This window comes from Zeus faber, assembly GCF_960531495.2.
Source record: "Zeus faber genome assembly, chromosome: 12".
NCBI lineage: Eukaryota > Metazoa > Chordata > Actinopteri > Zeiformes > Zeidae > Zeus > Zeus faber.
The window spans coordinates 29,300,397-29,366,276 of record NC_137196.1 but is presented as its reverse complement, the minus strand read 5'-3'; the positions used below and the strand labels follow the sequence as shown (position 1 = coordinate 29,366,276).

General features: G+C 45.1%; 3 protein-coding genes across 4 annotated transcripts; 1 reads left to right on the top strand and 2 right to left on the bottom strand.

The window, feature by feature from the left end:
• Positions 1–8,481: 8,481 nt before the first annotated feature.
• Positions 8,482–16,760, top strand: LOC307237754 (double-stranded RNA-specific editase B2-like; the record flags this gene model as incomplete). Its single annotated transcript, XM_080010518.1, has 8 exons — positions 8,482–9,426; positions 10,741–10,858; positions 11,151–11,319; positions 12,208–12,353; positions 12,905–13,064; positions 14,664–14,845; positions 15,418–15,599; positions 16,596–16,760. The coding sequence occupies 8 exons, from the start codon at positions 8,482–8,484 to the stop codon at positions 16,758–16,760; spliced, it is 2,067 nt and encodes a 688-aa protein (XP_079866644.1).
• A 2,017-nt stretch (positions 16,761–18,777) lies between these two features.
• On the bottom strand, positions 18,778–39,736 carry LOC307238195 (WD repeat-containing protein 37). Of its 2 annotated transcripts, none has more exons than XM_080011089.1 (14): positions 39,598–39,736; positions 37,322–37,489; positions 31,932–32,028; positions 31,598–31,693; positions 31,121–31,185; positions 27,520–27,655; positions 27,310–27,381; positions 27,173–27,217; positions 26,873–26,949; positions 26,536–26,776; positions 24,887–25,028; positions 24,356–24,490; positions 24,014–24,128; positions 18,778–23,782 (listed from the first exon to the last, which is right to left on the bottom strand). In XM_080011089.1, the coding sequence occupies exons 2-14, from the start codon at positions 37,457–37,459 to the stop codon at positions 23,651–23,653; spliced, it is 1,491 nt and encodes a 496-aa protein (XP_079867215.1). In that variant the 5' UTR covers positions 37,460–37,489; positions 39,598–39,736; the 3' UTR covers positions 18,778–23,650. The 2 variants fall into 2 exon arrangements, with proteins under 2 accessions (XP_079867215.1, XP_079867216.1); XM_080011090.1 differs by having other exon boundaries at positions 26,536–26,773.
• A 508-nt stretch (positions 39,737–40,244) lies between these two features.
• Positions 40,245–53,599, bottom strand: gtpbp4 (GTP binding protein 4). Its single transcript, XM_080011183.1, has 17 exons — positions 53,517–53,599; positions 52,254–52,424; positions 51,870–51,973; positions 51,489–51,625; positions 51,211–51,311; positions 50,186–50,278; positions 49,551–49,742; positions 47,081–47,146; positions 46,868–46,957; positions 45,612–45,722; positions 44,060–44,137; positions 43,439–43,490; positions 43,233–43,333; positions 42,241–42,438; positions 41,333–41,398; positions 40,868–41,011; positions 40,245–40,763 (listed from the first exon to the last, which is right to left on the bottom strand). Exons 1-17 carry the CDS (start codon positions 53,562–53,564, stop codon positions 40,611–40,613), a joined length of 1,905 nt encoding a protein of 634 aa, XP_079867309.1. The 5' UTR covers positions 53,565–53,599; the 3' UTR covers positions 40,245–40,610.
• Positions 53,600–65,880: the final 12,281 nt, after the last annotated feature.

Genomic DNA, 65,880 nt, shown 5'->3' with positions numbered 1-65,880 from the left:
AGGAACGACATGACTGTCCAGATTTCGCAGCCCGGGATTACGAGGCCCCAACGTGCCAGGAACGGCTGCCGGCGACCTGATGGCGTCCCATCTGTTTCGGCTTGGTATTTGGGCATCGGACGGCGTTTAGATAAGTGGGCTCCGCCGGGGCGTGCCGGCGTGCAATTCCGCTGATGGATTCTGCAATCTCCTGAGGTCTGCGGAGCCGCGGGTGATTAGGGACGTTGTGAATATGGCCGTGTGTACATTCTATTTAATTGGAGCTCCGTGGGCGGAGCCAGGCGCCGGCGCCGCCCGGGTTATGGGGGGTTCTATCCAAATTAAAGCAAATTGAAACTAGAGTACGAGTACCACCAACTAACATATTCTTCTCGTATGCTTTGAAAAACATTGCCTCCTGTATTCGCAGCATTCAAATGTCGTAACTCAAAAGTGAACCAGGAATTATGGGACTTGTCCTCCATAAGAGCAGGTTCATCCTGCAGATGGACCTCGTGGTGACTTGGTTCTGTTTTGTTGGAGTTCTGAAGCCCGACGCAGACGGAGTCAAGCCCTCTGGAAAGCTCTGAGAGTAGTGGAGTGGATTACGCCACATTAGGAATAATACTTATTGAAATAAATGACTTGAGGGGCTCGGAAAGACTCCGAAAAGTAGAATTAGAATATATATATTTTTTTTTAAGTCCTCCACTCCGGCATTCTGAGTCGTGAACGTACGGCGCTGTATCTCACCGCCGTGGTCTCATGTTCCAGTGGATGGAACATAAAATTCAGTCACTGAGACAAACGTTGAAGTGCATTTTGGTTTAATCTGTTTTATTAGACGCGCTGGGTGGTTGATCCTCAGTGTCTCATACATCTGATTAAATTTTAACCAAACAAAAAGAGGCTGTTAGACGGATTAGGCAGCGACGGATGAATTGTGTTTGATTGTTGCGCGCTGCTTTTAGTACTTCTTACTTCAGCTATTTTGTGCGAATTGCGAGGCAATCACACACACACGCGCACACACACACACACACACACACACACAGACACGCACACACACACGCACACACAGACACGCACACATAGACACGCACACATAGACACGCACACATAGACACGCACACCCAGACACGCACACACCGCGGCTGTCAGTCTAAACCAGATTAACCCATCAGGAAGGATCACTTAAACAGAGCAAACGTCTTTGTTTGCATTTCAGTAACAACATAACCCTGCTTTAAGGGATTACAACTTGACACATGATATGCATGTGTCATGTGTCCACCAGTACCAGACTAGCGGTTCTACTGGGAAGCTCCCAGTGTCCACCAGTAGCAGACTAGTGGTCGTACTGGGAAGCTCCCAGTGTCCACCAGTAGAAGACTAGTGGTTGTACTGGAAAGCTCACAGTGTCCACCAGTAGCAGACTAGCGGTTTTACTGGGAAGCTCCGTGTCCACCAGTAAAAGACTAGTGGTCGTACTGGGAAGCTCCCAGTGTCCACCAGTACCAGACTAGTGGTCGACTACAAGTCATAGGGGGACACCAGTAGCAGTAGCTCAGGCGGTAGAGCAGGTCGTCTAGTCAAGATTGCTGGTTTGATCCCTGGCTCCTCCTGGTAGTGTGCTGATGTGTCCTTGAGCAGGACACTTAACCCCCCAACTGCTCCCTGGGCGTCTCTATATGGCAGCCCACTGCTCCTGGATACGTCAGTTACTAGGATGTGTAATGCAGAGAAAGGCATTTTGTTGCCTCAGTACTTGTTCTCTGTGCAACGACAATTAGTTGAATCGAATCTAATCTAAAAGTTGTATGGAGGCAGTATCAACCTGACAGTATTATAGTATAAGTATTATAGTTCTCTGTTCATGTGCTCAGACTTCTACATATCGACACAACAGTCACCAAAGCAATAATTCACATTTACATTCAGATTTTCTCAGAAATAAAACCATAAAAGAGAAAAAAACTAAATCTTTTAGCTTGTTTACAGAGAATGGGAATGGAAGCCGGATAGGGAAAGTCGTTGAGCTCCTCTGTGTGTAATGGGAAAAGTAAAATCTTGTCAAATGGAATTGGGTCAAGAAAAGACTTTTGTGCGGACAGGCTTTTTGGGAGATTAACTCGAAGATCAAACCGTTCCCTCGTGGACTTGAATCGTTTCCGGTTGAAGCTTTGCGGTGTTTGCGGTTCGCTCTTACTGAGAACGCTGCGTGGAAAATGACTCAAGGCAGAGTGCGCTGCAGACACAGAGCTTCAGAAAAACATCCAAACAAACATTTGGAACGGGTTCCATTAACAAATCCAGTTCTGCTTCAGGTACTAGTTGTAGAGCTGGATACCCGAAAAGAAAAAATATGATTTAAGCACGTCCCTCCTGGACGTTTGGAAACCCAGAAGCCAACATTTGGGACATTTTGAGACCCCAGTCCGTGCAGCACATGTCAGGGATTAGAGTCCGGTTCATATTTTTATCACATCACTCCATCTGTTTTCCACCCTTATGGTCACTGGGTTTTCTGGTATTTGCATCAAAAGTGAAAACAGCCCAAAAAAATTATGCTCCTTTCCTCTAAAATGTGTCAAATTAAAGATTTCTTCATTTGTCAGTAGAGTGCAGCTGCAGTTCAGAGCCCAGGGACCAACTCCAGCTCTTTTGGCCAGTGCCATTGACGGGAACATTAACCCCTAGCGTACATGTTTTTTGATGGTGGGAGGAAACCCACACAAACTCCGCACACAAACGACCTGGGACGGCCGGGATTTGAACACAGGGCCTTCTTGCTGCGAGGCAACAATGCTATCACTGAGCCACTGTGCCGCCCTGTGACTACTATGTGGATCCTTTAGCGTCATCATGATGACTTATAGTACTTTTAAGTCGACTTCTCGTGATCTTTCATTACCTCTTACCAACTGTGTGTGGGGTTGGTTGGGCATGGTTTGAGCAGCCACACCTGTCCTGGGTCTCGTTAATTGGGGCCCAGGATCAGTGTGGCTGCACACCTGTTGCTTGTCGGTTGGTCTAACAAGCAACAGGTAAAACCCCCATCCCCACACCCACACCAACATAATGGAGCGGCTTCCACAGAAATTTTAGAAGTAAAAAAGAGGGCGCGATATGTATATCTGAGCCAAGCGGCAACCATTTAAGCAAAAGCGGAAGTGTTTAAACTGCCGTTCCTCTAACGGCCACTAGATGCTGCTTCAGAAAACCTCTGACTGTGTGGAAGTCAATGGAAAAAGGAGAAACTTCTCACAAGAAATGTAAAGTCATTCAAGACTCTCGGGTCTTGACATCGACGTTTGCTTCTTCTAACCTGTGTCTGGGTTGGGATTTTGAACATTATCGTCACATAATGAAGATGTGTAATACTTAAGGAATATTTCGGGGAGCGGTTGCCTTCGCCTTGTTTGTCAGCGCAGACCCACACTCGAGCCTTTCAAAGGTCTCTTCCGAAAACAGACGCACCGGTCTGATTCCCTTCCCGGAGGAAGTGTCTTCCACTCCCACTGAGGCTTTGTCTTGTACTTCACTGCGTCTAATTTTACAACAGGGAAGGGGGGGGGGGGGTTGGTATTATGTCTGCTCTCCGTTCCGAACTTTGGTCTTTTCATTTCCCTAATGATAATTAGAATGGCAGAGAAAGACAGTGAGATGCTTATCCAGGAGAATCCAGCACCTTGCTCTGCTGCCTGTCAGCCTGCCTTCTGTCTGAGCGCGGTTCAGACGCATATTATCTAAATTAGGACGATAATAAACTGTAATAATTGAGTGCCGCTCGTTTTTAATTATTGGAATGATATTCTTTTGAGGAGTACAGCGTAAAGCTTGCGGTGTATTGATGGCTTGATATGTGGGTAAAGCTTTCTTCAAACCCGTCATTGTGCAATTTGACAGATAGCGCAGCAACTCATTTTCAAGGGAGACAACCGTTCCAAATTGAAATAGAAATGTTTTGCGTGCACACAGACAGGCAAATGTGATTCCCAGAGCTGGTTCCAGTGCCGTGTGGGGACAGATTTCCCAAAAGGGAAGATTGGATTCTGCCTAAAGTGTTTCAGTCCAGAGAGGGAGGCTCTCTTTCAGCTTTTCGCAGGAGTTTCCCATAATTAAAAGTCTCATCTCCGAGGGGGTCATAATATATATTTATAATATTTAACTATGGTAATACATATATAATATTTAACGATAATAATATATATCTAAAATATATATCTATAATATCTAACTATAATAATATATATCTATAAAATGTAACTCTAATAATATATATAATATCTAACTATAATAATATATACATATCTATAATATTTAAATAGAATAATATATATCTGTAATATTTAATATTTAATATATATATTGATAATATTTAACTGAAAATTCTTATTCTTTGTAAATGTAGTTTTAGTTATTTTTTGCCATTAAGAAACTTAAAAAAAAATCCCATTTGAAGAAGTTTTACAGGCATAGACAATGCGAGGCAAACTTTTCTTGGCAAAAATCATATAATATGAAAAAAAGAATGAAATTGAAAATCTATGAAATATACTTAAACAAGTGGTAAAAGCCTTGATGTGCTGACATTAAAGTAGATGAAATCCGGTCCAGACGTAGAGAAAGTGAAACCCTTGAAACTGTGGAATGAAGCTCCACGGGGCCCAAGTGTCTCTTTCTAATGGTGCGAGGAAAAAGAGTTTCGATATTTCTTTGCCCTTGAGGAAAGACAGCTCGCACTGCCAGAAAATGAAACCGCTTGCCATTAATTAGGCTCAGCAAATGAGATTATCCACGGCTGTCAGATCGCACACACACATCGGACAGCGCGCGGCTGCTGCTCACCTCCCTCTCGGCCGTGCTTAATTTCATTATTCTATTAAATGAGGTCCATTAGCGACGGCTGGATCAAAACACTCCGGTGCCGAGCGCCGATAGACACCGGCGGGGCCGCTTTGCAAACGAGAGCTTTGATTTGGCGTCAGACCAGGGAATCCAGAAAAACACAACAATGTTGAATCTTTGGGGGGTTGTCGTGCAGGATATGCAACCGTTTGCATTTTGAGGAGTGACGTAGCGGTCATTTGAGGTACTTTGCATCGGGAAGTACAAACATCAAACTGATTGAGACAAACCGGTGCAGGAGGAATAGAAGGATGGAGACAGGAGATGTGCTGGGGGTCTGTTTCTCTTCCAGGTCGACCCTGGAAATGCCCTTTACACGTGTTCAACCAAAGTTCTCAAGCTCGAATCCCACTCGGCGTCCCTGGGGTATTATGATCAGGTGATGATAGACTAGCGCGCCCTCTAGTGGGCGGGAACCGCACCGCGTAACTTTACATGGAATTTACAAGTAGTTTGAACTGACAGCCGAGCTGGGCCCCAGCCGACTTGTACCGACACTCAATTCAAAGTGCAATGCACATTATGGTAATGCTCCTTCGTAATGGTTTTGAGTTAAGTGCTTTGCTTTCCTCTGCCCCTCTCTCTATATAACTCTCTCCTTTTCTTTCTTCCTGTCTTCGCTCTTGTTCCCTCTGAATCAAATTAAAGGACGAGGGGGCGTGTGTGAGGGAAATAGAGAGAGATTAAGAGATGGAGAGACAAGACCACAAGTATATGTGCATGAGGTTAGTGTGTGTGCGTGTGCGTGTGTGTGTGAATGAAACCCTCCTAAAGGAGCGAAGGTGACAGTTAAGAAGAAGAGGAAGAAGAAGAAGAAGAAGAAGAAGAAGAATCTTTAATTATCACACAACACACCACACTACAACACATGCACACACACACATGCTTTTGGATGGTGCTGGTGAAATGGTTCCTCTGCATTTAACCATCCTGGCTCGTCCTTCCTCCGGGGGCACAGCCAGGAGCAGTGGGCAGCGTTCGTGGACGCGCCCGGGGACCTGGTGACGAGTTTCCATCGCTGGTCAGACCATGATGTGTGCATGTTTTTGGTGGGGGTCCTTACTGACGTTAGGTGGAGGAAACCCCATGTGCAGTTCTCACCTCACGTCACCTCCGAGGCGAATTCAGTTCATCCGCGTTTTCCTCCGTCAGCGTGATGATGGAGGTCATTCAGGGCCCCCTCCCTCCCTCCCTTTCCACACGAGGCTCCACCCCCGCAGGTCATTAGGACCCCCCCTCTCCACATCAAGCTCACGGTTAACGGCGCCTCCCGCCTGATAAAACCATGCGGTAAAGGTAAATTAAAGGTTAATGTCTAATCATTTGGACGCCACTGGTCATTATTCTCCGGATGCAGCGGCGTCCACAAGCATCAAGAGTCGGTAAATATTCATTGCCTGAAGCGAGCTTTTCCTCGGGTCGGGAGTATTTTTTTAAGTTATGTTTATCGATGTCGTGTTCTCTTTAAAGAAAGCAGGAAATTGTGTAAAATTCACTTTCATGTGGTTTGGATGAGTTTTTCAACTCATGGTCAGAGGCCTATGAATGCATAATGATTTTTTTTTTTTTTTTATTAATATGAATACTCATAAGAAAAACAGTAATAAAATGTGCACTTGATGAATTAAAATGTATTAAAAATGTCTTCAGAATTTTTTCATCCTTTTTTGTTTCACTGTGACAGAGCATTGGGCCGGGGGGGTCCAATCCAGTTCCGGAAGGTTTCAAAGTTTGTTTTAGAAAACGACAACAAAGCAACAACGACAACTTCCCCTCACAATGCATTGAGGGATACGCTCGGCAGCGTTGTATGCAGTGTTTGCACATATTTCACCGGTGGTAGAAAGTATTGGATAAACTACGGTGTTGGATATACTTGGCATACTTAACAGTATGCGAGTGTGCGATTTACTCTGCAGCTTATTTAGGACAGTATTCCTGTACTTCTTTACTCTCTTCTGGGACAGTACGGCTGAAGAGTACACGCCCAAACTAGCAGCGAGGTATTGAACCCCTTGTCTAGATAGCATAGTGTCGTACTGAATGTAGTGTTGACTGGACGCTTGGCTCATTGATCCAGCCCCTACAGACGTCCAGCCACGGTTCTATAGAAGTACTTTGTCAAAGAATAGTCCAACCTGGGGTGACAGCCCTGCGTGAGAGCATCATCGTAAGGTCTCGTGGAAATCTATAGATTGATCCAGACGGTGTATATGCATGTGTGTGTGTGTGTGTGGCTCCGTGTGAGCCAACGGCCATAAAGCAGCAGATAATTCAAACAGAGGGAGGCGGGGATCGGGGTCAGTGGTTCAGGGAGTCGCCCAACGTGGGAGGTTATCCGTTACCCTGCCGCCACCGCAGCCGCCGGGGCTCACCTGGTGCTCGAAAAGAGGAGTAACAGGGGAGGGGAGGGAGGCAGAGATAACCACAAGATAACCATTGAACCTACTTCACTCTGCGTGAAAAAGACGCCTCTCCTTCAGTGGATCTGCGGGAGGCCCTGGCTGGACCACAGCTCACAAAATGTATTTTTTCCAAGGGTCTTTGGATGAAGACGCCCGCTGTCCGTCCGTCACGCCGTCCATCGTAACAAAGCCCTGTCTTTAAGCTGATTACATCTGCCCTGCTTCTTCTCCACATCTCCTAAACTATGTAGGTTATTGTTGAGACTGAAGAAATTGGAGGTGACAAGACCAGAGAACGTAGGATATTTGTACTCGAACGCACAGTACTTTATCCGGATGATGGCGGCCAATACCACATGCAAGGAGGGGGGATCGCACTGGATCAACTGGGTTATGCTCCAGCCCGTCACTCCCTAAATCTCCCAGAATGCACCACGGCACGGGCCCCCAGACTCTTATCGGCGATGCCTTTTTCAATTATTACAGCGCCCATTCACTGGGAAATGGGATGGTCCCGTCGGCCTCACACATTACCCCGCCGCCGTCGGCGTGAACGTGTTTACCGCGCTCCATTTCATTACTTTTATTGGTATAAAACCTCGCAGCGTCAATGTGCCAGGGTCGAGACTTTTGTAAATGGTTCCCGTTCCTCCATCGGGGGATTGTCCTGCATGTTTTGGGTTTTTACAGGTTTGGCTTTCTGCCCCGCCCATGATGTAATGTAATGAGATAGCGACTAGTGAAGAGTTCTATCTCTGACCCTCTTTCAGGAAGAAGCAGCACGTTTTCGCCCATCGTCAGCCCCACGACGCACCAGGACATTGGAGTCACATGGGCTGAGGATGAAGACGATTCAAGTAAAGTACTCTCCGTCTTCACCTTCATACTGTCATCATGCCACGCCGGTACTTCTTGAATACTCTCTGTGTACAGCATGGTTTCCGATATGATGGCATGCCATTTCGGACAAAGCACCTGTGAACTAAACTGCTGTAATTGCAAGGGCAATGGATGTAAGAAGTTTAATATATCAAGAGGAAAAACTCTAAATCAACCACCAAATCAATAGATTTGTCCTGGGTATATACTTCAGTAATAGTGTTATTTTTCGGCTTAAGATTACTTCAGCATGAGATGACTGAGTTTCTCACTCGGTAATTTCATCCTTAACGTCTGTTTATATCTGATGAACCAACTAGGCACAAGCAGTTTGGAGGTGAAAGAGAACCAGCACCATAAAAACCAACTGGACTATGACATCCGCAAGTATCATCCTGCAAACTTCTGCGCCCCCGGAGGCCGGATGGGCGGCGCCAAGAGGAAGCGTCCACTGGTGGACGGTAAGGAGCGACTCCTCCACATGAGCACGAAGAGGTCGTCCTGGGCCGTGAGCGAGAAGAACGCCTTGGTCCAGCTGAACGAGCTGAAGCCGGGTCTGCGCTATGAGATCACGTCCACGACCGGCCCCCTTCACGCCCCGGAGTTCTCCATTGGCGTGGAGGTCAACGGCCTGCGCTTTGAGGGGCGGGGCCCCACCAAGAGGCAGGCCAAGATGAGGGCGGCCGAGCTGGCTCTTCGATCTTTCATCCAGTTCCCCAATGCCTCACAGGCCCACGTCGCCATGGGGGGTTTCGCCAACGCCCCGGTGGATTTCACGGCGGACAAAGTGGACGACCACGACGCGCTCCTCAATGCTTTCGAGCCGCCCCTGAACGGGAGCCGCAGCCTTCAGCATCGCAACCAACAGAGCAAAGAGCCTCTTTCCAGGATTCACGGTGCCGGTCGGATCGTTCGTCTGACGTTGGACCTGCTCGGTTCAGTGAATCCAAAGAGGCCGGGCCTCAGCGGCTCCGCTTTAGGGCGAGTGAGTCCGGCGGCTCTGCTGAACCAGCTGTGCCCGGGGCTTAGGTACATCTGCCTGAACGAGAGAGTGCACGGCCGGCCCCTGAGGAGGTTCGTCATGGTGGTTTGGGCAGAGGGAAGGATATTTGAGGGGTTCGCCCACAGCAAGAGGCTGGCCAAGGCCCGAGCGGCTGCAGCGGCCCTGCAGGGGCTCTACAGCACCAACCTGGAGGCCGAGAGGAAGATGCTCGGCCTCACTTCCTGCAGTGCCAAAAACCAGCTGCCTCAGGTGAGTAGCGCCACCTGTAGGAAGCTGTACTTCATTTCACAAAGGAATTGGGTGTCTATTACCAAGTTGAGAAAAGCTTACGTTCTTTTTTGCAACACTGAAAACCATCTATGGTGGGAATTAATTAATTATATATAGACTTGCTCTGAAAGGCCATGATCAAGTGTAGCCATCATCACCAGGACGGAAGCATTCATAACATAATTTGAAAAGGCTCACCTAAAACATCAGCATGGCAGCATTAGGCAGAAACTGCTGCTCAGAGCTTTAGCATCAGCACAGTCATCCCACCTCCTGAACGGTGTGGTTCATATGGGTCAGAGGCACGCAAAGTGCCACCAAATGGACTACAGCGCTTGGCAGCATGGCCGCCCGGCATGTCCTCAGATCCCTGCGTGTCCGTCAGCGGCATCCAAACACCTTCATTATGCCTCTAAGCCTGAAGAAATGGAACTCATTATGTCTGGCTGTCATGCTTCGGGAGTTCAGGGGCGTTGGACCCCCAAGCAGAGACGTTAGAATCAGTGTTCAAACCTGTTGTTTCAGATAGTTAGACAGACAGACAGACAGACATAGATTGATAGAGTATGGGAGTAAAACTGCAGACATAAAGGGAAAAGGACTGAGCTGTCATTAACAACCGGCTGCCTTCATTCAGACGGGCGGTTCCACTAAACCGACAATTATTGAAATGTGGAATAATTTGCAGAAGTCTGGAACCTTTTAGAAAGAGCCGCTGTCTGGGAGACTGGTCGTGACACACACACACACACACACACACACACACACACACACACACACACACTTGAATATGAACTGTCTGTCAGACGGTGCAATGCATTAATGAACATTATTACAGCACATTAGGGATCAAGCAGGAGGGAGCGCCTCCCAAGGAGATTGAGATGGAGGGGTGAGGAGGTGTGAAGAGCATATTAATCTGATGGATAATTGATTAACACCCTTATTACACGCGACCTTGTGGCATTGTCGGCCCAGACCTCACCATATCGGTGGATTTCACAAAATATGAGGTGTCCGTCACTTAGCAAAAATAACTGACTACCTTCAGTCACAGCATTGGCGTCATAAGCCTTATGGTATGGACAGGACGGTCGGCGAGGACCTGCTCCACTACGTCACGCTACACGGGGTAAAACCACAGAGTGTTGACCTACACCTGTAGGGCTACTGGCACCAATTGCACAGATGTTGTGTCGTCCAAGGGGTCCTTTAGGAGCCAATCATGAAGCATTTAGCTCCATAAATACTTGTTTCCGAACGATGATAACGCTCCTGTTTGTTCTCGTACAGCACTTTGCAGAGTCGATCTACCAGCTTCTGAGGGACAAGTACTGGGAGCTGACGCACAGCTGCTGCTCTACCTCCAACGCCCGACACAAGGTGCTGGCGGGAGTGGTCATGACCAGAGGTGCGTGACATCAAAAACACCTCAAATGGGCAGCGGGGGCACTGAGAGAGAGGGCGGAAGCGTTTATCTAAAGAACCGGGAGGATCTCGGACCACATTAAAACAGACTCCCTATGTGCCGAGGCAGCGGGAATGGCACCGAGGCGTGTCAGCAAATTAGGAGCCTACCTTAAATGTGGGCGGTGGGGACGTTGAGATGTTTAAAAACCTGTTTACTCAGTTTGCTGTCACAGAACTGCATTCTGGGATATTCCCACAAAATTACAAATGATCCATCCATCCATGCATCCCAGGGTTGGACCTGTGCCAGGCCCAGGTCGTGGCTCTGGGCACCGGGACAAAGTGTCTCTCCAGGGCGTCGGTCAGCGACCAGGGCTGGACGGTGAACGACTGCCACGCCGAGGTGGTCGCCAGGAGAGCGCTTCTGTGTTTCCTCTACTCCCAGCTGGAGCGCCTCCTCTGGTAAGGAGGGGGGCTGCATCACTACACCAGGGGGCCAAGACAAAAGATTTGGAACTCGTTGTAGTCGTATGTTATTTTGCTTCTTTGCATCTTGTATGTTTTTTTTCTTTTCTGAGATGACATGTATCTCCATGTCACTTTTTTTTTTTTGTATCAAATAAATGGTGACAATACAAAAGCACGTTGAGTCTGCATAGTTTGAAGGAAGAAAATATACATACATGCAGTGTCGTCATCAACACGCTGAAAGGAAGTAGATCGGTAGATAGATATCCATCTTTTCACTCGCATGCTGAAGTACACTGGACGAGTGTGTGTAGTATGGCACTTCAGAAGCAGGGAGGGAGCGGAGGGAACGGACAATGGTGCCCTTTATTGCAGGAAAACAGTCCTTAATGGCTCCGATTATCACCTCCAATAACATTACAGGCTCCTGCGGCTGGCTGGTTCCAGGTGCGGTGCGTCGTCCAGAGACTCTAAATAGACTTCATACACATTATAGCTAAATTCGAATTTCTTGGAGCCGTGACTCTTTCCAGACTCACCCAAAAACCACCACCCCACGGTACCACCGTGACCTCCAGGGTCCATGAACTAATGCGGAGCGACACTAATCACCAAACATCATCTTCATCATCGTCACTGTGGCTTCAAATAACCATGACGCTAATTTTTGTGGTTTTTTTTTTTGTTTTTTTTCCTATCGATAATTTCACAGCAAATCAGTCAGTTGACAGGTGGATACCGTACAGTACGTGGGAATCGGACCGGTGACTTCTCCTTCCTTCTGCTGTTTCCCTGCAGCCAGTGCCCCGAGCAGCAGCAGAAGCAGCAACAGCAGCAGCAGATGCAGCAGCAGCAGCAGATGCAGCAGCAGCAGATGCAGCAGCAGCAGATGGAGCACCGCTCCATTTTCGTGGTGTCTGACTGCGGTGGCTTCAGGCTGAGGGACGGCATCTTCTTCCACATGTTCGTCAGCTCGTCGCCGTGCGGGGACGCTCGGCTCAACTGCCCCTACGAGACCACGGCCTCGCGTGAGGAGCCGCTGCTTCCAACACTTATCCTTATCCGTTACTAGAGTCGTGGATAGGGACGTTAGAACAGAAACATTTATAAAATCAAATAGACGATAATAATAAAGTAATAAAAAGAGATAATAGGAAAAATGGTGATATTTAAGGAATCAAAAAATTTACAGTTCACATTCTGATAAAACTTGTGCATGTTTGCATGAATATGCATAAAATCTGTACACGTGCCATAACGGCTCATACTGTGAACTACCATGTTAAGTAAAGTAAATTAGATCTAAAACTCAACATACTACCATAAAACATGCATTGTCGCGCTCCAATGTAGATGATTGGGTCAATTGAATATGTCCATCCAAGAAAAAAGTTTCATTCACCCCTTTTGATTTGTTAATTTATGTTATGGAAGGTGACTACTTTCTTAAAACTGGAAAAGAAAATACTCTATCAGGGGGCCGTAGTAGGCCCGGGGACCAGAGGTTACCCCACCCCTGGACTAGAGAGGTAGAAGCTGGACTCTCCCTGACCTTCCCTCCTCCTCCGCTGTGTCTCAGACCTCGGCAGCAGAGTCCAGAGAAGGTTCCGCTGCCACCTGAGGACCAAGATGGAGGCCGGAGAGGGCACGCTTCCTGTGACGCCACTGAGGGCCAATCAGAGCGGGGACGCTGCGTCCCCGTGCGGCGTCACCATGTCCTGCACCGACAAGATGGCCAGGTGAGGTGGACGGCGAGTGAAGACAAACCGCAGAGGAATTCAATTGATGCAGATGAATGAGATTTTGTATGTCGGATTGCTCCTATTGCTATTATATGTGCGGTACGGTGGCACAGTACTGCTGCCTCACAGCAAGAAGGTCCCGGGTTCGATTCCCGCCTGGGGTGCTGTTGGCACCATGCTCTGGCGGGTTATCTCCCAATGAGGGGGATTTGTGTGTGGAGCTTACGTGTTCTCCCCGCGCTCACACGGGGGCCTCCTCCAATTGGTCCCCGGGTGCCAACGAAGTGAGGGCTGCCCCTGGAGGACGGAGGGCGAGGATGGGAAAGATTAAGAAGCCAAAATGAACGGTCACCGCTCCCTGCATGGTGAAGGTGAAGGGTGCCGAAGTGCATTCGCCTCGAGACCAATACAATGATTCTCATTATATATTATATTTACGACATATCATGCCTATCACAGGACACATGTTTGCACTTATTTGATTCCAGGCCACTAGTGGGAGAGATAGCAACACAGAGCTGACATAGTCAGCCCATATGTTACATCAAATCCAAACATTTTCCAAAATTTGGCTGTAAATGAGACAATAACCACGGTAATCCGACAACCAACCATCCTTCAACATTCTTATCATATTCTCTTTGCTTGTGCGTTGATTGGTTGTGAGTGATGAGCTTCTTAGCCAAACAAAACAAAACAAAACAAAACAAAACAAATAACAGTTGTTGAACTCAATAACTGGAGAGAGGAGTGAGAGATGGTTCCTTTTTCTGCAGCCGGAGCCGCCCGTCCCGTTCAGCTGCAGCACAAAACTCACCGTCCATTAATTAAACAGAATTATTCTGGCAGCGTTATTTTGTATTATTTTTGGGAATATTTCTATGATCTTTTTTTTTTTTTTTTAATCAGGGAATCTGTTGATATTGGCCGTGTGTATTTTATTCAGACAAATTTTAGGGAGGTTCAAAATTTCACCACTGGGTTGCCAGGTGCAGCTCTCAGCATTCCCAGGACATGGAAATATCTTTAACCCAAAGACTCTTTAAACCTGACCCGAAAGACCCTAAAAGTAACAGTGGAGTAAAGGGAGGTGGAGTAGAGGTAGAGTAAAGGGAGGTAGAGTAGAGGTAGAGGCAGAATAAAGTACAGGTAGAAACGATAGAGTAGAGGTAGAGGAAAGGGAGGCAGAGTGAATGATGGTAGCATAGAGGTAGAGTAGAGGCGGAGTAGGGATGAAGTAGAGTAGACAGACTGAAGGCGGAGCAAAGTACAGGGAGCGTAGAAAAAGTAGAGGTTGAGTAGAGGCAGTGTGAAAAGAGGTAGAGTAGAGATGGAGTAGAGGTAGGGTAGCGGTTGAGTAGGGTGGATAAAGAGTAGACAGAGGTAGAGTAGAGGCAGAGTAAAGCGAGGTAGAGAACAAGTAGAGTAGAGGCAGAGTGAATGAGGGTAGCGTAGAGGCGGGGTAGAGATGGAGTAGAGGTAGAGTAGACGTTGACTAGAGGCGGAGCAAAGCACAGGTAGCATAGAGGTGGAGTAGAGGCAGAGTGAACTTTGAGGTTTGCCTGACTGATGAACAACAGAAATGTGGCCCAACAGGTGGAGTGTGTTGGGCCTGCAGGGGGCGCTGCTCTCCCGCCTGGTGGAGCCGCTCTACCTGCACAGCGTGACCGTGGGGACGCTGAGGCACACGGGACACCTGGGCAGGGCGCTGGGCCGTCGCCTGGCAACCGCCACCCGCCTGCCCTTCACCTACCGCCGGGATCCGCCGCTGCTGGGCTGTAGGTGCCTCCACCTCCTCCTCCTCCTACTCCCACCAGGCCCTCTCAACTGGAAGATACGGGAGGATTCATATTTAGGGTTATTTTGGCATCTGTGGAAGAAACGAAGTTCCGCCGGAGTTTTTTAAGATTCCCATTATTTTCTCAAATATTCCGCAACTATTCAGGAAATCATATTAAAGATAATAAGAAAATGATTAGATAATGGAGAAAAGTTTAACTTTATTAAAGACAGATGTACTTTTCTCAGCCAAACGTTGCTCGTAGTGAAATCTAAAATCAAAATTTATCTTAATTCTGAATAAATTATTTGTTAGCATAAAAGGAAGATAATTTAATAGGGAACCCATTTGGAAGATTTGTAATCATTGTATAGAAATAGTTTTCGGATGGTGGGTTCTGTTTAGAAACACCCAAAATACATGGAAAATGATTGAGAGCTAAACAGTGGAAAACCCCTTGTCGCACTTTTAACATAAAGTCAACATCTACCAGAGTACAAACACCATCAAATGTTTCCCTCATACAAATATCTCCATATCGGCACAGATATCCATATTTTCCCTTGGCAGGTCTGGGCAGCAGTGACCTCCGCCCGTCCGGGAAGCCCTCCGCCCTCAGCCTGAACTGGAGCCTGGGGGAGGCGGGGGCGGAGGAGGTCAGCGCCTCCACGGGGCGGAGGACGGACTCTGGGACGCCATCGCGGCTCTGCAAGCGCTCGCTCTTCACCCGGTGGAGTCGGCTGCAGCGACAGGTGAGCGGGGGGCCCGGACCCCCAGGGGTGGAAAGAGGTCAGGGGCCGCAACCCATAACTCCAACTCGAGCAGTAGCCATTGGAGTGTTGTTTTCAGCTGCTCTGGTCAAGCTGTAGTTCTTGTATTGGCCACAAGGAGCCGCTCCAGAAAACCCCCAGACTCAGGGGGGGAAGTCAATGGAAAAAGGAGAAACTTCTCTCTTTATACGCTCTGAGTAAAGAGTCTAAAGCAGGGGTTTTAGAACTCAAATGACTTGGGGGCCACTGGCCAGGTTCTCTCCCTTTAGGGGGGCTGCGTTGAATTTCAAGGGAAAAATGGCCTGTTTTGTTTTTTTTCTCCCGCACATTAGTGAATTGCCTCGAAATCCTGTTAGAAATAGTTATCTTATGATCTATTTAATTCAGTTTTATATTTTGAAAACATGGAAATACATTGGTGTGGATTAATTAGGCATTGTGATTTGAAAAAAAATCATAATATTTGCGGGCCAGATTTATCAATATATTATCACCATGTAGCGGGCCACATGAAATTGTCCCGCTGGCCAGATGTGGCCCCCTGGCCTGTCGTTTGGGGCCCCTGTTCTAAAGAGTCCATACAAAGGGTCTTTACGGTCTAATTTGGGTCTGGGTTGTGGATTTGAACATTCTCGTTCCATAAAGAAGACCTCAACGAAGGCGTCAACGTGTGCACACCCAGACTCCCCCTCCGTTTCATCAAATCCTGAACGTTCAGAATTTTCCATTCTCTCTGTTTTTTGGCCAAACCATAATATAATTCCTTTTATTTTAAAATAGTTTTATTTTACTGCAAAACCTGCTGTAAGTTCTCTGCTGATGCCATGCAGGTGGAGAGTGTGTGTCTGCACGCACACAGTAAATTGGGGTGTTTTTTAGTATTTGGAAAGCGTTTGGTATTAAATCGATTGTTTTTTTAAAAGCATTCTGATAGATTCAGAGCCTTTTCCTCTCTCTCCCTCCCCCTCCCTCCCCCAGGTTTTGGGTGGAGATCCCTCGTCCAGAACATACTCAGAATCCAAGATGGAGGCTGTCTGTTACCATGGTGCCCGGCAGCGCTTCACCCTGGCGCTGCAGGAGGGGGGGCTGGGAGCGTGGCCCCCGAAACCCCCGCAACTGAACCAGTTCACTGTCAGTGTGTGAGGGCGTGTGTGTGTGTGTGCGTGTGTGTTTTAAAAAATTGTGCACCCCTGGGGGTCAAAGAGACATTTCCAGGGGGTCAACAGAAGTTTCCTGAAATGTAACAAATACAAAAACATTTTGGCGTTCTGGTTGGAGACGCTTCTTGTTTATTTCCACTGGGTGTGCTTCTGTTTTCACCATTTTGTCAGAAAGAGCGAATGCAGGAAATGAAAAGGGTCTGAAAAATCTGTCCCTAAAAAGTCACTTCAAAAAGTTGTGTAACTGTTTAAAAACACGAGTGTGTGTGTGTGACGATTAGTTTCAATTCAGTATTTCATTTATATTCATTTTTCTGTGTTTTTGAGTGCATTATTGTGTATAGTGTGTACGTGTGTCTGTGTTTGTGTGTGAGGTGCATCTTTAGTGTGTGTGGTGTGTATGTATGATGTGTATGTCTGTGTGTGGTGTGAGGTGCATCTTTAATGTGTGTGTGTGTGTGTGTGTGTGTGTGTGATCCTGAATAGCAATAGACGCCAAAAACTAGAATTGGTTTGATTTAGATCCACTCCTCCATTTATTGGTTCCTGTCGCTTGATTTCTCGTCGGTCGGTACAAACCAAACATAGAAACTGTCTGTAACTTCTGTGTTTAGAATAGATTTATAAATTGCAGGACATTATACGTCAACTGGACTTCAACTTATTATTAATCACTTTTATTAATTATTTTTTGAACATGACTGATTTTATAATTTTTTAAATGTATTGTTTTATTTACAGTATGTGGTTGATAGAAAAGCATTGCCGAGCAAGTACAAACCATCATAAATGCACAGCGCCCCCTAGTGTCAACGAAGCTGCATCTGCCATAAACTTTAGGCATATGGAAACAATAAGGATATAAAAATATACAATATATATAGTTCCTCTATTTTACCAAATATGAATATTACTTTTGCCAGAAATGTACAGTTTTACTCGTCGAGTCCTCTGTTTACTTTCCTTTTTATACAGGTAGCTGTGATCGAAAGCTTTGATGTGACTACAGTGTCTTGATGTTGACGTCTCGCTAATTCCCTGAGTTTTGATATGAAATGCAGAACGTAGGCTCTGGCCCGTCGACTCCAGAGCGTTTCTACCCCCGGAAATAATCCCAATAATTTGTACCGAGTTTGTGTTCACCTGCTTTGATTAAAAAAAATAAAAAGTACATCCACGAACGAACACATGACATTGAAGTCGCTTGATGAAGAGACGATGGAGATCACTCGTCTTCCATCGCGCGTCGATTAACTGTACGTACAAGCAATTCAACGGCAAAAACAAGTTTATTTCGACGCCGCTCCTCGGTACACACGGGACAGAGCGGCCAGCGAGTGGATGCCACAGCTTGGATCTTTTGTTTACTTGTTGTTGTGCGGCGTCGCTCCTCGTTGAGCGTTTAAGCCGCTTCTACCACATGGAAACATCTGGGTTCACAGCAGCTGGACGAGGCCCCCGCACTGCGGACGTAGCGGAGGGATGTTGGAGACGGACCTGGAAATATAACCAGACATGGACAGGAAAAGGACCCGAGTGACGCGCACGCACACACACACACACACACACACACACACACACACACACACACACACACACACACACACACACACACACACACACACACACACACACACACACCTCCTTAAAACAGGGACAGCTGCTTCACAGACAACTCTTCACCTTGCGTCCATCTCCCTGTTTGACATTTTAAGTGCTCGGCCAAAGCAGGTTTTCAAACGTTAACCCATGAAAAGGCACGACCACGCGCACGGAACAAGAACCCCGAGAGGGAGGAAAACGGGGAACAAAGCACAATGAAATTCAAGGCAGGTTTTCAAGCACTGCTATTGCTTCAGACTGGACGGCGATGCGGCGAAGTCTCGTTCCAAACCTCCTGCCTCCCATTTGAGTATAAGAGAAAAGTGACATTTACGAGCAGAATATTTAGAACAACAACAATAATAATGTTAATAAAAACAATAATAATAGGAAGAAGGTTATTTCATTAAACTGTATTGTCAACTATGAGCCTCTTATCGAGTATACAATAGATTTTAGGGATAAACAACGATGAGCTGCTTGTTAACAGATCCTTTAAATTCTCAAAACCTAAAGCAGGGAAGGCAGCGGTAACTTCCTGTCAGGTCAAGCAGCCATCCCTGATTTAAAGGGATACTCACTTTTTGTCAATGAGAAGGTCAACACCAATTCAACCCTGTGTGTCCAGTGAACAATGCACAATGCATGGCTGCGGATGGGACCAGCTAGCCTAGCTCCGGTGAAATTAGGCAAATGCAATCCAAGAATCTCAAAAATGGGGCTACAGGTTAAACTGCTTTTGACCGGTCCTCAGCTGGGTCCAGCAGGAAGCTGCTCAAGATCTTGGTTCTGGACTCGACACGGACAAAACTGACCTTCTCGTCTTCACCCAAGCGAGACAGACAAAAAGCAAATTCCCCTAAAATCTGGAGTATCCCTTTCATAAGTCGTATCACACTCACACACACACACACACACACACACACACACACACACACACACACACACACACACACACACACACAGTCCTGAAGCTTTAAACCTCAAGGTCAGGTAACAGCCGTGACAAAGCAATAAACGTTTTGCACAGAAATTAAAAATTCCAGGAAGAAAAAATCAAAGTCTGCAGCTGAAATAGACTAGAAAGCCACACGGGCTACTTTTCTCATATATTAAAATGTTTATGATACAAACGTGTAGAGACGTGGGTACAACACTACAAAGGCCTCTTTCCAGTGTAATCAATTGTGTATTCACCTGTGGAAAGATCTTTAAAGGATAGGTTCGCCAGTTTCCAACCCATACATGACGGTTGCTTCCCGCCATTTAGAAATGTTCACAGCACCACCTCGCTCAACGCTGCAGGACGGAGAAACTTCCCAAAATGAGAAGCACAATATGTTCCTCTGTGTTGTTGTGGAAAAACGGTCACACACTGTATTTTATCATCAGGTTTTAGTGGGTTTTCGGGCTCTTCTGCACTCTTGGAAATACGCATTTTTCGACATCCACGCTAACGTCAGAGACTGGAAACAGCAAGCTGCTCCGCTTTTAACTAAAAATGTGACATTACTTCAATTCAAAACACGCTTAAAAAAATACGCCAAGACATGTGCGACCAGGGCCAGCCCGTGCTCCTTATGTCCCCTAAGGAGTTTCAGGGGTTGAAGCTGCCATGCGCAACGCGGCACAGCTCCTGCGGTGTTTATATTTCTCTTTCAATTGGGAAACTGTATCTGATCTAAAATAAAAAGTTGTTTTTTGTTTCGTTTGGAGAAACGGCCCCTACACTGATGGTGCGGCCCCAGCTAGCGGTTGTGGCCCTAAACAACCACATAGACTGCTTATACTAGGGGCCGGCCCTGCATGTGACTATATGGCCTCTGCCCCATTGGACTGCATGGAAGCCCAGTGAGACGCTGCAGCAGAGTGGCAAGTTTCCCAATAGTGCAGCGTTCGGTGAGGTTGTGCTATGAACGGTTGAGAATGATGGGAATTAGAATAGGGCCCGGGCGAGGAAAAATAAACAACTTATCCTTTAAGCAGACAAGCATGAAAATGTAATGAAACGGCTCACCAGTTTTCAAAATGAAGCGATGAACTCCTGCTGGTCACAAGTCCGAATTTCAGTACTTCAAAACAGATTTCCAACGGTTAATACATAAGCTATCATCTGAAATAAGGCAATTGTAAGGTGTACCAAAATAATATATCTAAATATATTTATAAATACTGTGGGTAACCACAAAAAAAAAAAACAAAAAAAAAAAAACGTGCACGTTTTCGACAAAATACTGAAAGAAATGTTCACAATGCCAACGCAGCCTTCCAACGATCACTTATAGTTACAAAACTGCTAAAAGGGTCAAACATCTAACGCTGGGGTCCCATAGAAGCAATCACATTCTGATGAACTGTGATTGTTTGCAAGGGTACATTACAGTACCACACACACACACAGTTGTACAACGGTTGCCATGGAAACAGGACATGTCATTGACACGTACAGACGGTTACCCTGGGAACCTCTTTACACCCACTGACATGAACGACGCCACGCGGCCCTCAAACTCACTTCCAGGCAGTTTAAACGCAATTCAGGGCTCCCACTGGAAAGCTTCATCACTTGCCAATAAACACAAAAGCCCCCAAATTCCTAAATCTCAAGTTAAAATAATAAGTCATTGTTTCGTTTTTAGTCCAGTATGACAGCAGTTACATGGATTTGGTTTTGTCTTAACTAGGGCTGGGTAATACCGTCAGAAACAAATATTTTTTGAGAATACAAAATAACGATAATTTTACGATATTTTAGAGATGGCTATTGCTGCTTTCATAAGATATTTACACACGATACATATTTGAGATTTAATCATTAGTAATGTGGATATTATGACCATTGATTAGAACATCAAGAACATTCGATTAAGTTCAGAAAACTGCATTATTTTACTGTAGCGCTCCGAGAGAACATTTAACTAGGGCATATCACAAGAAACTCCCAGACGATATCTAGTATCATATCACGGTGATATTACATCAATATCCGAGCCCAGCACAAGTAAAAACTGTACTGTACACTATCGTAGACTTACTTAAACTATAGTATACATGAGCTAATTGGGCTCCAATCTGAGCTAAGAATATTAACAAATATTCAATACAATTCTGTGGGGAAGCAATACATTATATTTCCATATTTCACAGCCCAGGCAAAAGCGAAAAACATCAAAAACCTCAATCGCTTCAATTTCTGTCTCTGGAATTTTAAAATCTTTAAAATCTCCCGACGTTCCAGGATTTTCCCCGATGGGCGGGAACCCCGAGGCTTTTTGGCCAAAGGTAATGACTGGCAGTGAACAAGCAGACAGGTTACATCTATTGCATCACAACACTCAGTGTTTCATGAACCTTGAAAACCCCCCCCGACGCTGACTGACGGAAGATGGAGGCAGCACTATCTGCTCCTTTTTTTTTTTGTCGACAAATTCAACAACCAAGTCCTGTGTTGTGCTTGTGATAAGTGGGTGTGGTCATCAGACTGTTCTTTTAACTGTAGTTCATGAAATCACATTATATGGTACAAACAAACACTTTCTGGTGACTTAGGTATTGATAGCGATTTACATTTACCAGTAAAGTGAGTTGGTTTTTTTTCTCCTATTTTTTAACTCTTCCTTTACGCTCCAGGACTCAACCCCACCCATTAGCCCTTTCACCAAGTCCTGCTCTGAAAGACACACACACACACACACACACACATTTCCCCCACAAATATATTAACTGGCAAAATGCCCAGAAACTTCTTTTCTCAAAACACCTGCCACCCGACGCTGGTGCATCTGAAAACCTGGCACTACAATTTCACAGTTGGACCAATCAGAGAGCAGGACGTCCGAGTCCCCCCCCCGCCGATGCGTGGTGACGGAGCTCCATTTCCAGGAAGTTAAACTACCGTATGTACAGTGCTGCAAGCGGCGCTAAAATAACAGCTATTCTGTGTCGTGCTAAAAAGGTGCATAAGTGAAGATTGAAAAGATCAGCTGACCTCGGCAACACCCACCAGGGACGCACACACACCACACCAGGTTCATTTTTGTGTCCGCATGTTTTTGTGTCCAAACCACTGCGCCTTCCCGGACGGACAGAACACGACACAATCAGAGTATCAAAGCTCAAGCGGGAAGCGGGAACTCGGTGCAACTACGTCACATTATGTTGGCATGGGGTTGAGGCGGAGGACATGAGCACAGTATTGGGTACGATAACCGTACCTGTACATTCCTAACGTTGAAGGAAAACTCAGGTATTTTTATTTTTTTTTATCTAAAACCTGATTTTGCAATCACTGGGAGTCAGAATGTTTAAAATTGATCCACTATTGAGATGATAGGGAGAGGGGACGTAGGACCGTGCAGTGGCTGTGGCCAAAGAACGTGGTTGTGACAGCCCTGTTGTACTACCTGATGCAGCACTGCATCAACTTTGGCTGATTCCCGATGATTAAAAAAAAAAATCTAGGGTTTTCCTTCAACTATGGCTCAGCTGTTGAACGCAGGTGTAACGCCTTGTTCAGACAACAAGAGACACTCGTTTGGAGACTGCGCTGGCATGAAAGTCAAAACTTTTTTTTTTTTTTTTTTTTTACACAGGTAGTTGAAAGCCACCCGCAGTGTGTTGAACTGTTTAACTGCTGCTCCGCTACGTGTTGGCACAGGTTAGGCTCGCTCTGTGTTGGTTAGATTGGCGTTTTGGCAGATTTGTGCTGCAGACGGCATCGGCGAATTGTGCTCATCCGTAATAGGAAGATGGCCGCCGCACTTCACCTTCACTGCGCCGTGCACCACGTTTTTAACAGGCACCAAACAACCACACCCATCACTCAGACACAGCTAGACTCCATGCTACCTGCGCATATATGGGCGACGGAGGACATGGGAAACGTGTAGGAGAGAGAGAGAGAGAGAGAGAGAGAGAGAGAGAGAGAGAGAGAGAGAGAGAGAGAGAGAGAGAGAGAGCGAGAGAGAGAGAGAGCGAGAGAGAGAAAGAGCGCGAGCACGGGTGAGGAGTAAGAGCAAGTCTATTTTTATCCGTCTCCTCAGGTTGGGCAGTGTTGGACTGTGTGTGGTGGGGTGTCAAGGGTGGTGCAGGGTGTGCGCAGGTGAACGTCAGGTGTCGCATGGAGACGTTGGATGACACAGGGAGTAGTTTGGGGACGTTAATCACAGTATCACAGTATGTGATAAAGGGTTGTGGGGTATCGTAGGGCGTCGTAGGGCGTAGCAGGTTGTCCCAGGTGGCCGTAGGGTCCCGGCTCGTGGCGCAGACCGGTTATTTCTCCTGCAGCAGGGCGGGGACGTTGATGTTCCAGCCGATGGCCTGCCGGTCGAAGCCGCAGCTGAACAGGTTGCAGGAGGCGTTCTCTTCGCACCACGTTGTGCAGCACACCATGCGGCGATGACCCTGCAGCACCGCCGCAGCACAAACAGAAGATAAACATGGCGTCCGGGCCGCACACGGTCATCAAATCAAAACCAGACGTGTCCGTAAAACCGCCGTTCAAACACTGGGCTCACTCCGAGAAAAAAAACAAAACAAAAAAGAAAAACACTCCGGTTCTCCCACCGTGGCGGCTCGGCGAGGGAGTGAGGGAGCCCGGAGGGGTCAACCCGGAGCAAAAAAGCTTCCACTGACCTGTCTGTTGCTGCGCGGGAGCCTCGCTAGACGCACGCCGGACATGTCGAACAGCCGAACCTGACGATTGTCGTGGGGAAGAGCGATGATTCTTTGGTTCACTGACACGCTTATCCTGAAGGGCGGAGCGGGAAACCGGGGACACTGGGATTAGGATGATGCTCCGAGGCGTAGGACGTAAATGACAAATTTAAACAAAATTTAACTTTGATTGAGATTGATTCGGATTCCAAAATAATCCGATTGGTGGGGATCAAACCCATCGCTCAGCTGAAATGGGATGTAAACATTTAACACGGAATCATCTACGGTGGGTTCCGCGCGAAGAACCCTCTGCCCCACCTGTTGACCGCCGAGTCCGTGCGGATGGTTGCTATGGGCGACCTCATGTTCTTCAGGTCCCACACCTTGACGGTGCGGTCGTCGCTACCGGAAACCACATTGTCTCCCACCGTGAACACTGCGGATGTCACCGTGCTGGAAAACAAAAAACGAGGAGGGCGTTGAGATGCCGCGTTTCACTGTGAGGAGAATCCATTTGAACAGTGCTTGTCGCTTCATCATGCAAGTCATATCCATGACAACAGGCCATGGAAACGTATCTCTAGAGGTACGTACAGATGGACCAATATGCACAAAATAACTGACTTGAAGCATTTCTCAAAAAGCCAGACGCAATTTGTGAATTGTTTAAGCGGTTTTTGGTCAACTCCGCGATGGTAACTTGGTGAGGACAGCCAACAGTTTCCAGATGTGATCATTTCACATGTGAAAGTGCGATGGTTGGCTAAATTTGCAAGCATGGTTTTTTGACGGAAGATTTTGTGCAGAAATACTGTGGGCACTGGACAAATTTGTGTGCATGGGACTGACTCTGTGTGTCCTTGGAAGACGTTGACAGAGTGGATGGAGGGGTCTCTAAAGTCCCACAGCCTGAAGGTGGTGTCTCTGGACGAGGTCACCACCAGTCGCTGGGTAGGGTGGGTGCAGCAGTGGGTCAGCTCCTGGTCATGACCTGAACACACGCACGCACGCACGTACACACACGTACACACACGTACACACACACACACACACACACACACACACACACACACACACACACACACACACACACACACACACACACAGACACACACACACACACACACACACACACACACACGACAGTGTGAGCAATGGATCATTTTGCTCTTTATTTAGCTATCTCACATACAAACCCCAATTTGCGCACCAGCTCACCCCTTTAGTGAAATTGTGAATTGTGAAGTTTCAGTCTTGGATCATTTTCCATTCAGTTCATTCAAGCGAGAAAAACATCACCCAAATGTGTCGGCCAGTTTGAAAACTGAAATGGACCGGAACAGACTGGCTCAGAATAGCTCTAGACTTATTATTTTCACCACTGTCCCGAAAAACAATTTTAACCATCCCAAAGTTAATATGGATTGTCCCAAATTGTACATGTTTTTTGTTCACATCGTGTTTACCTCGTATAATTAGTTGAACCTCATCTTGAGTGATTCTTGGCAGAAAGGTCACAAGGTCAAGTCGGCATTTCCTAAGGGGGAACTAGGCGCCTAGGATCCCATCCCGAGGGGGGGCAGAGAGGGAGCAATCGGGGAGCATTTTGCTCATGTCTCCCTTTCCGACGATGTACGCCCGAGTGACGAGGTGACCGTCATTGACTTGTCAGAACAGTGTGTTTCTATTTTAGATGAAGGTTACTTTATTTTAAATTTGCTTGTGGAACGTAACAAGTGTGTAACGGGAACACTTTCTCCGTGACTGCGTTACACGCAGAAAATAATGCCATTGAGTCCACGAGGCGTGCCCCGTTCCTCCGTGCCCTGCCCCCTCACTGTTTTCACTTGTTTTTTTTGGAGGAACGGGGCACGGTTCAAGTTCAAGTTCAAGTTCAAGAGATTATTTGTCACATACATATACATACGTTCATACATATATGCAGTGAAATGTCATGACACCCGGTGATTACTCACAATAAGCTCTATAAATACTAAAAAATACCAAAATGTGCGTAATCGACACAAGGTACTCGCGCAGGCAGCCGCAAGGGGAGGCGCCACAATCGCGATTCTGGGTCCTATAATTATATAATAGAATTAATTGACTGTGTTGTATTAAATATACATTTAAATCCTCCTAAAAGTAATTTTAAATAGCATTACATTATTTAATCTTACAACCAGACAGAGAATGCAGTGCAAGGAAAACATACTGCTCCCAGAGCTGTGTTTGCGTCCGTGTCCTCCTGACGATTCACGCACATGAATCATCGGGAATTCAAGTCAGGAGTCTCAAAAGAGTTGAGTCTTGTAGTTGAGTCACAGTGTTAGATGTTCACGCCGCACAATTTCTCTCTAACTCTCTCTCTCTCTCTCTCTCTGATTCCTTGATGAGTTCCCACAGTAATAGTCACCTTATGACAGTAAATATAATAAATTAGCAAAATAATGAGGGGAATAAATAAATAAATTCATCCAGTTTTGCCATTTGCCTACCGGTGAGCGAGTGCACCAGCTCAGACGTCTCCACGTCGTACAGGTTGGCAGCTCGGTCCCAGGAGGCCGTCACCACCTGCTTGCCGCCCACCAGCCAGTCGGCGGCGATCACCACCCCCTGGTGGCTGCGCAGGGTGGTGGCGGCCACACGAACAGACGGGCAGTCGTTGGGGCCCTCCGCCTCGCCGTCAGCCTCGTCCTTGTCAGAGAAGTCCACGTCGTCCTCGCAGGGCACCTGCTGCTGCAGGGGGCAGCAAAGAGTTTATTTATTTTACCCGAACTAGTTTAAATATTAGACTTTTACTTCTGAAGTATTATTATATAGACTGATGCTTACAGTGATGTCGGCTACAGGCTGAGGTGTCGGGAGCTGCACCACGTATCTCCAGATATGAGCGGTCTGGTCTCCAGACGCTGTGCAGCAGAGCAAGCGTTACAACCGAGGAAGGGACACCATAGTACGACCTTTTCACCGCCAACATCAACAACACTGTCTGTATAAATGCCACGTTTCTATTATCTTCCTGGGCATGTTCTGGCTGCATGAAATGACTGCTGTGTTCATTGTGTTTTATTCTTTTATGTCGCTGGGAACATATGCCGTAAAGGCCTGGAGACCAAACCGAAGCTAACTCACCGGTGAGAGCCATCTGCTCTGTGGGGTGGAACTTGATGGAGTTGACTGCGGAGGGAAAACAGAACGTTTCAACTACACATGTTTGTTTCCCGCCCTAAACATATTTCTGGCATCACGGGCACCTCCAGTATTCATACCTGATCCTTGGTGGCCCACGTACTTGAGCAAGCACTTCCCAGTCTCAATGCTCCAGAGCATGGCACTGTGATCTGCAGAGATAAGACGGAAAGATGCTTTGCAGAGTTATTTGCTTTTCTTTAACATGTGACATCACTCACAGGGCTCTTGATGTCGCATTTTTGTATTGTGGACATAATATACCCATAAAGGAACAGAAAGGAATGTACCTGCGGATGCCGTCCCGAGCACCACCGGCTGGGCCTTGGTGACACCCAGGTCCCAGATACCGTCTCTGTGGCCCACATACTCTTTGACCAGCTGGCACACGGCTCTGGATGTGGTGGCCTTGAAACTGGACACGATCTGAGGCCGTCAGGGAAAACAAGACTTCAATCAGTGGCGGCTTTTGGTCATTAACGTCCTGCAGGCCTAACGAGGGTTCCCACACACTTTTTTATGTAATTTGAAGCATTTCTTGTGGTGCGTGCTGACGGAGGCTTGTGTATACAATACTCATCCAAACCAGAACACAAAGGCAGGAAGTCGAGGTTCGATTCGGTTTATACAGATACTGTGCAGTTCCCAAAGTTGAAGTCCTGGAAAATAACTATTCCACATAATTTCCAATTGTGTGTAGGAAACCTTGTTCTAACCCTGGGAAGGGGGGGGGGGGTGTAAGAAGCAGCAGAGCTGAGGATCATTGGGGAACCCTGCACAACACTTGGGCTAAGAAGCTGGTTGAAAGAGGCAAATTATTGGTACCAATCAGACCTGGGTCGAATATAATTTGCAAGTTAGTGTAGCATTTGATTTCATCTCTGTTTGCTACGAGGGTGGGCCTCGTTGCACACGGCAATCGTATGGAGACCAGAGACGAGTTCATTTTAAACGTTTTGAGAATAACTTCTCCTCATAAGACTGACTACTCACGTGACACTATGTGCAATCCACTTTTGGGGCTCATCTGGTGTATCAAGTATATTAAAACAAACGCTAATTAACAGCAAACATTATTAAACCCAGAGCTGGTGTCGGCCAAATGAGGAGAGGCATATCAGTGCTGTATGTTGCATTTATCAAAACTTTATAACGGTAAATGCAAGGCTGTGAAAAGAAAACACCCAAAATGGGGGAGAAAGGGGAGGATATCAGGTTACGGTAGAACATCAGAAACCAAAAAAATATGTTTGTTACAGTCAACGGGCCGTCAGAAAGGGGTGTTTACATTAAAGATTGGGATGATACAAACTGGACCAGCGGCCCTCTTTTGACACAGACCACTAAACAAGTTCCAACTGAAAAGGAGGCAGACAGCATAGAGGACGACGTCATACATTTGAAAATGAACCTCACTGTACATGTAGAAGGAAGCACAGCATTCAAATGTTTCAACCTGCGGAAGTTTGAGTTGCTGAAATAACACCGTTTTGTGCGTTACGTAAAAAACAAAAAAGACAAAAAAAACCTAGTATTCCATGTTACTGAAAACTGAGTAGAAAACATTTCCACATGGCATTGCTGATTGTTAGCAAGTAGCAAACTGGATCAAGTTGAGGATTCCCAAACGTTTTTCAAGTTGAATGCTGAGTGAGAGAGAATTGAAGTTCAAGAGTAAATCGTCTTAATGCCGCCCTCAGACTACACAACGTCGTCGCACTGTGGTTAAAAGTCGTGGTCAGATGGGAATAGTATGGCAAAGATCTAAATACCCAAAATCTAGATCTACCAAAAAGACGAGAAAACCGGATTGGTTAATCTATTTGACAAAAGCAAAAAATAGATTGTGCAGTCTGAGGGGAACTAATTGCCCCGTCCAAATAAGGGATTGAGATCTGCTGTGTAACTCCTTGGCGGTTCATGACTTCCCAAAGAGATACACCTCAGGAACAGACCCCCATCAATAAGATTTGCACCTTAAACCTCTGAGAAGAGTGATTGTTTTGTAAATAAATGAAAATACATTAAAAAAAAAAAAAACATTTACTGACCAAACAGGGAAACAAAATCTCTCTTTATAGTAGATTTAAATGAAAGAAATATGACCAACAGAAAATATTAATATGGAATTGAAAGGGCCAACCTGTGCTAACCTTGGATTTTGGACACAATACCATTCTGTCTTCTGTCAAATAAATAGTAGATTACTTCAGTTTTGTATAGGATGTAGCTGAAGTTTCTATAATTATAATATAATAACGATCCGATAGCAGCATGAAAGTAATGTGGTTTGACTATCTCTGCATTGGGAATGCCATGAATGATGAACTGAGTTTCTTAAATATCAATGTTTTCAATGCGGATTGCTGGCAGATCAAAATGATTCACGCTGCTTGAGAAGTGGATAAAAACTACATCTAAAAATGTATGCGTCACATTTTAGACTTGAAAATGATTGGGAATACCAGCCTTGTTTAAATGTAACATTGGCGCAGGATGCTACATTTAACAAATAAGCGACAGGCATGAGTAGATTTTAGGGAAATGCGATGCGTTGAAAAATGAGCTTGCATGAACTGTCCTAGCAGTGTGTTCTAACACACTCAGCGGTAAATGGCCTCGAGCGCACGTCGTTAGTGAGCGGTCTGATGTGTCAGATCCTATCATTGTGAAAAGGGATTGAATTCCCACAACAACGTTTCCGAAAATAGCCAAATGGCATGCAGATATTTAATTAAATTTTAAAATAATGTGTCTCTGATATCTAAACCCCCCAGTAGAACACTAGTAGGCCAACCAGATGTCCTGAATCGTGTTGGAAAAAGATTTTGGAATCTGGCGATTTTACAAAATGATCATGATCTGCTGATAATTGCTATCAGGCGACTATGTGATAATTGTGACAGCTCTATTTTCAACAGACCACACACTAACTGTGCCATTAGGAAGCAATGTTCATCTAATGCAGCAAATAAAATGCCCTTTTAGCCCCTCGTGCTTCTTTTAGGATGTAAAAGGCATTTTTTGTACCTGTATGGTAGCTGCTGTATGTTAAAGATATCTCTGTTGTTGTGGACCATTACGTAAATGCCAACGCATACTTTGATTAAGCGCAGGCGCAACGTAACTGGTAAGCATGTTAGTGAGATACTGAATCAATGTTATATCTCACAGAGAAAATAAAATGAAATCTATATAGAAACTCAACTCCTACATTTGAATGACCAAGTGCCTTGGGGAGGCTGGGTCAACTCCCTGGCTGGGCTGCTCATGCATATTGGCACACAGGGGTGGGGGTGGGGGTGGGGGTGGGGGGGTTGGGGGGGCAGAAATCAACAAGTTACCCATGAGTCTCCACCCCACAACTCCCAACCGGTTACGCTGAAGTTGCGGGATCCACCTACTCTGGCATAGCAAGAGTTTGAACGCGGCTAAGAGCAAAAAGGTGAAAAAGAGAGCATTGCTTTTTTCGTAAAATAACAAAAGGGTCAAGTTATGATGAACGCAGGCGTGGGCGAGACCGGGCTTTTGGCAAGCCAGAGACAACTGTAAATGAGGTACATCCTTTGAAACAATTCAGAAGAAAACTCACCAGTTCTACTCCAATTATGAATAATCACTGTCATATTAGAATAAATTCGGAAACAGGGATGTACCAATAAAGATTTTTTTTTTTTTTTTTTTTACATAGTATGAGTACTGAATAAGTATGCTAAGACACAAATGATCATTTTCAGTTATGGGAATAATATGATGATAATAATAATAATAATAATAATAATAATAATAATAATAATAATAATAATAATAATAATATTTTCAGTGATTGATCAGTGTCAATGATAGCAAAAAAATAATGTTTCTAAATGAACTTATAAAAAAAAATCTCACCTTGCTTGTAGAAGCTTTGTACGTTGTCTTTAGTTTTTGTGACAGCTGGCTTGTACTGTGACTTGCTGTGAAACAGTCAACAATCAAATGCTTTGTTACAGGGGTAAAAAATGATGCAACAACTATCTCCAATTTAAGTTGTGAAAATTCTGTACTTAAAGTGGTAATCCATAAGCTGGTCTGTGATCATCTGTGTTCGACCACTTTGTTTTCTCCAGAGTTTTCCCTTTTTCTGATAAATTGATTTGTTTCAGTTTCTCGGTCACTTGAGGTGGAGGGGATGTTTGTTTGTAAATGCTTATTCACCACAACCAGCTACATTGCTTCATCAAATTCACCGCAGCTGCCTCTCACTCATTGTGCGGGCCTGGAAAGGCGGACTCTTCTTATCTCATGGATAACCACGTTGGGTTTAACTGTATGCACAAACAATTTGAAAATTCATTATTTCAACAAATTTAAGGAAAAGACAGTTACCTTTAGTTTTAAGCGCTCCTTTGGCCAAATCTCCTCCTTCGATAGTCTGCCCCTCAGCAGCCAAGCGGTCGTTAAGTGTCTCTATCTCTCTGCGCACTAAAGAGAAGTCAATGATAAAATTACTCCTTTCAACCAATCTGGGATCTAAATCTTCACAACTGGGCCAATAATAAAAGAGTAACAATACATATAATACCAACAGTCTCCAGGTCACGCAGAGCACAGCAGATTAACACCAGCCCTTTGGGGCTAACTGCGATTCAGAGTTGACTTGAGTTAGTATTCTAATGGCCAAGTTTGCCTGAGGAGCTGCTCAACCTCACAACCAACTTACATTCAAGGTTTTCGATGTAGAGGTTCTCAAACTCTCTCTCGATTTGACCAAACAGGTCCATCAGGTTGCTCCTCAGAGACAGGGGCAGCTTGGAGTCCTGCAGGAGAAAACCAGAAGGAATCAAACCATGTGAGGACATTAGAAACCAGAGAGCATCAAACGACAAGGGAACATTAGAGAACAGAGGGACTCAAACTACATGAGAAACCATAGGGACTCAAACTACATGAGGACATGAGAAACCAGAGGGAGTCAACCTACATGCGGACATTAGAAACCAGAGGGACTCAAACTACATGAGGACATGAGAAACCAGAGGGAGTCAACCTACATGCGGACATTAGAAACCAGAGGGACTCAAACTACATGAGGACATGAGAAACCAGAGGGAGTCAACCTACATGCGGACATTAGAAACCAGAGGGACTCAAACTACATGAGAAACCAGAGGGACTCAAACTACATGACAACAATAGAAACCAGAGGGACTAAAACTTCATGAGGACATGAGAAACTAGAGGGAGTCAAACTACATGCGGACATTAGAAACCAGAGGGAGTCAAACTACATGAGGACATTGGAAACCAGAGGGACTCAAACTACATGACAACAATAGAAACCAGAGGGACTAAAACTACATGAGGACATTGGAACCCAGAGGGACTCAAACTACATGAGGACATGAGAAACCAGACGGACTCAAACGACATGAGGACATGAGAAACCAGATGGACTCAAACTACATGAGGACATGAGAAACCAGATGGACTCAAACTACATGAGGACATGAGAAACCAGAGGGACTGAAACTACATGAGGACATTGGAAACCAGAGGGACTCAAACTACTTGAGAAACCAGAGGGACTGAAACTACATAAGGACATGAGAAACCAGAGGGACTCAAACTACATGAGGACAATGAGAAACCAGAGGGACTCAATCTACATAAGGACATTAAAAACCAAAAGGTTATCAAACCTCATGACGAAATAAGAAAGCCCAAGAGTATCAAACTACATGAGGACATTAGAAACCAGAGGGAATCAAGCTACAAAATCAGAGGGTATCAAACCACATCAGAACATTAGAAACCAGAGGGAGTCAAACTTAGTTCCTTATGTGGGGGTGCTGGCAGATACAGATTGGTTTCAGCACAGGGTACAGTAGGAATCATGGGATATAGGAGAGGTCATGTGGGTATGGGCTCAGAGGGCTATAGGGTCAGAAGGGTAGTCAGAGGTCAGAGGGATAAAGCAGGGGTCGGAGGGTATAGTAGAGGTCAGAAGGGTAAAGCGGGATCATAGGGGTATGACACTGATTTTCACCCTTTTTGACTAATAGAAACATGTTAAAGTGCCAATCTTGAAGATTTTCATTGAAATAAATGTCTCCATCGAATAAATGTCTATCTATTGATAAATAAGGTAATACAAAAGGTGATTGAGCCTATGGCCCACTGATGAAAGCCCTTGCATTTGCAGTATTCTGAGTATGAAGAACTGGCTGTCGCCGGCGACTTTCCCAGGAAAAACAAGTGGCGCCCAGTTAGTGACGTGTTTTCCATCACCCAGGGTTGGTTGGTCCACCAGAGAGGGTCGGCAGGGCTGACCCAACACACTCGTTCTTCAACTTATTTGTGTGTGAAGCGCGTACTTTTTATACAACAAGTTTTATGGCTGGAATGAGTTTATAAATACTGTACATCGTGGCTATCAACAGGAGGAAGACGAAACCGGTTCTTCTCCTTGGGTCTGAAGGAGAAGGCAGGTACGGCAGCGGTAGGTTCCTCCCGTTTACCAGAGAAGGATGCAAGATCACAATGTATACCTGTGTATTCATGGAGCTGTTTCCGTTTTTAAGGCTTTTCTGATATTTTTTTATCATCAGATATTTATTTAACGCTTTCATGGAGCTTAACAAGAGCCAATTACTTTTGCTTCTGGTCTCTGCTGGCGTTGTGAGTAAATGTTTACGACGGCCAAACAAACACAGAAAAGATCGACTACTGACGATGAAACTTTAAAAACAAGTAGAAATCCAATAAAAAGAAATAAATTTAACGTTCAGATGAAGGCAAACTGAAAAAAAAGCAAAGTGACCACGAGCGAGTAAAAAAACAACTGACTGACATCACACAGGCGACACTGTTTGGATTCCTGGGAAGTGAAACACAGTCCAGAAACAAACCTGCAACTACTGCTTTTTGCCCGAGGTGCTGCCAATAACAATGAAAGGGAAATCTTCGAGGTTGGCACTTCAATGTCTGTTATCGAGAAAAAGTGATTGTGTTAATCATTATGTCGTAATTACCGGTCTGTTCACTCAAAGTAATGGCTCGGATCAGTACTGTGTCGGCCAATACATAATGCTTAGGTGGCACAAGGCACAATCCCTACATGAGCAGTCATTTTAAATGGACCCGCTGGAGGACATACTGATATCTCAGTGCTATGCTAGAAAGTCCATGAAACTTAAAACGAGGATGTGCTTTTGCTGCCTTCAAGCAGATATAAATTAATTCTGGTGCCTGTTACCGGAACAGAGCAACATAAAGCTCCTTTATCTCTGCTGCAAGCTCCTGTTACAAACCAGAAAACAATGAATAAGGGAGCACAAGTTCCGTCACCATGAGCCAAATGCAGAGCAAAGAAAGTCAGATCGATGCCATCGCCATCTTGGTAGCACCTACCGAGCATTAAGATCTAGAGGAACAACACTAATCTTGTATTAGCCAGTTCTGCTGGCACAATGCAATACACCATTGGAGCTGCCCTGTCATTGCTTTATGGATTTTCCCATTCAGAATCGAAAGAGTCGCTTTGCCTCCTCAATAGTAATACTGTCTCTGTTAAATATAGTAAGCGACTTGACCTTGTGCAGACTAAGACCATGCCTAGTGTGTGGGGCTTCTGTGGGTTTCATTGCTGCATTGCCATTAGTCCTGAAGCAGTGCATTGAGGTGTATGAAGAGGTCCATTGAAGTGACAGAAACAGGCCATAATGTAACAGCAGAATGCTCCGCACATTAGGCGACCGCAACCTGGGGCCTTGGCAGCAAACCAGGTGAGAAATGCTGCAGAGATGCTTGTTAAAACGACGCATGTGCTTCACCTGATTTGTCTGACGTGGACTTATGATGTGGTGGGAACTAGTGTTACAGTATACCATATTTTGGGGATATTGGGTGCTATTGTAAATTATTAATTAGATTGTTTGTACACATATGTTGGAAACTACTTCCGAAACGGCTTACGCGTAAGCCGATAGAGACACTACGAGTCTGCCTGTTTGGGAGTCAAACGCGTACTTCTTACATAATCAGCTTCCTGAAACGTACAGTTCAAGGTTCAACATGAATTCTAGAATTCCACGAAACAGAGGCTCCTTAACTGTAAGACCCAATCAGAGCAGTACACCAGCAGCACACGACTCTAGCTACAGCTAACACACAACAACAACAACAAAACTCAACAGAATCAGCAAAACTACTTGAGGAAATGCACTAAGGTCTGACATTCTGAATGCTAGACTTCTGGAGCCCCTGAAACTTACCTCCATTCTCAGGAAGGATTCCAGATTATCAGACGACTAGGACCGAGAAGAGGACCAGTGTGAAAAACAAAAGTCATAAGGAAGGGATTAAATGTGTTTTATTACGCCCAGTTAGAAAAGGCCTGTAATTGCTCGGCCAAAACCTGGACAGCTATAGAGCATGGAGTGTACACTTGTAGCTAAGTAGCATAAATAGAAGTATGAGAAGTAAAAACTCACATTAAAACTTTCTTTCTTATGATTCTGATTCTTAATGCATTGATATTTTTGTTTTTTAATGCATTTTTAATTAATATTGTAGTTTCCACAACCATTAATAGCAGAACAGAGGCAATGGAACATGGATTTATTTTGTCCAAGTGGAGATTAATGAATTGGTTGCTCCGAAAATCAGGAGTACTCAATCAGTATAAATTTTAAAATTCCTACAATTACGATCACAATATCTGGTTAAATAACAAGGACCTCCATTGAAACCACGTGCTTGCAGTCTGATTCAGTTTGCTGTGATATGCTATCAGTCTGCTAGGCAGGTGCTTATTTGTCCCTACGAGAAGCATTGACAAAACTAACAGAGCGCAGGCACAAAGGCACAGAGCCATGCGGTGGGAGCTGTGGCGCGATCTCCTTGTTCTTTCACAGCAGGAGAAACTTGGCCGAGATGGATGACCGAGAGGTTTCAGAGGCGGCGAGACTGCAAATAGAGCGATAAATCTGTGCTTGATTCCACCGGAGGAACTTTTACTTTTTCCTGGCTACATGCTGTGGTTATGTTAAAGGCTGCGGAGGAAAACTGTAGTCTGAGAATTGGTGTAACATCTCCTAAGTCTGTGACTGATTACATAACTGTTTTAAAAGACACCCGGTTCGTCCCTATCCACCGTCTTGCATCTTAATTTAACGGGATACAAAAACAATCGCACCGTCCTCAAAAGGCAAGTGAGGGCAGACATTTTCTCATCCCTCTCTCTGACACCGCTAAGTGTCGTGCAAATGGATGGAGGGATTCTGAAGCCGGGTGGGTGGGACGAGGAAAACACAAACAAACCTGACCACGTGGTGACGGTAACCTGCTTAGCAAGCAACAACATAAACCATGAGGTGCCCTCTAAACGGACAAACCAACAGAGGCTAATTGGCTTAGGCTTAACTCCAGAATGCTTACTCGTAGGCTAAACGTGACGGCACGAGTGACAACGTGGCGTTACCAAGGGCGCTGCTAGAACCTCAGGTTGGGCCTCCCAATCCTGATAACATAGACCAAAACGCAAAACCTACGATCGTCACTCTGTGAATCTGAAGGGTTGCATAGTTTTTGGTATTAGGTTCCCATTAGCAGACTCAACAAAAAGGGAATTATCTTACATTACTCAGCTCTCTCACAAGCAATTCTCTTTTTCTTCATCGTTCCATATAAAACCTGACAGCAGTAAACTTAATGAAGAAGATGAACCTCAACAACAGTTTGTATCTATTCATGAATTAATCTCCAGCATGTAACAAAAAAGTCAACATCTCAACTTGTCAAAAATCCATTTGTCAGGATAAATGTTGAATTTATTTACACTTACAAAATACGTTGAACTGTGATTTATGAAGCTACCGCTCATACTAAAAGGGCAGCCTCAATGGTTAAGTGCACAGCAGTTGTTTTAGCCTCGTCTACACTGATATCGCATATTTATTAAAAACAAACAAACAATTACTTTGCCTTTTATTGGTAATCTTTAGTCATTAGCTATACTTGAAGTTATTTTCTTTGAAGCCTAAATAAGCCTTTATTGAATGATATCTTTGTGCATTCAAAAAACAGTCAATGTGCAGTTGAGAGCCTAACCTGGCCCTCCAACATGTCCCTCTGCAGGGCCGAGCGCTCCTGCTCCGTGCTGTTGGTCCTGCGGATGGACAGACTATGGGACTTCCTCTTCTGCTTGGCCTGCCGGGCCGCGGCACTGCTCCCGCTTTCCACCGGCATTCCTCCCTTCACCGCCTCCTCACGGCTCGTCTGGAACGACAAAACGGAAAGATCTGGGTTGGGATGATCCGGAGATGGCTCTGATCGCGCGCCCGAGCGGAGACATCAGGATTTAGTATTTGTTTGAAGGTGAGGCAGACACATTTTTAATTCCAAAGCAGTACACCATCTTTAATTTTATATATTCATGACGTCTTTCTGATTTCATGTAGTTAATAAATAGAAACAATAAAAAGTGGCTGAGTCATGTTCTAGTGTCTTACTTTGGCTGGACATCATCAACACAGCATAATGAATACTGTCCATTATACACTCACTGAGCACTTTACTGGGAACACTACACTAATACTGGGCGGGGCCTCACTTTGCTCTCAAAACCGCCTCAGCTCTTCTTGGCATGGATGCCACAAGACGTTGGAAACTTTCCTTTGAGATTCTGCTCCATGTTGACATGATTGCATCACACAGTTCCTGCAGATTTGTCAGCTGCACATTGATGCTGTGAATCTCCCGTTCTATCACATGCCAAAGGTGTTCTGTTGGATTCTGATCCGGTGACTGGGAAGGAAACTGAACAACACTCAACTCATTACCATGTTCACAAAACCAGTTAGAGAGGCGTTCTCTTTGTGACACGGTGCATCATCATGGTGGAAGTAACCGTTAGGTATAAATTGTGGCCATGAAGGGAAGCACATGGTCAGCAACAATACTCAAATAGACTGTGGCATTCAAACTCGGATTGATTGGTATCAAGGGCCCAAATTGTGCCAAGAACAATTCCCCACACCATGACACCACCGCCACCACCCTGGACCGTCGACAGAAGGCAGGTTGGGTCGACTGTTTCATGCGGTTGGCGCCAAATCCTGACCCCACCACCTCAGAAGAAATGGAGATTGATCAGACCAGGTTACATTTGTCCAGTCTTCAACTGTCCAGTTTTGGTGAGCCTGTGCCCACTGCGGCCTCAGCTTTCTGTTGTTTACGAGAGTGGAACCTGACGTGGTTCTGCTGCTGCAGCCCATCCGCCTCAAGGTTCCACGTCTTGTGCATTCGGACATGTTGTTCTTCTCACCACATTGTACAGGGCGGTCATTTGAGTGACCGGAGCCTTTCTGTCAGCTCCAACCAGTGCGGTCATTCTACATTGACCTTTCTCATCAACAAGACGTTTCCGTCCGCAGAACTGCCGCTCGCCGGATGTTTTTTCCGCACCGTTCTGAGTAAACTCTAGAGACGGTCGTGCGTGAAAATCCCAGGTGATCAGGAGTTACAGAAACACCCAAACCAGCCCATCTGGCACCAATAATCATCACATTGTTTCCTGTTCTGACGGTTGACGTGAACATTAACTGAAGCTGCTGACCCTTATTGGCAGAATTTTATGCGTTGATTAGATGACTGAGTAGGGAGTACATGAATAATAGAAGTTCTCGTTGAGTGTATGTGGGCGTATATATAAAATTAGGATTCCTCGGGTGAGAACCATGCTGTATGCTTCTAAAATACTGTCACTGCATGGCAGCACGTCAAGGGTCCAGGGTGTGGCTTCTCTTAAGGTTCTCTTAAGAATCTGTACGCTGATATCACAATAAAATCTAATAATGTTTTAAGACTGAGTGCAGGTGAAGCCGGTCTGAGATTCGTCCTTGGAAAAGGAACAGTGGGTGATCGGAGCTGCTATGGATTTCCATGCACCATCCACTGTCACCGCTGGAACGGTCGATGAAGATATGGACCATTTAGAAGGCAGACAGAGTATGTCATGAGATAAAATACATATAGAAGAGAAATCCAACAGCGATTACTGAAACGAAAATGTAATTGTCAGAATCCTATTTCTGCGCGTTGACGCCAACCGCGACGTGAACATTTTACAGGCAGTCCATTCGCGCATCCACTCCTCCCTGCATTGAGGGGAGAACACGGTTGAAAAAGGCACAAGACGGCCCCCGGGTCGGTGGTGAGGGGGCCAAGATAAACACGACCCGACAGCCACGGCGCCAGCTCGTTCAGGCTCCGTAATAGCCGGGCGCGCTAACCGGGCTAGCACGCCAGCAGGCTAGCGCGGCGAACGGGGGTTGAGATAGCCGGGGCATGCTAGCTGGCGGGCACGCCAATGGCATCCAACTCACCGGAATCTTTTAAAAACGCAAACCTCCGACTACGACACGCTGCGGCTCATCTTCGCCGCGGCGCGGAAATCCTCGGCGGAGGGTTGACACCGAAGCTTCAGTTTAATACAAATAAAAGACTTCGCGGTTTCCATGGAGCGGAGACGAGCAGCCAGGCCAGCCCCGGCCGGAAGTTCTACAAGATAAAAGCACGGCGAAAAACTCATTTGATTCTGACACAGCGATCGGACTTAGTAACTAAACAGTTACCTTACCAACATAATCAAATCGTTCTTCTGCAGTTAAAATATATTTTTTATTCAAGCGGGTAGAATAACGTCGAAACATTTGGTAATTAGAGGACGTTGGAATACATTATCTTTATCTCCATTAGCTGTTGGCTGCTTAGAACTAAATAGGGAATTTACCGGTAATCTGTCAGATCTCTCCTTGCGAGGATTGTGTTAAAGCTAATTACACAAATCTATCATTCTAACATTTATATTCCACGTCCGCTTGATGCTTCTGAATCGGCGTGCGATAATGGCTCGGGAGCAGCTTTTACTTTGAAGGCCACCCAGACAGCCCCGCTCAGCTGGGGGTCACATCTTGGGCCGAGGCGCGTTGGTCCAACGTGAACGCACCAAGGAAAACAGAGGGGACGCGCGTCAGCTCAGCCTTGTTTATTCGTTTTCCCCAGCGGCGGAACAGAGAGTAGACTCCCTGTGAAGCATGACATCGATGGCGTTCACTCACAGCTGAGAAATAGGAAAACAGTTCAACGAGGCCTGAGAGTCATCAGTTATTACTTGTTTAGATGGGACAACTTTTATTCTTTACATAGAGGCTCACCATGTCACATCAACTCCCCCGTAAAACAGGAAATATATAGATCTATTTTACCGCAGGGGGAAGGAGGGTGAAAGAGAGGACAGAAGCTGGTTTTAATAGAAATTGACTCTTTTGCGTTGGGGGGGGGATAAAAATAACAAAAGGGCAAAGTCCCAGGTCCGGACCGTCTAGACGGGTGCGTTTTATCTGCGATCCGTGGTGCCGGATTTCCTCTTTCCAGCCAAAAGATGCTTGGGTTTGAGGTCGAAGACGTGTCTGTCTGCCTCTCCCTTCTTGCCCTGGCGGTTCATGTCCCTCTGGGAGCTCTTCATCATCGTCTTCACCTTCTTCGCCATCTGTGTGTGTGGGGGAGGGGGCAGTTCACATGTTTTTGTGTTGTTGAAATTCCACCCCGGAACAACAGCAACGACCCCGGACGCACACAGTACTGCACACATACCTTGGCGTCGCGGATGCCAGACTTGTCCCGCGGAGGCCGGGAGGCGCTCTGGCTGCGGGTCTTGGAGGCAGGCGGCGCCGACTGCTCGCGCTTGCGCTTGCGAGTGACGCTGCGGGAGCGCCGGGCCTGATCGGCGTAGTGGGACTGCGAGCACAAGAAAAAAAAAGGGGGGGGGGGGGGGTCAAACCGGAGCGCCGGGTCAACATCTGTTCACCGTGATTTCAGGTCACGGTTTGAACGCAACACATGCGTGCCACGCAAACCTCGAAGATAAAGGCGAAAATTTATTTATTTATTATTTTGCCAAGAAAACATTAATACTTATTTTCACATCACGAGAAGTCATTTTGTAGTCTTGATGACTCCGTACACGAGGGCTGGAAACATCCCAGGAAATAATGACACGTTGCTCCGCGCGGTCCACGCTCCCCAACCAACATGGCCGTTCAGTGTCGGGTATCTCACCTTGTCCTTGTCCGTCATGTCCAGGCCCAGGCCGCTCATCTCCTTCTCCAGAGTTTTCCTCTCAACCTGGAAACATCACAAACACATTCAAAGCTGTTTGAGAACCGCGCCGTGAAATCCAAGCGTCACAGAGCACGTCCACTGTCATATTCCTCGTGTAGAGGATTTAAATATCCTGTTAGGAATGAACTGCACATTTGACCGATGATTCAATTCCATTATTGATGATCTTTACAGTCATTGCGAGGTTATTTTACACTTAAATTCCTTACATATATCATACAAATTATGAGCATGTTTTCAATATGTATGGAGGGCATCAGGAATTTTCCTTAGAGACAATTAAATACCACTGAGCAAAAAAATAAAAATGATTTTATATATGTTTGCAGCGGTGAATGTTTATTTTTTACCCTTTTCCCCACGAGGGACTGACATGATCAATGTCCTCTTTTTATATTAATTGTTTGCCAACTTTGTATTACAGCTAACAATTTGATACGTCTAAAAATCAAATTTCAGACTTTAGTAAAAAAAACAAGTTAAGAAATTTATCATTAAATTATTTGAATACATTGTCACCATTTCTAAAGACCCACAGATATCCTGATAGAATACATGTTTTATTTTATTTTTTATGACACCAAAAACAAAACAACTGCTTAAAAGCTCGGCCATAATTCAACATCATCACGAATCATACTCCAGGGGAACAACACGGTGGTGAGATCCAGATACCGTGAGAGCATCACGCAGTAAGAGAATGTGACCTTTAGTTTCTCATCGCGCCCATAAGTATTTGAAGGTTTTGCCGTTGATCCTACTTGACTTCACCGCAGCGTCCAACCAGACAAAGCGCAGCCGGTGGGTGGCTGCACCCTGCCCCCCGCAGGCCTCTCATCGCTCACCTTGGTGGCAGTCCTGGGCATGCGGGGCCCGTGGACGTCCTTCTCCTTGGACGCCATGACCTTCAGCAGCTTCTTCTCCTTGATCTGCTTGGCTAGCACGCGGATCTCCTGCATCTCCTCGTCCTCGCTCTCCTCGTCCGAGTCGTACTCGCCCGCCCGCTGCTTCAGGTCCTCCTCTTTCTCCAGCTGCTCCAGTTTCTATCGAACACACAACCGCAAAAGCTCAGCTTTTCTGTGTGCGTGTGCAAATGTGTGTGTGCGGACCCCTAACACCCCACTCAAGGCTTTTATCATTTATTTTCCCATTTCTACAAAGTGAACAAAGTCTAGGGCCAAAAGTGTCCCCCTTGGGCCCCCATACTTGCCTGAACCTAATCAAACATCAGTGGAACCCGTCCAACCAAACCCTCTTCCAAATATCAAGTAGTAGCTCCAGGGGCTCTCCCTTCCCCCTGCTCAGAGACCCCTAAAATGATCCTGATTCAATCTCACGTCCCCTATTTAAGAAACAGAACATTTTTTCTTCATGTATTTATTAGCGTCGCCTCGTCTGCATTTGTTCTACTTTCAAAGTGGAGAGGGAGAGAGTAAGGTTTTCGAGACGTCAGAACACACTCACGCTCATATTCGTTAGAACACGGTCTGGACACGGAGTTTGTCAGAGTTTATATTTCAAGTAACACTCATGTGGAATTTTGAACCAATATCTCACTATCAAGAAACGTTTGCTTCAAATCATCCAAGGCCCCGTGAACCTAATTGCCATCGCCGCTGACCCCCCCCCCCCCCCCCCCCCCCCCCCCCCCCCCCCCCCAGGGGTCCGGCACTCCAGGGGATTTGGGAACGGTTTGTTTACCTCAGCCCAACTTATGGAAACCTCATTCACATTATGTTCATGACAACATTTTTAACGTGGGCCTAAAATTCCCATTCAATTTGGATGGAATCTGACAAAAATAAATAAAAAATTTAAATGAAACTCTGCCGCTTACTTTCATGATGTCTGGATCGATGTAGTCTGCAATGTTGTGGCCCTCCCAGATCTCTGGGACCTTGTCCTGCTTCTCCTCCTCGTTCATCAGATCCCAGTATTCTGAAAGACACCAACACTGGCAGTCAGCACCGCGCCCGCCTCCCTCCCTCCCTCCCTCCCTCCGTCCGTCCGTGTTCGTCCACATTAAAAACCTTGTTGACTTACTCTGTAAGTCCAGAATGTAGTCATCTCCGAGCTCCACCTCAAGGTCTCTCTCCTGTAAGTGTGTGTGTGTGTGTGTGTGTGTGTGTGTGTGTGTGGGGGGGAAGAGAGACAGGATGGCCGTCAAAATGAGCCTGTTCTCATATTTTTTTTTTTGAGATTTAAGAAGGTGTTTTTGATGACCGGCGCTAGGAGTTCATTGCAAATGCATGGAAACTGTAATTCCACTGTTACAAAACGAAACAAAAAAAAACAGTTTTAATCCAAATTGCTGTTGGTATTGGAGCTGTTCAACACAATTAACAGGATCATGCAGCAACTGTTTGATTCCTGCATCACAAAACAACTTCATCTGCAGCAGCTTATCCTAAGAAATGCAATAAAATCAGCTTTTTTTTTTTTGCACGTTATTGAGCATGATTAAAAACAAAGTTTTTTTTTTTTTGGAGTAACAGGAATGGATTATTTAGTTGGCTTTGTGATACACACTGAGTGGTGAAATAACCTCTATGGATGACAAAATAATTGTTCACGTGATTTGTGTAAAGACATAGTATTTAAAGTGTGCCGAAACATTAAATTAACCCTCTGACCGCCGCCTGACATAAGGTTTGAACCACGAACCAGCTTGCGTTTGGGTTTATCCACTTCCATGGCCTTCCTACGCAGGAGAGCTTTCTCTGGGATGAACGCTGGTCTGTCCTGGTGCAGAGGAAACAGAAGACATCATGAAACCTCAACACTGCTACGGCCGAGTCCACACCACCACTGGCTTTGCTACTTAAAGTACACTTCCCAAGGATTCCTGAGAATTGTCTTTAAAAATAATAAATAATAAAAAAATTTAAAATATGTGATATTTATCCCATATATATGCAGTTTCCATTGTTAGTGGCAGGGTACGCTTTAACCTGCAAGAAAGCAAAGATGGTGCACTTGCAAAGAGCTGAAGGCAAGGCGAGTGAATTTCATAAATCAGCGTCGCGGATTAAAAGGAAATTCTGGAACTTACCGTGTAATACACGACAGACACAGACAATGTGTATGGCACTTTAAACAGCACTACAACATAAGTCTAATTTTAGGCAATATATCCTATGACATTATTACTCTTCCCTTTTAGATTCAACAAAAGAAAAGGGATTTATTTAATTTACAAATGTCCAGCAGGTTTATTAAAAAATAAAAAATAAAAAGTTATATTTTGTTGTGACTGGTAATCCACTCAAACTTATCAAAATGACCCTGACTGAGGAGGATCAGAGAGAATACGCTCCCTCTCGGATTCGACTCTCCAGGTTGGATGGAGTCCTCACCACATGGCACCACATGGCGCCCCCTGGGCACCAGACACGCCGCTCTCAGACATGAATACAAATCTGAAGCAACGGCACATCTGCTCCACAGTCGCCCTGCGAGTACCAACACGGAGGGAGACGATGCTCTTCAGTCCAAAGGTTCTAAACACTGATATATTATCAGGCGCATACACCTATATTTAGGTAGAGTACAACAGAGACAGTGTGTTGTATGGAGTCTGACGACCACCACGAAACGTAGCGCCTGAAAAGACAGTGCTCCGGACCACAATCTGGATTCAAGGGCAGTTTGCAAAAAAAAAAAAAAAAAAAAAAAAAAGTGTTTGTATAATATATATATAAAATTTTGTGGTCCAATTCTGTATTTTGGCTCTAGACCAAATTCAAATTAGATCCAAACTTTGTATTTTTTGCCTTTATTTTGAATCAATATGTTTATCCCAACTTATTTTAAAATGTAGTAGCCCAAAAAAACAAATTCCACTTATAAATGCTATTCAAACACAGTTTAAGGCCAGCTTTAATTCGTCAACACTTCCACTCAAACAACTGTTTTTCTTAAGTGGTGTTATTTTCACATTATTATTACTATTATAATTATTATTATTATTATTATTATTCTTCATTATAAAATGACATTATCACCAACAATGACGTCAACCATTTCATCAAATCTCCCAGTCAGATTTACTGGTAAACACCACAGATGTGAAGGATGCTTAATGATCCATCTTTGGCACTTATTATTAAATCCACCCAAAAAAATAAAATAAATACAGCTTATGAAAAAATCGAAATAAACAGCGATAGCTATTGATGGCTCGTAGGGTTACTTTCTGTGTGTGCCGAGTGTGTACCTTCTGGTCTCTCTTGGCGGGAACAGCGAGGTGGAGTCTGTTCAGCACATCGTGCACCTTCCTGCCCTTCATCTTGGAGTCGACGCGGTGGGTGAGGAGCTTGTCGCAGGCCTGGGAGAGGGAGCCAAAAACACTGTAAGTAAGTAAGTACGACACCACCAAAAGGCATGGTGATTTCAGTGTCATTGTTTATCAGTGGGATGGTCTAGACATGAGATTAAGTTATGGTCGTTGTGAAACACTAATTAGTAATCTAAATCCATTATGAGATCATTTAATCACAGGCTTTGGTCAGATATACTTCATATGTGATGAGTTTCATTTGTACAGATAGACAAACAGACTGATGATTTACAGTATTGATTTTAGATTGCTTAAATTATAGAAGTTTAACCATTTGAATGAGTAATATACACCGATCAGCCACAAAATTTAAACCACCACTCATAACCACGACTATTGTGTAGCCCCCCCTGGTGCCACCAAAACAGCTGTGACCTGTGGAGGCTTGGACTCCACCAGACTCTGAAGGTGTCCTGTGGTATCTGGCACCAAGACGTTAGCGGCAGATCCTTTAAGTCCTGGAAGTTGTGAGGTGGGGCCCCCATGGATCAGGCTTGTGGTTCATGAACATCCCACAGATGCTCCATCGGAACAGACCCTAACCCCACCCATCCACATGATGTAGAAGGAAACGTGATTCATCAGACCGGGCCACCTTCTTCCAATGCTCCATGGTCCAGTTGTGACGCTCACGTGTCCATTGTAGGTGCTTTCAGGGGTGGACAGGGGTCAGCATGGACACTGTGAGCGCTCCCATACGCAGCAAGCTGCCATGCACTGTGTGTTCTACACCTTTCTATCATAGCAACATTCACTGTTTCAACACTTTGATCCTAGGGCTTGTCAATTTTTCCTGCTTCCAACACAACAACTTGAAGAACTGACTGTTCACCTGCTGCCTAATATATCCATGATAACAATATATAACAGTGTGTGTGTGTGTGTGTGTGTGTGTGTGTGTGTGTGTGTGTGTGTGTGTATGTATATATATATATATATATATATATATATATATATATATATATATATATAATATACATTAAATATATAACAGTATATACAGTATATAATAAAAATATATACCACCCCTTGACAGGTGCCACTGGAACCAGATGATCAATGTTATTCACTTCACTGTCAGTGGTTTTAATGTCGTGGCTGATCGGTGTATATCCTGAAAACAGGAGCCTCACCTCAGTTTTAACTTTCATCACGCCTTCCTCCGTCAGGGTGCTCGTTTCGATAACAGGGATACCCTCGGCAGAAATGTCGGTGAAGATTTTCTGCCAAAATAAAACACGGTGGACAAACGTCAACGATGCAAGACTCATGAACCTGTTTTTCACTCAACACTCAAGCCTTGATGAGGTGTTCACGTTTCAGAGACTCAACCTCCGACCTCTCACCTGATTCTCCTCGGAAAGCTCGTCGATCCTCTTCACGTCGCACTTGTTGGCTACGACAATCAGAGGCTGAGAAAGAAAGCAAACGGTTACTTTAAAGTGTCACCAAAGGCACCAACACTGATGTATCTGCCCGGCTGAGCGGTTCGAATGCCGACATCTAAGAGGAAGCAGCCGAGCTAAAGGCAGCAATTAAAAAACTGAAGCTGGGCAAATCACCAGGTCGAGACAATATCCACCCAGAGTTTGTTATGCACCAAAGTGAAAGAACATCTCAATGGCTACGCACATTCTTCTCATCATGCTTCCGGAGGTCCAAGCTCCCGAAGACCTGGCGCCGTGCTTCCATCATAGCCTTGCCAAAGCCGAACAAACCCGCCGAAGACCCGAAGTCCTACAGGCCCATATCCCTGCTCTGTGTCCCGTACAAGATTCTGGAGAGGCTGATCCACAGCCGCATTGAGCCAGTGGTGGACCCTCAACTCCCACCGGAACAAGCCGGCTTCCGCAGAGGCAGGTCAACGGTGGACCAGGTAACGCTACTCACCCAGGACATCGAGGACAGCTTCCAAGATAATGAGAAAGCTGGAGTAGTATTCCTGGACCTGACAGCCGCTTATGACACCGTGTGGCACCGTGGACTACACCTGAAACTGTTGAGAACAATCCCGGACCGGCACATGGTGAGATTTATTATGGAGATGCTATCTAACCATAGCTTCATCCTACAAACCAGCGATGGCCAGACCAGCAGGCTCAGAAGGCTGAAGAACGGTGTCCCGCAAGGCTCTGTCCTCTCACCAATGTTATTTAACATCTATATTCACGACCTGCCAGACACAACATCCAAGAAGTACGGCTATGCGGACGACCTGGCCATCATGCTTCGATGCCCAACATGGAACACTATGGAAGAAGGCCTCAACCGAGACATGGGCATCCTGGCAGACTACCTCCAGAAGTGGCACCTTCAGCTCAGCATGGGCAAAACAGTGTCTGCAGCTTACCACCTCTACAACCGGGAGGCAAGAAGGGAACTGGACGTGCATGTTGGCAACATCCGCCTGGAGTTCCAGCAAGCCCCCAAGTACCTCGGCGTATGCTTGGACCGGACGCTGTCCTACAAGCAGCACCTGGATGAAGTGAAGGCCAAGACAACCGCAAGGGTCTCGCTCATCCGCCGCCTTGCAGGCTCGACTTGGGGAGCTTCCCCCCAGACCCTACGCATATCCACGCAAGCCCTGGTCCTACCCGTAGCGGAATACTGTGCCCCTGCCTGGAGCAGAAGTCCACATGCGAACAAGGTGGATACTGTCATCAACAGCGCCCTCCGGATAGTAACTGGTTGTCTGAAACCCACCCCTGTGTCCTACCTGCCAGTCCTAGCTGGTATCGCCCCACCCAGTCTCCGACGGGAAGCAGCTACCCTCGCCCTGGCAAGGAAAGCCCAGAAGAACGACTGGCACATCCTACACAAAGCCACAACAACACCGGCACCACCATGCAGGCTCAAGTCTCGCCATCCCTACAACAAGGCAGCACAAGAGATGCTACAGTCGATCCCTGACGACTTGTCCAAGGACGCCTGGCTGGCAGCATCCTGGAGACAATCGTGGGAGTCAGCTGCGCCCTCCCGCATCCAACGATACATCCGGGACCCAGGAGGAGGTGTAAAAGGAGAAGACATGCCACGCCACCTATGGACCTCGCTGAACCGCCTGCGTACTGGCGTCGGGCGCTTCAAGTCCTCTCTAAAGAAGTGGGGCCTATCCGACAGTGCGTCATGCGAGTGTGGCGAACCTGAACAGACTGCCGAGCACATAATCACCAGCTGCCCCCTATACAGCCCACCCTCAGAAGCTGGCCTTTTTGACCTAGGACTGGAGACGAGGGCGTGGCTATATGACACTGAGTTGGCCATCTGATGATATACGAAAGAAGAAGAAGAAGAGGAAGCTGTTGCAACATGTAGACACATCGGTTGATTTGGACTGAAATTTGTTGCCCAATTTGAATTTTATTTTTTTATTGTTTTATAATTTGGTGATTTTATGCCGACAATGATTTTTGAATACATTTTATGCATTATTTTTATGGTTTTATCTCTCCAAGTTGCAAAAAAAAATGCTAAAACCGATTTTGAACAAAATTTAGGAGCAACCTAGTGTTATGGCACTTGAGAAAAATCAAACAAATTCGAATTATTTTCCTGTCTACTATTAATCCAAACTTAGTATTTTTAACCTTTATTCTGAATCCACGTGTTGATGCAACTACATTTTTATTTTTGGACTGAGGCAGCGAATTCTAATGACTCTCATTGAGTTTCGGACCTTTTAATGCAATTAAAACTCTTAACAATTCAAGTTGATACCATGTTCACATGCAATTGAAGGCCTTGTCGTTTGCCAAATTGATTTCAAACTTAAAAACCCCCTTTATTAAGAATCAACGCCCCCTGGTGACCTCTGACCTTGTTGGCGAACAGCGGACGGATGCTGTTGAACAGCTCCAGCTGCTGCCCCAGCGTGTGGCCACACTGCTCCGACACGTCCATGATGTAGAGCACGGCCGAGCGCAGGTGAGCCAGCGCCGTGATGGCCTGCATCTCGATGGTGTTCCTCTCCTCCAGGGGATGGTCCAGGATCCCAGGGGTGTCCACCACCTGCACGCACACGCGCACACACACACACACACACACACACAGTAATCATCAGGTAAAACTTTCCAATTGGTTTTATGTGACATCTTCACCAAATGTGAATGCCCGTCTTTGTTCTAGATTATAGAATGAGTTTGAATCGGTCTGGACCAACAGGGAAACCTGTTCAGTTCGGGTTTAGATCAATTCTGCCACAATTACATTGATAATTACATTGCCTTTTTTTAGTGTAACCTTTGTAAGAGGAGCCAAATTTAATTTACTAATTTTATGTTGCTCATGGCAAAATTATTTGGATCATTACATTATGTGTAGTAATCCAAATAATAATCAGTTACAAAAATAATCAGCCAGCCATGCTAGTGAGCTCACAGAGCGAGGGGAACATGACATAATTAAAGAAAATAGGAAGTGGTTGTGATGTTGGGGAGGGGGGGGGCTTCTACCTGCCAGCGCAGGTACTTGTAGTCCATGTGGCCGACAAACAGGGACTTGGTGGTGAAGGCGTAAGGCTGGACGTCCACATCTGCTCTGGTGACCTGGGCAGAGAAGAGTCTGGTGTTAATTCACTTTAAGCGGAACGTCCACGGGCTGAAACGGCCAAATGACACCAAGAGAACCAGAGCGTTCACAACTGTAAAACCAGCCCAGTCCGACAAACCAGTCAGATCACAAGACTCTAGTTCCAAAACAGCTTATTGAAAAGCATGATCGGGTATTGTCCAGTTGAGATTCATTTACTAAAGGACATGGTTTTAAGATCTCCTGATTTACACTGTTTACAAACTGGTGAAATATAAAATTTTCTGTTCCTAGATTTTTTTTTTTATTTTTTTTATTTATGTTTTACTTAATTCTCGCATTTTAAATGTATTTAGAGGATGAGGCGGAGAGGACTGGGCTGTGCTAAACACAGCCAGCGAGGTCAGATCCAACAGGAAGAAGCCGAGTGGACAAACTACTGACACAGAATCCTCAACTGAGACTCAGATCCTCTTTTTAAGGAGGCGCTGGTTCATACTGACAAAGTGAAAGGAGACTTCCCTCCTTAAAAAGCAACATTCCAGTATCAAATTTAGTTTTTGCCAGTATACTAGTCAGCACACAGATTTTACATTACCAAACATTTTCTTGATGATAGCTGACATGTTGTATACTACCTCCCTTTTTGTGTCTGCCAATCACTGTAACATGTATTTTTGCAAAGACACTTAATTTTGTCATATTTTATATTTGTTAAACCGTTCCACCAATCCAATTCCAGTGGTACTTCTAGAAGTACAGTGAAATAAAAATGAACTAAAAATGTGAACTATCCTCAGGAAAAATGGTACTGTAAAGTCATTTAATGCAATCAAAAAAGATCTTGAATAATCCAAAACACTCAACACGAGAATACAAACACGGAAGCCACAACGCAAGCCGTGACGAGCACAACGAGCACACTTCCAATTACAGCTGAGCGTCGCACCTTATTGATGAAACTCGACTTGCCAACGTTGGGGTATCCACAGAGCAGCAGAGTCCTGGTGTTCGGGTCGATAGTGGGAAGACGGGACAAATGCTGACGCACTGAGAGAGAGAATTCGGCTCTTCAGTTGAACGGAAAACACATCCACTCAAAACATAACAGAAATGGAATCCAGTCGGTGTCTCAGCGGCAATGTTCTTCCTTTTTATAGTACGGCAATGACGGCAATATGCTCGGACATTGAGAACTGAGAGCTGGCGCGGGTCCTGGTACGTTACCTTGCTCCAGATATTCCAAACTCTGCTTCTGCCGCTTCAGGATGGTGCACATGCGACCCAGCGCCGCTCGCTTCAGCTGTTTACACCGGTACAGAGAGTCTCCGTACTTCATCAGACGGACGTAGTCTTTGGCAACACTGATGGAAACAAGTGGCGGCAAATGCCGAAACTGATCTGCTGCGGTAGCGCTGAATACTTTGTCACAGTATCTCAAGACCGTTTACTGTTATCTTAATGTTTAAAGGCCAACATCCATCCAATTCCACATTCTGCTTTGCCCTCATTTTTTCCTCCAAATGGACAATGCCAGAGTGGGGAGAAGTTGAACATGACGCACTCATAACAAGCACCGCGAGGAAAAATACTTTCATACACACTTACTTGTCAATCAAGTTCTTGGCGATGTTTATTTGTCCCAAGGCCAGCTTGTAGTGGTCTTTGTCGTACAAAACGTTCATCAAATCAGCGTAGAACGGATGGATATCCTGGGGCAAACCAGAAAGACACAACAAGCGAATCAGGTGCAATAAAGATCCCACCGCGTCACATTTATTTAGGTTTAGAATACAAATAAAACATATGCACCTGAAACCAACTGAGCTTTTCGTAGTTTTTATGACTGGAACATAACGGGTTTCAAGGGCAGGAGGAATAAAAACTCTCTCAGAACATAGATGAATAAAATCAAAGTCCATCACCCATTTTACAGCACCTTTTTCACCAAGATGTTTATTTCCAAATTATTTTTTCGGGATCATAACTTACATCGAGCTTGGGGAAGTCGGTGAGGATCTGGCTGAGCCTGTCGTGGTAGTTCTGCTGCGTGAACTTGACTTTGCGCATGTAGAAATGGCGGATACGGTGGATCTGGTAATGCTTGTGGATCACCGTGGGGGTTTTCCTTTGAGTTTTGGATAAAGTGACATCGATGAAATCCTAAACCAAGAGATAAGTCAGAGAAGGAATGCTTGAGTTTGGGGAACTTGGTTTGGACATCAAACAAAGATCTATATGTTCTGATGTGCAGTTACCCCAATTTGACATGTCAAGACAATAACAGTATAAACATATTGTGTAAACGGCCTTAAGCTACAATTTATATCCATCAATGTTAAACAGTCCTAATCGGTTTTAAGATGATGCATTTTCACGTGTACATTTGTAACTACAAAGTCGCATGTGCCAATCAGAAACTGTATTACAGTCACACCCCACAACACCGAATGTAAACAATACATCGCTGGGGTAGTGATACATGAATCCTTCAATTAGAAACAAGAAACAAAAACACCTTAGCAATTAAAGCACAAATGAGACAAAAAAATACCTGTCACCACACACAAAAAAAACAAACAAATGCGCATATATACACACACACACACACACACACACACACACACACACAATTGAGAAAAGATGATTTGGTTATTTTAGTTTTACGGGCGGAAGAACAACTTTCTTCCTATTTTTTTTTTATTTTTGTTTAAATCGTTGCACAATTACACAACTACACATGGTACTATTATTAATTAATATTATTATTATTATCATCATTATTTATTTACTGGTACCAATGGATACGGTAGCTTCTGTTGAATATCGGGATTAGTGTAAAATATGACTAATAACACTACCTAAAATAAAAGATTCTAAAAGAGGCATGAAACAGATCTGAAGACATGGCCGGAGTATGGAATGACACGAAGACACCTGGACACCCCGCTACCAACAAGCACCACAGACGACACTTAATTTAATTAAAATTAAAAAAAACAAAAACGTGTCCCTCGATTTTCCGCACCGCGAACTCATTTCATAACGAAACACCCGTGAACCGAGACGCTAGAGCCGCTACTGTCAGGCCAGGTTCCCCTCCACAACACGTGTCCTCTCCCCGCCGGAGCCGCTCCGATCCCGGACCCACCGACCCCTCCGCACCCCGCTCACCGAAGCACCGCGGGGCGCAACCAAGCGCCCGGTGCGACCCGCGCTACTCGGGGGCCAAGCGACACCGTGTCAAATCCGTACCTTCGCGGTGGGAACCACCATGATCTTCTTGAAATTGTAAAGCGCCATTTTCGCCAGACACGCCGAGGTCCGCGGTGACGCCGGAAGAGGACGGCCCGTCGTCCCGGAAGCGCCGCTGAGGTGCTCCGCATTGGGGCTTTTTCCCCTGCAGCGCACCCTGGCGGTCGCTGCGCGGTATGGCCCGGTCGACGGCACAACAACACGGCGCGGACGCGGATCCTGCTGCTGGACGACAAGTGATTCAAGACGTTTATTTATCACATCCATATCCATGCATACAAGCACGCATATGTGTAGAGAAATGACATTGTTTGTGCATAGCGCAAGCAACACCGTTGTATAAAGTAGTATAAAAAGAATAGTATACAAAATAATAACACAAAATACAGTATAAACAAGACGCATACATGGGTTCGGGTGAATATTTAAATGTTTTTGGTGGATTTTATGGTTGAAAAATAAAAGTCGGAATACTTAAACGCATGGCGGAGGTCCAGTTGACATTTGTTTTTCGTGCAGGTGTAAATACCAACCGTTTTGATTTTCCCAGTTCTGCTGTTCCTCCCGCTGCATTGCATACATGCTGCGGCTGGCAAAACAGAATGAATGTGCCAGGTTCCTGGTTATGAGGCAGCAGTTTTTACCCGCCATCCCCTAACTCATTGTGCACATGCCTGTCCCCTCAACAATGGATTATATCATTTGTGTTGGGATTTATGTTGAAAGCCAGGGTCCTAATGACAAACAAAAGCCATAGTATAGCTTTCAGGTAAAAAAAAAAAAAACAACAACAAAAACAAAAACACATAAAAAAGAGCATGCTAATTGTATTTATTGCCAAAATATATATATATAATTACATTAATCACAAACAAATAACACATGCAGCACCTTAATTACAAGATATCAATAAGACAGATAAACATAACACAGTATTTGTTGTGATCCTCCACACAGCGTGGACCAATCAGCGTCGCCCGTGTCTCCTGACCACGCCCACACAGCCGATCGCAAGTCGGCCCGCGTGCCGCCCTCGCCGCCGCTTCGGGCCAATCAGAGGGCGCGCCGCTCGGAAGGGGGCGGGATTTCCGGGCCCATTGTGACAGCTTCTGCTGCGTTCAAGTCCAACGTTCGACATGGGAACTGCGACGTTGTCAGTTGGAAGTGCCACAGCCATTATTACTCCTTGTTAATCCGGAGCTCTGCTTTGTGCTCCAATGTCTTCCTGCCATATCCCAGCCAACGTGGAAATAGCAGCCGTTTGGGCAAAATGAATGTAATCGCCTCAGAATGAAAATAAATAACATTTATAGTCAGGTTACCTTAATTAATATAATACAGAGGCTGGAACATAAATTACGAGAAACTATCACGCGTCATGGACACGAAATACACCATGTATTCATTGAATATTACTTTACTTTATAATAATGAAAGAAATAGATGATTCCGATAATTTATCCTCCTCTGCTGTTCTTGGATCTATTCTAGTCGAGTGTAGAAACTTGTAACAGCCTGTTGGGCAATAGTTAAAAATTACACGAATAAACGTTTCCGGCAAACCTCCATCTTTTGTAAATGGGAAGACTTTCTTTAACTTTTTTAAGTCAACTCATTTATTGTTGATTTTGTGTATTTGCACTCTATGTATTTGCATTGCTTTCTTACTTTGTACTGCAAGTGCCGCACAATAGTTTCCCTTGGGATGAATTAAGTAATATCTGATCTGATATGAAGCAGCATAAACACTGTAACATCTGCATACTAAGCTACAAAATGATTTTAAATCAATTCATAGCATTTCTACAGGCAAATCGATCAAGAGAAAAGTCAGCAAATCATGTATTTGCGAACGTTGATACCCGTAGGTCAAACACTGTGAACACTTACTGCAGGGCTCTAAAACTCTACCTGGGGGCCACTTGGGAGAAGTTTAACGTCAAAGGAAAAAAAACTGGACCCGGGTTGGTCTCTGTGTGCGCTGTAATGATAAGTGTGAAAAATAGACACGTAAATAAATCATAAATAGAAAAGTTTCCGTATTCTTTCTTATTCTGTTTCATATTTTAATATTAGGGGATGGTAGCTCAGGAGGTAGAGCTGGTCGTCTAGTAATGTAAAGGTTGCTGGTTGGATCCCAGGCTCCTCCTGCTAGCATGCTGTAGTGTCCTTGAACAAGACACTTAACCCCTAATTGCTCCTGATGGCTGCGTCCGTCGGTGTTTAAATAATTGTAAGTCGCTTTGGATAAAAGCATATGCTAAATGTAATGAAATTAAAAATCAAGCACAATTATAGACATGAAGTGGGTCACATGTGGGCCCCTGGCCAGTGGTTTGACACCTGTAGTTTTGACATAAACTAGACTAACCCATCCGTTGTTATCCGAATATGTCCATACTTATGTTTACACCCAGTCTACACCTGCATCCTTATTGTCACTTAGTCCCTGTCAGAGCCTTTTGTCATTTATCTTTACCTTGTGGTACCTTTTGGTATATTCTGTATATGTTGTATTTTTTTGTTGTTGACTGTTTGTGTTGTTGACATTATTTCATGCCACCTGTCTGTCTGTACCACCGTGCACCAACGATTACAAGACACATTTGTTGTATATACAAATGCACTTGGTCGAATAAACAGATTCCGAAATTGTGATCCTCACCCCTGACTGTCACCAACCAAGCATGCGCGTCGAGTCGGGTAATTCCCACGGGACGTGAACGCAGCAGCGAGTTCGGAGCTGCACTGTAGAAGCGGAGCGAGCAGCAGCGGCTCATCATCCATTCCGAACCCTCTCTGCGGTCTGCACGGCGGCCAGCGGTCCCAGGCGAGTCACGCCCGTTTCCCTGGTTCTCCGGGAGTCTTATCCTCTCGTTTTGCGAGGCCACCTTTCCGCAGCTACTCGGGTTGAGATTGAAGGTAGCCGATTTTAATCGAACGCGACCGCGTAAAGTTCACCAGCGAGCTAGCTAGCCCACCTAGCTAACCTCCGGCTAGCATCCAGCTAGCCCGTCCGCCGACCACCCTGCTCCGTTCGTTTTTTTGGGGGGGGCGGAAAGACTTTTATTTTGAAAGCTGTCATTTCGGGGGTCCAGTACCAAGGGGGTCCCTGTTCTCCCTTTCGTCCGTACTTGAACCGAGTGTACGCCGAGCCAGCCGTGCTCCTCACAGCTGCTAGCTAACAGCCTGCGCATCGAGCCTGGAAGCCGAGCCGAGGCCGCAGACCGAGCCCCGCCCTCACCTGCCGCCACCAGCCGCCGCCAGAGCACTGCAGCGCGGCGAGAGAGACAGGTGAGTGTGCGTGAGTGTGCGTGAGTGGACGGCGACTTGTTTGTGCTGTAAACAAACCAGTTTAACGAATCAGTCCAGTTCAACTAACTAGTATAACTAGCTATTCCAGTTTAACTAACCAGTACAACCAACCATTTCAGTTGAACTAACTAGTATAACGAACTAGTTCAATTTTACTCAAGTTCAAGTGAACTAACTAGTATAACTAACCATTCCAGCTTAACTAACCATGATAACCAACTAGTCCAGTTTAACTAACTTGGCCTAAATAACCAGTTCGGTCCAACTAACTAGTATAACTAACTAGTCCAGTTTAACCATCAGGTGAGTTCAACTAACTAGTATCACTAAACACTCCAATATAATTAGTATCTAGAGTAACATCTATAACTAATTCCGTATAACTAACCCATTCAGGTCAGCTAACTTGTGTAACTAACTAGTTCAGTTTTACTAACCAGTTTGGTTCAACTAAGTAGTGTAACTAACCATTCCAGTTTAGCTAACCAGTACAACACATGAGTTCAGGTTAACTAACTAGTATAACGAAGTAGTTCAGCTTAATTTACCAACTAACCACTTGACTAGCTGGCTTGACTTGACTTTAACCGTTTTGACGGACCACTTTGACTAACCTGTTCGGTTTAACCGACCCTTTGACTAACCAGTTTGGTTTAACTAACTAGGCGGATGTGAGCTGGCTTCAGTGTTATCATGATAATTATACTAATAATATGATTGTAGTAATAATAATAACAACAATAATAACAACAAACTTCCCATCATCTTTCTAAAATAAAGTTACAGGGTGGTTGACAACAAACAGTTGCTGCAGCTCCACCAGGGGCGGTGCTATGCTGGAAATTCCCCAAATGTTTCGATGTGTTTCCACGATTCTCCAAATTCACAGTTCCATTTTAACGTCACCGCTTCATTTGGGATTTGACGGCCGGCGACGGCGGGGTCGCACGTCCCCGCGCGGTTGCCCGGCACCCTCAACGTTAAGAGACACGCCCAGGCTGTGGAAAAACAACAACGTGGAAGGATATAAAATCCCGTCTCCGTACAGAGCGGACGTGCTTGTTTCTCGTCTTTGCAGCCGAGCGCCATGATTCGGATCGGGCTCAACATTTTTCTGCATGTGTTTGTATTTTGTTTTGTTTTTTTCCCCCCTTCTCTTCCCGAAAACAAACAAATTCCTTAAATATTTGTACAAAATAAATATTCGTTATTAACCCACTCTTTGTGCTCTATTTGGATTCCACCCCTCCTTTACGGAAATGTTACCGCTTCCATTCCCACACACTTGACACTCCATTCACAGCCGTTCTGGCAATGATACGACTTGTCGTACAGGACATTGAGATCGGCTCCTCTTCCCACATGTGACACGTGTGAATGAGTCTTGATTCGTAAAGAAAAACACTTGTTTGTCAAGAAGTAACTTTGAGTCCAGTCACATTAAATCATGATAAATAATGTTGTTTTGTCGTGGAAAAAATATGAACACGATATTTCCTACAATTTCATGGATAAAAGAAATGCTTGGGAGCCGTAAGAGTTGACTCGAGGGAGTCACTTTTCCTCCGTCCACCACCTCTGTACGTTCTTCTCTCATCTGACTTTTTTTCCCGAATTCTTTTCATCATATCACAGCCTCGTGTTCCGTTTAACATGATTATTATCTCGTATCCATAACGTTAACTACTCTTAAGGAGCGCATGCCGGTGCCTACCCACACTTCTCAACAAGCTGCCGGTCTCTGTTTGGCCCTCTCAAGTGGACATGTTGTAAAAAGTGGGCTGCAGCTCTCCCAAATCCCAACCAGACTTACGGAAGTCGGTTCGGAGCCGGTCGAGCCGCAGTCGACACCCCCTAGCGCGCGCTGCACTTGTTCACCGGCGTACCTTGACCGCCCCAATGTGGCGACCATGTCGGGCGATACTGCCCACAAGAAATATGGGGAGAATCGTGAGCCTGATGGTGATTTGGAAATCGAACGCTGGTTTTGAATGGGAATGGTGACACCGCTAAATTAAAACCACTGAGGAGACGTGAATAACATGGATCATCTGGTTCCAGTGGGAGATGTTAGGCCGCAAAAACGCCATCGGAACCTGTTAATGTTTTTCTAAAATGTAGAAAATAATGGACCTTTCCTATAAATATACAGAAATAAATGAATGTCTGCTGAAACACCGCACAATCCCTCTAAAAGAAAGTCGACAATACTTCTCCCTGCAGCGATCGCGCTGTCTGAGGTGCGCTGTCTTTGAAGTTCACCATGCACCGCAAAGCAAGCATTCTTTTTAAATCTCTTTTGCAGTAGACTATGCAGTAGTAATGATGATAATAATAATAATAATGATAATCATTTTCAAAAAAAGGTGATATTGATGACTAATTTTGACTCAACCGATAATTACATTACATTACATTTTTATTTAGCGGACGCTTTTATCCAAAGCGACTTACAATTGTTCAAACACTGACGGACGCAGCCATCAGGAGCAATTAGGGGTTAAATGTCTTGCTCAAGGACACTACAGCATGCTAGCAGGAGGAGCCTGGGATCCAACCAGCAACCTTTAGATCACTAGACCACCAGCTCTACCGCCTGAGCTACCATCCCCTTAATGATGTGGTTAGAACGTGTACCTCATGCATATTCATATCTTGCCCAGATAATAAGTCCGCTCCCTGCTGCTCATCTCGACTTTCTCTTCAACTTTTTAGCCGTAGTTCCAGGGCTGTACTCCACTCAGAATTCTGTCAGTCAAATCGGATTCGGCCGTTCAATGCAAATATTTGCCGGAGGCCGCGTGGGCGGCTTGGCTCTTCCCATAGGTGAGATAGGCGGCTGCCAAGGGCGCCATCATGAGGCGGGGCGCGGAGAGGGAGGGATCGGGGTGCATTTTGCGCACCCGTCTCCCTCTCCGACGGTATAGATAAAGCAAGCGCCAGCGATGGGGTGCCCGCGATCGGCGCTCCAGAACAGTGTGTTTTTATTTTATTTAATGTCTCCTTATGGAACTAAAACCACGCGTAATGGAATGGTATGGACCGAAATCTTGCGTAATGGGGACACTTACTCCATGACTCTCTCTCCGATCACCCCCCTCCATGCTTTATGGGCAGAAAATAATCTTTACGAGTCTGTTTTCAGTTGTTTTATTTGGAGGAGCAGGGCTCTGCTCTCCGTGTTGCTCTCTGCAATCGGCGCACAGATTCACACAAATATATTTATGATTCCCCTCATTTATGAATACTCACTGAAATGTTATCCCTGTGCATTTTGTAAGCGTCTGTCTGTTTTATCCTGTAATTGTAGTTCACATTGATTTGGGAGATGGGCGTGGGGGGGGGGACTGCTTGACTTGGAGAATCCCAGTCGACTGACGGGTGTCCGACTGATGATTCGAGTCGTCAACTCTCAGGGGCAGCCCTAGTTAGTACCCACCGAAAGTGGTCCAATGGAAGGACAACCGGTGAACCGGACAGGGTCATGGGCGTCCAAGGTTCATTGATGCGCGTGGGGAGTGCAGTCTAGCCCGTCTGGTGTGATCCCACAGAAAAGCTACTGTAGCACAAATTGGTGAAAAGGTGAATGGTGCTGTGGTAGAAAGGTGTCAGAACACACATTCCATTGCAGCTTGCTGTGTACGGGGCTGTGGAGCTGCAGCACGGTCAGAGTGCCCGTGCTGACCCCTGTCCACCATTGAAAGCGCCTACAATGGGCACGTGAGCGTCAGAACTGGACCATGGAGTAATGGAAGAAGGTGGCCTGGTCTGATGAATCACGTTTTGTTTTACATCCTGTGGATGGCTGGGTGCGTGTGGGTTGTTTACCTGAGAAAGCGATGGCACCAGAATGCAGAAACCAAAAGGAATTTCCTTACACTGACTGCATCTGATTAGAGAATTGGCCAGTGTTTGTGTTTTCTTTTTTTATAGAAGACAAAATAATCCAAAGTTTCTCAATTTTGCACAATTATAGTATGGAATTCTATCATATTCACGAGTTAAGCAAATATGAGTGTAAACTCTTTGTATATTACTTTGTTATACCGAAAAAAATTTGGATTGACCAAATGCTGGTATAGGTTAGATTAAGATGATGTGCTTGTTAAAATGTTTTGATGGAAAAAAAACATTGCCCTCACTCAAAGCGAGATCATGTCATTTGAAACTTTGAGAGTTTTATAATGGAGCAAACATTCTTTCAACAAAGCAGTGTATACAATAATTACTAAAAAATAATAAACAATCAGTGTCTAACTGAAAATGTCCAAACTATCACAGTATCGGGAGTTCCTCAACACTGAGTACGCAGTATACTTTGAGTCTACTGGTATCATATCAGGAGAAATGTCCAGTACGGCTCTGAATGGAAGTGTGTGGGAATGTAAGCAGTAACAATCCCATAAAGTAGGGGTGGAGCTGAATCCAAATTTAGCATGTATAGTGGGTCTTAACAAATATTTATTTCGTACAAATTGCAAATAATAATAAAAAAAAAAATTTGGGAAGGGGGGAAAAAAAAAAAAAAAATTTCCAGACCGTGGAGCTCGGCTACAAAGACATGAAACTTTAACACGTCCAGTATCTACAGAGACAGGTCTTTATATTCTTAAATTTTATTATTTTTCTTCTCAAAAATGGCACTCAGACCCTAGACGTGTCTTTAGAGTTGTTACGGGTGCGGGGACAAGGGGCACATGCGCTCTGCTTACCTACCGTCTGCACCAGAACCAGAGAGGGAGAACGGGTGGAGCACGTTCCTCCGGAGCCAGAGAGAGTGTAGGACAGGTTGAAAATTATCACACTGATTTATTGCACCCGGGGACGGGGCCTCTGCAAGTGGAGGGACTGAGACCCTCCAGGAGACTGGCAGCGAAGCACTGGTCTAAACTTGTCTCTCGTGGTGAGAGAGCTGTTGGACCCAAGGCGTTTGGAAAAGTCCCACGTTTTAATTTGCAATATTAATTTATTGTGATGCCTCTTACTCACAGAGTCTATGGATTAGGGCTGTGTTTTTGTGCTTCAGTATTGCAGGATGATTGCTGATTACTTGATAGTCTTCCAAATGACGCACCGGGCAAAAATCTTAGACCTAAAACCAAAGCCTAATATCTACAAATATTGACTCTACATAAAACACCACAAAGCTATGGTCTTTATATTATTTGCGAGCGTACAGTTCACATTGAGCTCACATGGCTGTTTAGTTTGAGATTAAGCAGTTATTCCCACGGATCTCCAGCCCCCGCCCCGAATTAAACTAGACAGTCTATCACACTGGCGACATCTGTACGAGAACTTGATTTGGATCGATGGAAATGACTGGTGTGTATGGGCATTCATCGCAATAGCCTGACAAACACATGCATGCACACACAAACACAGTCTATGGGAATCAGTATGTGGATCAAAGGTCGCCAGCTTTACAGCTATGCCATTCTTTTTCTGCTTTGTATGCAAACACAGTGAGGGCCCATGTCAGACACAGGGGCTCGATTGTTGGGTGGGATTATCACTGCTTTACAAATGGCTCCCAACAGGACAGCAAAGGAGGGGGCATTTCAGATGGCGTTTGGATTCCGTGCCTTAATTTTTACAGTCAGTGTGATGTTCAAGTGAAATATGGTTATCGGTCAATCCATGAGATCAATCAAAAGCTCTAGTGATTAGTGGTGGGAATCACCAGGTGTTGGTGACTCACGCAGCCTTGTCACCATACACAGCGTTTTGCACTACATTATGTATAGAAAGTCTGTTAGTTAATATAATATTTAAGTACATTAAAACACAATGCGCCACGGAAATAGTGCAAGATCTGGAGAATGTCAAGTGCCACAATGTCAGATGAGTGTGCATGTGTTTGTCCGTCCCTTTATTTGAACCAAACTTTTGCTCTATGACCCAGTTGTCAGTTAACAAGTGCCACCGACAGGATTTGGGAAGTGACGGTAATCCATTGGCCCTGTGACACTGTGCATTCCATAGACAGAACAATTGCAGCTCAGTAGGGTTGCCGCGGTTACCAGTGTTACACGGTGTTCGGGCATACCCCGATTACATTCCTTGTCCACCGCCATTTATTTATTTATTTATTTTATAGAAATAAAACCCATTTAGTTAATTTTCAGGTATGAGTGCCCATTTTCATCAAATAAAAAAAAACAAATTTGTAAAATACTAAGCTTGTTATCAATACCTAGTCGGACGCTAGAAAACTGAAAGTGAAAGTGGCAGCTTTGTCTCATGTAACCCGAACACGTTTTACCTGTAAGACTCGCGTTTTAATGCCTTTCTTCGTCATGTGGGATGTGAAAACATCAGATTACCAGACAGTCAGAGGAAGTGAAAGTGTGTGTCCTGATCAAAGTTGAGTTATAAAATACCAGCGCACCACGGAGGCTCTCTCCTGCCGGGCTGCTGACAGCGCTGTCAGCCGAATAGTCAATCAGAGTGGACGGCGGCAGAGCAAGGTTATTATAGTCAGGGATGCAAACAACTCACATTTCGGCTAGTGTCGCTTTTTTCACGTCAATTTGGGTGACTTGCATGAATCGCCCAAGCCGCTCTGGTTGGAAGGGCTCCAAAGCAGGAATCGATGCTGCGTTCCCAGGATCTGAAAATTGTAATGCGTGCTGTTCTTGCCATAATGTGAATCAGGATTTTTCACCCAAGAATTTAGATCACGATTCCCTCACACGATTCTTATTTTTTCAATACAAACATATTTTGGACTCTTTCTTAAACAGAGAACATAACATATATCAAAGTGCTTGGCTTAAACCTCAACATCAAGTGTTTGACTTAAACGTGTCCCACTGACCAATTTCAACAATTACCATTGTAGCTCACATTTCAATTAAATTATTTAAGGCAGACTACTATAAAAACATTAGTTAATACTTTTTAACTGGATAACAGCAAGACCTTGTCAAAGTCTGCAGAGTTAATAGGACATATTGTCAGACAGTCTAAATAAGATCAATGTTGTAATGTCATTTTTGTGCGTGTGTGCGTGTGTGCGTGTGTGAGTGCGTGTGTGTGTGTGTGTGTGTGTGTGTGTGTGTGTGTGTGTGTGTGTGTGTGTGTGTGTGTGTGTGTGTGTGTGTGTGTGTGTGTGTGTGTGTGTGTGTGTGTGTGTGTGTGTGTGTGTGTGTGTGTGTGTTTTGCTGGGTTGTTATAATGTGATAAGTTGATCTGATTGGAGGAGAGGTGTCCAGGGTAGTGGGTAATTGGCCCAGGTGTCTAGGGGGCGGGTTCCCCGGGGTAAGGGGGGGGGGCTTGGAAACGTTCTTCGTCACAGTGCACACGGCACTAAAATATCTGTCTGTATTGTTTTGATTTTGCACTTGCGCCAAGGTCTTTGCATTTGGTCTTTGGAGAGGGAAATGATGTCGGTGTTGATTTGCACAGAGAGAAGGGAAGTGAGATCCGATCACGAGTGGTTCCTCAAGACGCATGTGGAGACACATTCGAATGCCAGGTGTTAACAGACGTACTGAGACCTGTCCACTATCACCCAAAACGCATGTTAATGCCAGGTGTTAACAGAGCCTCAGAAAGTCGGCTCAGCTGGTGTGCAAACTTTGCACACTGTTGATCAATTATTTACTGAGTCACATTTTTTTAACTGCTGGTTGATATGACGTGTGTGAAGATAACCCGTTCATCCATTTAACGGGAGCTGTTACATCTTCACCAAAACATCGATCAGCAGTAACAGGCTGACCAATTCTAGCCTCCCTTAAGGACAACATTTAACGAACATATCACGATATTACAACAACTAATATCTCAGACTATATATACAATATCGCAATCTCTATATCATATTGATATATCACCTAGCCCTAACGTTATAGATCTCAGCTGTTGAAGTCATGAGAACAGAGAGATTGAGATATTATCCCTTTGTCAAACATATTTTTTAAAACAGTAACTTAAGTGTCTTTAACATCTAACGGGTTTGATATAGAGGTTGGTGTTGGAGTTTTGTATTATTTTCTCTGATTTAAGCATGGTATCATCGTCGGCCCTATATATTGATCAACATGTCCAACCTATCCGCAAACCTCTTGGCCTCCAACCAAGAACATCGCTCTGATGGAAATTTGATTTTGTGACTGTCATGTCATTAAGTTTGGATTTTTAGCTCATAAACGTAATGCCAGTGGGGTCTAGTCATGTGCCGTGGAGGCCAACAGCACGCAGGCTTTTGTTACACAGTAATGACATCTAAATTATGTCATTACTGCCCCCCCTCTCTGGTCCAGGGATGGTCATGATCAAAGTCTTGTTTGAACGCAGACCTGCATGTTCTCAGCTCATCAGACACAGTAAGGGACATCTGAAAATCATCTGTAAACTGATTCTCGCTCTGTACAAGTCTCTTTTTCGTGCGCGCGTGCGTGCGTGTCTATGTGTGTGTGTTTGTTTTCTGGTTTTTGACCTCCGAAATCTGACATTTACATCTCTCCGGTGAAAATAATTTCTGAAATTTTTGAATTAGTTCTGGGCAATAAAACAATAACGATAATTATCACCATATTTTTTTTGTCTATGTCGAAATAAAATAACTAAAATATACTTGTTCATACTGTTCATTTCCACGCTCGGCAAGTTGCAAGGGAAAGCAGGAACACACGCAGCTGAGACAGAGCGGCAGCGTCAAGAACTCTGAGGAGAAGCAGAATGATGATGTGTCGTTGTGACACAAGTGTTCCATCGTTTGGTGGGGTTTTTTGTTGGGATATTTAAGTTCCGACCCAAAGCAGACGCAAAATATTCATTGTGTAAAATATGTCGACGGGACGTCAACACAACAAACTTTATTTATTTAGACCTACTTGCCATATTTATTTTGTTTTGGATTTGATTAAAAATTTATTTTGGTGAAATGTTAATTTAAGCGGCTGCACTTATTATACAAAATATTATACATCTACATGCCTTGATGATGTCATTCTCTATATAGACTGCTTAACAATTGTTTTAAAGCTCAATAAACACAGATAATATTTGACCCAAATCTCTTCCATTCATCTGGGAAATT

What these genes read in the sequence shown, in the direction of transcription:
- LOC307238195 (XM_080011089.1), bottom strand. Translation starts at nt 37,459, where the DNA reads ATGCCGGTGGAAAGCGGGAGCAGTGCCGCGGCCCGGCAGGCCAAGCAG. An exon ending in GGGACATGTTGGAGGGCCAG is followed by an intron (nt 32,029 to 37,321) that starts GTTAGGCTCTCA and finishes TTTCTCCTGCAG; the next exon opens with GACTCCAAGCTGCCCCTGTC. An exon ending in AGGAGCGCTTAAAACTAAAG is followed by an intron (nt 31,186 to 31,597) that starts GTAACTGTCTTT and finishes ACTGTTTCACAG; the next exon opens with CAAGTCACAGTACAAGCCAG.
- gtpbp4 (XM_080011183.1), bottom strand. Translation starts at nt 53,564, where the DNA reads ATGGCGCTTTACAATTTCAAGAAGATCATGGTGGTTCCCACCGCGAAG. An exon ending in CCGACTTCCCCAAGCTCGAT is followed by an intron (nt 51,974 to 52,253) that starts GTAAGTTATGAT and finishes GGTTTGCCCCAG; the next exon opens with GATATCCATCCGTTCTACGC. An exon ending in AGCTTTCCGAGGAGAATCAG is followed by an intron (nt 46,958 to 47,080) that starts GTGAGAGGTCGG and finishes TTATTTTGGCAG; the next exon opens with AAAATCTTCACCGACATTTC.